The sequence below is a fragment of the Musca domestica genome, unplaced genomic scaffold (genome assembly GCF_030504385.1).
Source record: "Musca domestica strain aabys unplaced genomic scaffold, Musca_domestica.polishedcontigs.V.1.1 66, whole genome shotgun sequence".
Classification (NCBI taxonomy): domain Eukaryota; kingdom Metazoa; phylum Arthropoda; class Insecta; order Diptera; family Muscidae; genus Musca; species Musca domestica.
Window position 1 is genome coordinate 991,210 of NW_026712376.1, and position 60,948 is coordinate 1,052,157.

At 37.1% G+C, this 60,948-nt stretch overlaps 7 protein-coding genes and 2 long non-coding RNA genes across 11 annotated transcripts; 4 read left to right on the forward strand and 5 right to left on the reverse strand.

The window, feature by feature from the left end:
• Positions 1-2,459: 2,459 nt before the first annotated feature.
• LOC101888398 (ubiquitin carboxyl-terminal hydrolase isozyme L5) lies at positions 2,460-3,871 on the reverse strand. The gene is made up of 2 exons (XM_005175363.4): positions 3,666-3,871; positions 2,460-3,598 (listed from the first exon to the last, which is right to left on the reverse strand). The coding sequence occupies exons 1-2, from the start codon at positions 3,736-3,738 to the stop codon at positions 2,697-2,699; spliced, it is 975 nt and encodes a 324-aa protein (XP_005175420.1). The 5' UTR covers positions 3,739-3,871; the 3' UTR covers positions 2,460-2,696.
• A 3,643-nt stretch (positions 3,872-7,514) lies between these two features.
• On the forward strand, positions 7,515-20,134 carry LOC101888230 (mucin-5AC). The gene is made up of 4 exons (XM_005175362.4): positions 7,515-8,165; positions 9,336-16,344; positions 16,424-16,582; positions 18,175-20,134. Exons 1-4 carry the CDS (start codon positions 8,047-8,049, stop codon positions 18,490-18,492), a joined length of 7,605 nt encoding a protein of 2,534 aa, XP_005175419.1. The 5' UTR covers positions 7,515-8,046; the 3' UTR covers positions 18,493-20,134.
• Positions 20,135-22,758: 2,624 nt separating this feature from the next.
• Positions 22,759-36,016, reverse strand: LOC101887828 (F-box only protein 28). Of its 3 annotated transcripts, none has more exons than XM_005175360.4 (5): positions 35,819-36,016; positions 35,584-35,711; positions 35,145-35,512; positions 34,858-35,057; positions 22,759-23,563 (listed from the first exon to the last, which is right to left on the reverse strand). In XM_005175360.4, exons 1-5 carry the CDS (start codon positions 35,918-35,920, stop codon positions 23,072-23,074), a joined length of 1,290 nt encoding a protein of 429 aa, XP_005175417.1. In that variant the 5' UTR covers positions 35,921-36,016; the 3' UTR covers positions 22,759-23,071. The 3 variants fall into 3 exon arrangements, with proteins under 3 accessions (XP_005175417.1, XP_005175418.1, XP_005175416.1); XM_005175361.4 differs by having other exon boundaries at positions 35,163-35,512; positions 35,819-36,014; XM_005175359.4 differs by having other exon boundaries at positions 34,858-35,512; positions 35,819-36,015.
• LOC131805930 (uncharacterized) lies at positions 30,846-33,226 on the forward strand. The gene is made up of 2 exons (XM_059129718.1): positions 30,846-33,025; positions 33,089-33,226. Exon 1 carries the CDS (start codon positions 30,930-30,932, stop codon positions 32,733-32,735), a length of 1,806 nt encoding a protein of 601 aa, XP_058985701.1. The 5' UTR covers positions 30,846-30,929; the 3' UTR covers positions 32,736-33,025; positions 33,089-33,226.
• A 744-nt stretch (positions 36,017-36,760) lies between the features above and the next one.
• On the reverse strand, positions 36,761-39,299 carry LOC101887657 (lipoma-preferred partner). Its single transcript, XM_005175358.4, has one exon. The coding sequence runs from the start codon at positions 39,190-39,192 to the stop codon at positions 37,129-37,131; it is 2,064 nt and encodes a 687-aa protein (XP_005175415.1). The 5' UTR covers positions 39,193-39,299; the 3' UTR covers positions 36,761-37,128.
• Positions 39,300-40,677: 1,378 nt separating this feature from the next.
• Positions 40,678-43,460, forward strand: LOC101888565 (mini-chromosome maintenance complex-binding protein). The gene is made up of 3 exons (XM_005175364.4): positions 40,678-42,012; positions 42,074-42,317; positions 42,385-43,460. The coding sequence occupies exons 1-3, from the start codon at positions 40,772-40,774 to the stop codon at positions 42,772-42,774; spliced, it is 1,875 nt and encodes a 624-aa protein (XP_005175421.1). The 5' UTR covers positions 40,678-40,771; the 3' UTR covers positions 42,775-43,460.
• Positions 43,461-43,476: 16 nt separating this feature from the next.
• LOC131805921 (uncharacterized) lies at positions 43,477-44,370 on the reverse strand. Its single transcript, XR_009343891.1, has 2 exons — positions 44,078-44,370; positions 43,477-44,015 (listed from the first exon to the last, which is right to left on the reverse strand). It is a non-coding gene; the product is annotated as an uncharacterized LOC131805921 (long non-coding RNA).
• A 117-nt stretch (positions 44,371-44,487) lies between these two features.
• Positions 44,488-46,180, forward strand: LOC131805919 (mini-chromosome maintenance complex-binding protein-like). The gene is made up of 3 exons (XM_059129705.1): positions 44,488-45,369; positions 45,431-45,674; positions 45,742-46,180. Exons 1-3 carry the CDS (start codon positions 44,639-44,641, stop codon positions 46,129-46,131), a joined length of 1,365 nt encoding a protein of 454 aa, XP_058985688.1. The 5' UTR covers positions 44,488-44,638; the 3' UTR covers positions 46,132-46,180.
• Positions 46,181-46,828: 648 nt separating this feature from the next.
• Positions 46,829-47,953, reverse strand: LOC131805920 (uncharacterized). The gene is made up of 2 exons (XR_009343890.1): positions 47,439-47,953; positions 46,829-47,376 (listed from the first exon to the last, which is right to left on the reverse strand). It is a non-coding gene; the product is annotated as an uncharacterized LOC131805920 (long non-coding RNA).
• Between the last annotated feature and the right edge of the window lie 12,995 nt (positions 47,954-60,948).

Sequence of the window (60,948 nt, forward strand, 5' to 3'; positions counted from 1 at the left end):
GGCTTGCATAAGTTTACATTTTTTCAAAATTATTCATTTGACAACATCGCATTGTCAAAATGTATATTTATGAATGCATAGTACATACTCAAATCAGAGATGAGAACCTATTTCCTATGAAGTAAAATTTTAAATCATCAAAATACCTAATATCGGGAGGTACTATTATATGGGTGCTATACCAAAACGTGGACCTGCACGGACAATTTTCTGTCACAGGTTGTATTATCCAATACGAACTTCAAATACCAGAATTGAAACACATTCGGTAAATAATGTCGCTAAAATCATCAAAATATCGAATATCTGGGGGTACCGTTACGGAGGCTATGCGAAGACGTGGACCTACATGGCCCATTCTATTACGAACTTTAAATATTAATTTTGAAACAATTCCGGTAAAAAATGTCGCTAGAATCATAAAAATACCGCATATCGGGAGGTACCGTTATATGGGGGCTATACGAAGACGTGGACCTACATGGCCCATTTTCAATACCAAAAGTCCTGCAGACATAGTACTAGATTTAATTTTTTTTTTAAATCTCGATTTTTTTTCAAAAAAAAAAAAATTTAAAAATTATAAATATTTTTTACATGGTTGCCCATATTCGACGGACCCATGGGCCCATTCCAATCGATGAGGCTTGTCCGCAGGCAACATTCTTTGCGTTAATTGTGCAAATCATAGCGAATAATCCGTTGTAAAGTGGACCGAGCCATGCCCAACTGCTGAGAACGGCGTTTTTGGGATGTTCTTGGGGACCTCTCAACACTGGCTCGTACGGCAGCGATATTCTCGGCCGATCGCCTTGGTCGACTTCGGATTAGAAAGAGGCTTACCAGTCGAACATTTTTCGTATAAACGCTAAATAGTGTTCTTAGAAGGCGCACTTCTCACATTTTTTAATGTATTAAAAGCACGTTGAGTTTTCACAATTGACTTCTTCTGTTGAATGTAAATTTCAACTATTTCAGAGCGCTCGCGTGTCGGTATTTTGATGATTTTTGCCACATTTTTTCATGGATTTGTCTAAAAATTAGTATTTGTAGTTCATAATGGGTTCTAGCTCCGGTGGCGATTTGCATGTATAGGTCCACGTTTTGGTATAGTCCCCATATAACGGTACCTCCCGATATTCGATATTTTGATGATTTGTACCATATTTTCATTTCATTATGGTATTCGTAGGTCATAATGGGTCCTGGTTCGTGCGCCGAAACATCCATGCTTTGGTATAGCCTCCATATAACGGTATCTTCCAATTTTCGGTATTTTGATGGTTTATGTCACATTTTATTGCGGATTTGTCTAAAAATTAAAATTTGTTAGTCATAATGAGTTCTAGCTCCGTTGGCGAAATATTGTATGTATGGGTCCACGCTTTTGTATAGCCCTATATAACGGTACCTCCCGATATTCGGTATTTTGATGATTCTTGCCACATTTTGCATGGCAAACATTTTTGTATGCAGTTTCAGATCTTCGTATAGCCCCCATGTAACGTTACCTCCCGATATTCGGTATTTTCATGATTTTAGCGACATTATTTACCGGAATTATTTCGAATTTCGTATTTGAAGTTCGTAAAGGGTACTACAGCCTATGACAATTTTGTTGTGTGTTAAATTTTATTTTTTGTGTGTTAGAAACAAAATAATGTGAATGTCCGCAATTGGACTTTTTTTCAATTTTGTGAATTTAAAAAAAGTTTCAATTTTTGCCACGTTATTATTTGAATGGTATAAAGAATAGTGGGGAAATTTAGTATTTGTTTATACTACGACGAATTTTAGGTAACGCTGTAATATGTAGATGGTAGAAAACCATGGTATAATAAGGAGGTAAAACAGCTTTGTAAAACTACTGAAACACAGTACCAAGGTTAAGCCCGAGATTCAGATTTATTCAAAATTACATGCAAAAAGTTCTTATCATTTATTCGATATTTTTCCTAATTTTTTTATATGATTTAATAAGGAGAAATATGTGCGGGCTTTTTAACATAATCCGAACTGCTCAATTTTCAAATCCGTTACAAAACTGGCTAATATTCTAAATGCGTGCAACTCAGTGTATGTTTCTCTCTTCATTGATCTTGAACATATTTTTATTTTATTTTTAAAACAATTAATATATAGACACAATCGGCAGCAGTCGGGCGCACTCGGAAAAAAAAGTAATCAGCTGGTAGCTTTACTGTTGCTTCTTATTATACCATGTAAGGATCTACTTTTATATTTTGCTTGTATATTATTTATTGAATTTTGGCATAGTATTAAAAATGGATTTTTTTTTTTTTTTTTTTTTTTTTTTTTTTGAAAAAAAAAACATATGTTCTGTTCCAGAACTGCAAGAATGTACAAGTGTTCACTACGATAACCATTTTTCCCTTTATGATATTGAAGAAATTTGCAAAACTAGTACTTTCTTGTAAGAACTGGAACAGAGCAATAGATTGTTTATGGAGGCAGTATGTATTTAACGCATATCCATGTGTGTAAATTTCTTTTCCTTACAAATGTGGATTTTTGGCTTCTAATAAATGCAAATTTTCGTATCTCAAGCCAAATTAAAAAGAAATGCATCAAGAAACAACAGAATAAGAATATGCGATCCCTATTAAACAAGGACAGCACTATATAATGCAAAACAAACGCAATGAATTGAACTTAAATATTAGACGTTTTGAGATTTAGGATTTTGTTTTGGCTGCCGCAGCTTCGCGTTCCATTGCTCTTTGTTTTGCCTTCTCATAAATAGGCATCAATTGACCGCGCTCTCCCAGCATTTTTAACAGCTCCACTATAAAGGGTAGATAATTGTGTTTACGTCTAATATTCTCTATGCGATAACGTTTACGTTTCTCCACTTCATTATCAATCAAAGAGCGTAGTTTAGCAACTTCAGTCTCACGGTCGTCGGTCTCCATGGCTTCGTCACTGCCACCACTCAAAAGTTTATCAATTTGCTGTTGGTAGATTTTTTGACGATCCGAAACTATAGCCATCAGATTGAAGTGAATTTCACCTTCACTATATTTATTCATTCTCTTTTCTATGATTGGTCGAACGACATCAATCCAGTTTTGTCCCGCAGCTATGGCACCCAGATCAATGGGTCCCTCCTTTAATCCATCCAATTCATATAAACGTCCATCTATTGGTACGTAGCCAATAAAATGATAAACATCCTCGTCTTTGTTCTGATTCTTCGAGTCCAACTCGAAAAGGGTCTGTCGTGCAAAACTATTGTGGACCGTTCTTATTTGTGATGCATTGCTCAGTGTCAAACCTTTGTTGTATGGATCGAAAAATTGACAAAATTCTTTGAAGTTGGACAAAGTGTCCCCAAGCTTGATATCATCATGTTTGCAGTTAAGTAAGACGCTTAGAATGGCTTGTGTAGCACAAGCATTATTGATAACCTGTTTGGCGAAGAAAATGTTCTGCAGACGATCGTCTTTAACAACACTACCTGCCGGTTCATCATCTTGCACCCATTTGAAGAGGAATATAAGTCCATGTATAGGTTCCAAACTCTTAAATGACTCAGCATCTAAAGACCAAATTTCTTCTACTTGAGCGCCTTCAACACCTATGAAAAGCAAATGTAAACTACGAATGAAAGGACAGTAAAACCGGCAAATTTCCTTATTGAGTACCAAATTCCTTAATGAGCTCAGTAAATACACCAGGGTCACTCTCTATTAAACACCAATTGCCAGCGCCTTCCATTGCTGTTGATATATGTACAGTTGTAAGTTATAAGCGGATATTAGCTGCAATTAGAATTTGCAATACGAATTCTTTAAATTTGCAAAATCACAATTGCTCGAAAACATTGACTTTTCGGAGATGCCTACAAACGCAATTTGATACAATAATTGCAACCCTGAAAGTATTGCCAAACAACAATTTAGACACAAGATTGGCACGGTAAAATAAAACGCATTCACATTTGACTTTATATATCGGCAATCATGGTACAATAAAAAGGTAAGGTAGACCTACCAGCTGATTACAATTTTTTTCTAAGTGTGCCCGGCTTCTGCCGATTTTGAGTATGTATTTATTGTTTTGAAAAACAAAAACGGAATATTTTCAAAATGTATTTACAGCTTTGCGAGCATGGCACAAAAATACAGGTAGATGCATCAACGCTTGGGAGCATTGATATGTCAAAATAATTTAAATGTTTTTTCAAATATAAGTAAAATTTTAACTTTTTTTCTTAAACGACATCATTCGGAGGTTATTATAATTCGCGTTTTTCAACAATTTTTATAAATTTAAATAATTTTTCATTCAACATTTTCAATTCCAAAATTGAGTTGACAGTTCATAGTCCCAGCAGCTGTGTCGATACGTCTACCTATATTCTTCTACCATGTTTGCGAGCATATCATACATTAGAAATTACCGTCTTTCTCACCGTGGTGATGGCAGATGGCCAAAGAAGAAAACAGTATTGAAACAGTATTATATTGGTAAACGCTTTGTACTATAAGGAAGTAGAACCGTTATGTAAAACAACTGAGTGCAGTCCTGAGGCCGTGTTCACAATCTGTCGGAAATATTCAAAATTACATGCAACAAGTTTAATTTTTATTCCCTCCACCTTGAAAAGAAGGGTATTTTAACTTTGTCATTCTGTTTGTATCACCCCCAAAAATATTCGTCGTGAATCCCATAAAGTATATATATTCATGATCAGCCGTCATATAACGGTACCCCTCGATATTCGGCTATTTGATGACTTTTGCCACATTTTCAACGAATTTGTCTAAAAATTGGTATTTGTAGTGCTTAATGGGTTCTAGCTCTTGCGGCCGAACATAGTATGTATAGGTCCACGTTTTCGTATAGCCGCCATATAACGGTACCTCCCGATATTCGCTGTTTTGATTATTTTTTCCACGGATTTGTCTATAAATTGGTATTTTAGTTTTTAATGGGTTTTTGCTTCAGTGGCAGAACATTGAATAACTAGGTCCATGTTTTCCTATAGCATATAATGGTACCCACTGATATTCGGTATTGTGATAATCCTAGTCACATTTATCCACGGAATTTTTTCAAATTAGGCATTTAAGACTTGCTATAATCCTAGTCACATTTATCCACGAAATTTTTTCAAATTAGTCATTTAAGACTTGATATAAATAACAATCCTTGTGGTATAAAGTTTTCGGACTCACTTATTCACTTTTTTTTAAAAAGGTCTAACTGCATTATCCAAATGGTCTTACTTATGGTACAATAAAAAGGTAAGGTAGAGCTAACAGCTGATTACAATTTTTTTCTAAGTGTGCCCGGCTTCTGCTAATTTTATGTATGTATTTGTGGTTTTGAAATATGAAAACAAAATATAATATATAAAACCAATGATTGGAAGACACGTACCAGTTTGGGCATGAAATCGAAAGATTAAACAGTTTAGATCATATTTTTGAGTGAAAATCTAGGCATTTAATTAATTTTTCGCGCTATTAACTCATTTTAAAAATGAGGGAAAATATGAAAAAAACTTGTTGTATATAATTTTGAATGAATCTGACAGGAAGCGGGCATAAACTCAGGGCTGCATTTCTGTAGTTTTACAAAGTTGTTCTACCTCCTTATTGTACCATGGCCTTACTGGCATTTGAGATTAAAGTGGAACAGAGTTGAATTAAGATACTTCTATACATGGTACAATGAAAATAAGGTAGGTCAACTTTGAAAAAATTGAAAGTATAGAGGTCTACCTGTTTGGCTTGTAATGTCAGAATTAGTATCGAAACAATAAAAAATCAAACAACTTGTTGCATTTACTTTGAATAAATAATTGAAAACCGCGAAAACTGAATGAAAGGTCAACACTTCTTTTCAAAATCATGTACTATATATCTCTAAAGGATTACTTCGCTACAAAAACTCTAGATTTTGTCGATGCATGCGTTGAAATAAACATTTTGAAAATACCCGAATTTGAATATTTTCTAAACAATTTTTTTTGTTATTGAAAAGAAAACACATACATAAACAAATAAAGATGACATATCAAGCCAAGAAAATAAAAAAAAATTAAATCATATGGTATCATAGCCCTACCTTGATATCATTGTACCATGGTTAACCCTACAAAAAGTTCTAACGTAAACATGGCATAAGATCCTGCCTTCGTTTTCCATTATAATTTGAAATTAATATGACTAGCCATGACTTTAAGATTTGTATGTACTTGCAATAATTTCAATAATAAAAAATAGTTTGGAAAATATTCAAATTCGGGTGTTTTCAAAATGCTTATTGCAACATATGGACCTATAAAATCTACAGTTTTTGTAGCGAAATAAACCTTTAGACATATATAGAGCATGATTTTGAAAAGAAATGTTGACCTTTCATTCAGTTTTCGCGGTTTCCAATAATTTATTCAAAATCAATGCAACAAGTTACTTGGTTTTTTTGATTGTTTTGATATTAATTCTGACAAGCCAAACAGGTAGACCTCTATACTTGCATTTTTTCAAAGTTAACCTACCTTCTCTTCATTGTACCATGCTTGCACCTTAAATGTTTTTTATTGGTTTTTATTCTTATTTGATATTTTTCTCATTTTTAAAATAAGGTAATATGGGAAATTTGAACAATATTCCTGAATTTGCTTTCATAAACATGATCCAATCTATTCAACTTAATTTTTTGTGTGTTGAAAATAAGAACAAATAATACAAAAATGATAAATGTTTGTTATTGGAAAATTTAACAACTGAGAGAATTTTGAAAATTATTAATTTTTACAACGTTATTAGTAGAAAGATTTAAAAATTTGAACCTGGTGCAAGGTGCAAGCATATGGTTAATACGTACGTATAGAACATTTTACCCTAGTAAAGAAGTTGAATATTTTTTACGCTAATAATTATATTTATAATAAAATACGTAATAACCATCTGATTTATTCTAAACTTCACACATTCCAATATTTCTACTAATACAATATCTAAAGTCGGTAGGTTTCGGCCTACTCGTTCTGGTATCTCCACCACAAAGGTCACGTTTTTCTATTCTTATATCTCGCATAACTTGCTGTAATAATCAACGATACTTTTCAAAATTTGTGTTTTAATATAAATTGTTTTCAACCTGAATTCTGATGTGAATGAGGAATTTATCGGCCAGCTCCTTTTGGTACGTTCCACACAAAAGTTCAACATTCTGATACTTTTAACTTGTATTTCTTTGTTGACAATTTTGACAATAAACAAATTTAGATGTCAAGGCGAAACAAGTTTTTTCGCCTAGAAAATCAAGAAAAAAATTACGATAAACTTAATAGACAGAGCTGTATTTTTACCAATTCGATTCCTGGCAGACCTTATATAGGCCGTGCGAAACACATTTACAAAGTCACACTTTGGGAAAAACCAACAACACATGTTGTTGTTGTTAGTATGCTTTGGTTTTTAAATTAAAGCTTTGTGAACTGAAGAATTAAAATTCAAAGCTGCTGTACAATATTACCGTTTTCACGACAAGCCGCTGACGCCATTGTATTTTATTCAGCGTTGCCGCCGTTAAGAACGTCATTGCAGCTCAGTTCTCTGATCGTGTTGAGAAAAATTTCTCAAATCCGAAAATTGCATACATTTTCAATTGAAATACACAATAAAATTTCTGTGAAAATGCCTAATGGGGCGAAATAAACAGTGCATAATCGGGGTGCAATAAATATTTACATTAAAATAAACGTGAAACTTGTGAAATATGAGGAAGAAAAATTACGTTTGCTTCGGAAACAATTTTTTTTTGCGAATGAAGAAAAATTTCATTGGGAAGTGGTGGTTTTGTGTGTAATTGTTTTTTCATCTCGCTTCTCGATTTCTTTTGACGTGTTCTAAGAGCCAACGGCACAAACAGAAAGCAAATTGATTTTGCTGTTGTTTTCTTATGGGAAAACAAAAACTGTTGGTTAATAAACATTACATTTGTATATTGATTTGTATCTAGCAAACATTTCAATAGTAATAGTAAAGTTTTAACACATTTGCCATCAAGATGGTGGTCTCAAAAGACTCCAAGCGTAAGCGTAAGGAGTCATCACCGCCGCCGCCACCAACACCACAACAACAACAACCGTCTACTGCTGTAGAGTCATCGCCAGAAATGCCCAAAAGGTATGAATATTTGTCTATATATTCTTATGAATAAGTATGTATGTGTGTTCGCGCTTTATTTTATCTTTTTTTGTTGTTTTTCTTTTTTTTAATTTATTCTATTTATTTTCCTCGATATTTTTGCTCTTTTTCTCATTAAATGTTGTGTGTATATTTTAATTGTTTGAGAAGAGGTGATTGTGCCATGCACTAAAGCAAAAAATTAACGAGGGTGGCGTGCTAAACCACTCATATATGTCTTGTGAATCCTAATAGGATCATGTAAAATGTGTTTACAAAATGAGCAAAAAGTGATTACAAGCAAATTTTAAACTGTACATCGTACAAAGAAATCTTTAAAAAAATAATATTATTTAAAGGACTTGGGAGCTTGATTCGCCATAAAATATAAACGTATCTTTAATACGGAAACATCAATATTTTATTGCAAAATTGATTTTGTTGTGTTTCAAATTGGACTTAACAAATAACAAGAAGCCCCTAAGACCTTAATACATAAGGGAATTATTTTCGACATTTCGTCGGATGGCTCATAGTTCATAGTATTGGACCGAATCGGGACTAGATATCAATGAATTATAAACAAATTAAAATATTTCCTTAAAATAGATCTATCACATTTTGAAATTTTTTGAAAGCCTATAGACTTTATATCAGAGGGAAGGTATACTGCATTTTGGCAATCTGCAGATATCTCGAATTCGATATCGAAGAAATTTGGATCGAAAGTAATGTTATTGTGAGAATTTCAGCTTGAATATATATCAATTTTGAGAGATAGTTCACAGTTCTTCCTATAAAAATATCCGTCGGTATAAATTTATAATGCGAATACAAAAATACATTTCGATCGAAACATATTTGGATACTTTGCGCCTAAAAATTTGAAGTTGAATAATAAATGCAATACCGGTAAAAGTGTTATTCTTTGCACATTGTAGACCAAAGTTAACGTAATTTAGTTTATGTTTTTTTCCCACTGGCTATACATTTTTAAAATTTGACCCTTCTCATAGGTTTCTCATTAAAAATTATTTTACAAAGAGTTAAAAAGAGCAATAGTTTTGAATCAGATGAAATTCATGCGTTATAATAACTTATAGAATTTAATCCCGCTAATTTCGCAGTATTAATAATCCATTTTTGTGTTTCTTATTTTTACTTAAACAGGACAAAAGTTCAAGCACAGCGAAAATTTGCCCAAGGTCAGAGTGCTCCACAGTCATCGTACAGTGCGATTAATGCTGCATCCTCATCCTCAAATACTGGACCAAGTACATCGTCAGAGAGTCGTGAACCGCCAACAGAGATATTGCCAAATAAGCGACCAAAGACTGAAGATTTCCTAACATTTCTTTGTTTTCGAGGATCATCAGCATTGCCGCCACATTTGGATTTTTTAAACCAAGGAAAGTCAAAGGAACCAGAACGACCTGTCAAAAAACCGATAAAAACTATCACGAAAAAGAAAGGTAAAAAGGGCAGACCCTCAAAAAATACCAAACCAAAGGACGAAATAAACGATAAGAAGGAATGTGAAGAAGGCCCTTCTGCAAGTCCAAATAAACCGAATAGTAACAATGATTCTACTACGATAGTAGAAAATGTTGAAAATTCCAAATTACACGATAAAAGTAAAACAGAGTTGGCCCAAGGAGATGAGGAGGAAGACGAAGAGCTTCCCTCATTTCCAGTTCGAAAGCGAGCCGAAGTTATAGCAGATGGAAATCGCCGTAGCAATCGTAACATTGACGACAAGTCCAGTAATATCGCGGAAACGGGCAAACGTAGATCAAATAGGACAACAAAAGGTTCCAAATTAATGATCGATCATCTGTCGGAAGATGAGGATGAAGAATACATGTCGAATATGGACGATAATAGCAAAACCTTACATTCGGATGCTGATGGGAAGGACAGAAAGAGTCTTAAAACTCCTTCACAAATGGAGAGAAAGTCAGAGTCTCCTTCAAAAGAAAGTGAAACAACTTCTAAATCACGCAAGGGTCGTTCTTCGGCATCCCTAAAGAAAAAGGACAACGATGACAAAGAAGCGGTAAAACCCGAAACCAAAGAAAAAGTTCCAGTTAAACGACCTAGACAAAAGGAATCGCCAATCTTTATACCATCACCCGAACCTTCTGGCCGCATGACTAGACAAAGAGCCTTCTTTGAACCTGTTAAAGTACCACAGCGAGATGAAGACAATGCAGTTGATGAAAGTAATGATCAGGAAACAAAGGACTCAGTGACATGCAAAGAACCTTTAAAACCCACGAAAGCCATTGCAAACACATCCACCGAGGAAACCCCCAGTAGTGCTGATCCATCACAATCAACAGAACTGGAAAAGAATAAACCTCAACTTAATGTATTTGACTTCTCATCCGATGATGAACAACCCTTAGCTAAAACAATTAAGCTTAAAAAAGCAGCGACGTCAAAGGCTAGTCCGAAGAAAACAAACCAACGTACAGGAAAAAATACTTCCCTCAAAAATCAAACATCAGAAGCTGTCGACAATACTAGCATGGAAGAAGCTGCGAACGTGTCCGTAGAGGCGAAAAAAGACAGTGACACTACGAAAGAAACCACTGCAAGCGACAAAACAACAGCGGAGAAGCAAACTGGAAAAATTAAAGGAAAACGTTCGAATTCGAACCACGCCTCGATCTCCAACAATAAACCAGCAAAGGATGTCGAGGTTAAAGACGACGAAAAAGTAGAAAAAACGGCAAATCGCACGGACTTAGCACCACCTTCCCCAAAGAAAGCACCAAATACTCGTGTTGGTCGAAAGAAGACAAAAGTCGATAACTCAGACAAAAATACAGTGTCGGAAGCTGTTTCAACGGAAGACAACTCTGCGAACGAAAGCCCAACTCGAAATCAAAGACCATCGCGTAAGACAAAAGAAGCAGCTACTATTTATATGGGTATAATAGGACATCGTTTGCAACTGGCTGAAGATGAGGAGGACGATGTTTCGTTAAGTAGCTTTGATCGCCCAAATGTACGTGAAATGGAAAAAATAGAAAATGAATTGAAGCGCAGCACTATGGATAAAGCGCACACATCACCCACACCTAAAGAAGTGAAAAATTCAGAGGGATCGCCCCCTCAAATTCCCGCCTCGGTAGGATCGACAGAAAAGCCTTTAGCAACAGGACGTAGAGGTCGGCCCCCGAAAAATTCGAAAGCATCGACCCAACCTACAGCCAAGCGGGAAATTGAAGGCATGCTAGTAAAGAAAGGCGTTATTGCCAAAATGACTCAGTCAACGGAAAATCTGAGCGATCTTGTCAAGGACAATAAAACCGAGCAGAACTCAAAGGAAGGCACCGAAGACGACGAAGACTTTCTGTTAAATGAAGAGCTTAATGAAACCAAGCGGAAATTGGAAAAAAGTTTCAGTGACTCTGACGACGAACCTTTAGCGATTAAAGCTCATGTAAAGCCGAATGAAAAAGATGTGGATAATTCTCACAAATCTGCTAGCCATACTATGGAATCATTGGCGATGCCGTCTAATATCGTAGCATCAACATTACCAAATGTTATTCCCGTGTGCAGCGCTAATACTGCACTTACCACTCTGACAGTTCTGTCGTTGACTACTACAAAACCGATTACAACAACATCCAGCAACATTGTTATGTCTTCAACGTCACCACCAGACAGCAATGTGGTGGGAACCGTGCCGATTGTTTCAAGCACATCAAATATACCGGTGTCATTTGGTGCAACAACAACAACAATAAGCGCAGGTACGATACCATCATCACCCCCACCTGGACCAAATTCCAGCACTACATTTGCCATTCAGGCAGCAGCCCCGATTACTCCTACCAGTACATCACAGTCACCTTTTAAAGCCGTTGAAAAGAAATCCCCAGTACCCACATCAAAAATTTTAAATGTGCCGGCAACCTACGGTGTCCCCTCGGCCACCCCTTCTACAAATAGTGGTATTAATTGTGGTTTAAATTCAAACTTCGGAAAATCTCCAATGTATGTACCACAATCGCCCGCTCATTATCATTCCACGGCCCATGCATCACAACAACAGGCACAGCAACAACAACAGCCTCCACCACCGCAACAACATGTTCGGCCACAATTTCCCATACAGTCTCCAGTGAAAACATCACCCTTAATGGGACCTAGCATTAATAGCTCAACTTCGGTGGGACCCCACATGAACACATCTTCGATGCAAATGCCTCCACAATCACCCATGAAATATCAGACCCCACCAACAACATATCCACCTCCAATAGAGGCATACCCTTCACCAAAAATCAATCCTAATTTTTTAACGCCGAAATTTGACCGCAATACCCTTTCAAGGCCTGGCAATCATCCACCAACAGGAAATAACAGTTTTCCTTCGCCTTCTCCAGTGAAATACGATATATCAGCATCAAGTAGTGGTCTGCTTAAGAATTCCTCATTTTCAGCTCCAAACATGTCAATGAGTCCTAAAACCTTGCTCTCAGGCAATTCAAACTATTTAAGTAATAATATTGGTGCAACTACTTCATCGGCGGTGTTAGCAGCACCCGGTGGGACGAGCAATGATCCGATGAAAGATGAAATCAGCAGTATACTAGCAGCTAATTTAATGCCTAGCAAAGAAGAATCAGGTAAAATTTTTGGTATTGCCAGTGTGAGTTTGGCTCAAAGTTCTGGTCCCGACAATACAAAATGTACACTGGGAAAATGTGGCTCCATTCATAAGCCAGTATTGGGACCAGTCGTACCTACTGAAAGCTATATCGGAGATCAACTCTCAGGCAAAGAAAGAAGGAAGGCTAAAGTGAATATGACCCATGAACAGATACACAAATGGCTTATCGAATGTTCTTCCAATCCCGATGAAATTCAAGACGATCTTGATGACGACTTCGATTCTGATTTAAGACCAAATAATTTCAATACTACACCACCCCCAACCCGCGATGATAAAGAAAGCACGTCATTTAGCTCTTCATCGAAAGCCACAAGGGATTTGGGTAAAAGCGAAAGCGCCTGGTCAGCTAAAGGCCCATCACTGAAAGCTACGCCTGTTGTTGCTTCAGCCGCCAATGCTGCCAATAACCGTAAAGAAGATCTTAAACTTACAGAGCCAACCAGTCCTCTTCAAGAAGATGAATTTGACAAAAACTCGCTGCCACTTAACCAGCAATGTGATAAAAATCCTCTAAATAAATCATCACCTGCGCCGGGTAGTATCGATGAAAAAAATACACAATCCGATAAGTCGGATAAAAAGATCGAAAACAAAAAATCTACAAATAAAGAAGAAAAGCAAACAGCAGCAGTAAAGTCCTTGGCGAATGAAGCTAAACAAAATAAATCGAACGAAAAGGAAGCCGCGCCCACAACCTGGGAGAATGACGACGTTGCAAAAGGAACGTCACCCACCCAAAAACACCAGAACAATCAAAAAGCAGCTAACCAAAAGAGAGTAACTTCACCATCCATACAGGCTGCATCGACATCCACAAAGCCGGGTCGTCGAAAACACGTATCGGAGGACTCGGACGATAAACCACTGTGCCCTAAGCCTAAAGATAGTATTGTCAACACAAACGATGATGTTGGGTGTACACAGGATGCGACGAAAACACCATCGGCCAATGCTTCCGCTAGCCGCACTCCAAAGCGGACTCCAGTATATCAGCAAAAACTGACTCCAAAACAACTCAACTCCAACAGTAAAGATCCAAAAACACCTACGACATCCAGTCATAAACGTTTTGGAACCCTTAATGAAGCATTCTCTGCGGAGAATGAAAAGTCCATATACTCCTTTGACAAGGATGACGATGAAGCAACAGCTCCAGTGCCTGTGAAAACCGAAAAAGCCTCATCATATAGGCGTCAGAACCGCCGTGACTCAAATATTGACAACACATCCGCAATAGCCCAGCGCAGTCTTTCCACAAAACCGAAACGAAATGCAGCAGCTGTTGCGGAGATTGCAAATAAAGAATTAGCGGGTGGAAATTCTCAGACCAGTTCAGTCTCATTAACATTAAGTCCATCGGAGAAAAACAAGCTTGTTAAAGTCAGTCTGGATGCGGATAGCAAGACTGGAAAATCAGCCGGCAACAAAGCAGGCAAAGGTGGCAAAAAGGCGGTAGGTGAAGCTGCGAAAAAAAATTTGAATGACAACGACTCTGAATCTGGTGACGGACATACCTTCTATATTCCTTTACAAGGTTTAGCAAGTGGGGGTGATGGTGAGGGTGGTATTCAGGGTGTGGCTGTTAAACTGGGCCGCGAAGGGCCAGACGGTCCCAATCAGAAGGTAATAATGCACGCTACCTTAGTCACCAAAGCCCAAATGAGATCGAATACAAAACCAATACCTGAAACAATGAATGTATCGGATATAGTTAAAAATTTAATGTCGGGCGATAAAAAGGTCACTTCAACTAGTGGTGCGTCGACGTCGGCAGCAGCTGCAGCGACAGCGACCACTTCCGCCCCAAACAGCATGAAAAGTGTACCTATTGGAACTGTACAGCCCCGCTTCAAAGGAGATTCGCTCGCATCGACTGTACAAGCAGGACCATCAACTTCTACCGCAGGCGGTGTCACAGGTGGTAGCTTGCAACGTGTCAATTCAAATTCCTCATTATTTTCTGGATCCGTTAAATCCCGAAATGCCGCGGCCTCCAATGCAGCTGTTGGGACGGGTGCAGGCCACACAACAAGTAAAAAGTTCAAGGACGATGCTCCCATTAAAATGTCCAACAATACAGCATTCCCACGTCACGATGACCCCACACAAATGGTAGAAGCTCCTATCTTCCGGCCAACGGAAAAAGAATTTGCCGACCCCATCGAATTCATTGAACGCATCACACCTATAGCGGCCCGATTTGGCATTTGTAAAATCATACCTCCGCCATCATTTAAGCCCGAGTGTCGTATCGCCGATGAAATGCGCTTCACCGCCTACAATCAATATGTACACAAGTTGTTGCATCGTTGGGGTCCAAGTGCCAAGGAATTAAGTGCCATCAAAAAGTACTTGGCAACCCAGAGCATTGTCATGAATCACCCACCATGGATAGGTGGAATGGAAGTGGATTTGCCGCGCCTTTATCACACCGTACAAGAATTGGGTGGTCTGAAAGAAGTCATCGAAAAGAAAAAATGGGCTCGTGTTGCTGAAGAAATGTGTATACCGAAACTAGCTCAAGATCGGGTAACCAAATTGGATGATATATATTGTAAATATTTATTGCCCTATGACACTCTGTCGCCGGCCGAACGTCAGAAACTCTTCGATGAAGTGGAAGCTGATTGGGCAAAACGGGAAGCTCGCGCCCGTCGAAACGCAGATCGTTTTGTCAACACAGAAAGCGTTTCTAATGAAGACGATGATGTATCCTCGGAGAACGACGAAGAAGAATCCGAAGAGGAAGTAGATGGTGTGTCGATGGAGTGTATAGTGAAAGGACGAAGTATGCCTTTGAGTCAATTCTACCGTATCGCCCGCAATACAATGGCTTTGTGGTTTAAGAACACCGAACCCACTGTGAACGAGGTAGAGGCAGAGTTTTGGCGACACGTAGCCGTCAGGGACAGTCATGTGTGTGTACATTCCGGCTCAATTGATTCCTCCGGCTGGGGCTTTGGTTTCCCCAGTCCTGGGCCCAAGGGTAAGGGTTCCAATTATGCGCGCCATCCATGGAATCTTAAAGTACTGACCAATAATCCTGGTTCTGTGTTACGATCATTGGGCCCTGTTATGGGTGTAACTGTGCCCACATTGCATGTTGGTATGCTGTTTTCGGCCTGCTGTTGGTATCGTGACCCACACGGTTTGTCGTGGATCGAATACCTTCATACCGGCGCATCAAAACTGTGGTACGGTATACCGGACGACCAAAGTGCCAATTTTAGAGCAGCTCTTACATCGCTCATACCCACACATTGTCAAAATAAAACAATATGGCTACCCTGTGATACTGTTATGGTACCTCCACATATGCTCACCGACCGCGGAGTATCACTGTGTCGTATCGAACAAAAACCTGGCGAATTTATAGTCGTTTTCCCTCGTGCTTACACCTCAAGTTTAGCTACAGGTTATGTGGTCTCAGAAAGTGTATACTTTGCAACAACATCTTGGTTGGATTTGGCGAAAGATGATTTCAGGGTATGTCAAAAACGAAATGCTGTTGAGAAACTTTTCATAATTATTATTATTTTTTTTTTTTTTTTTTTGTTTCGAACAGGATATTCATGACAGTTGCGAACCCGCAATGTTTTCATTGGAGCAATTACTTTTTGCGTTGGGCTATGATCAGCGTGTCTCATCCGATACGATGCAGCAAATGTTACCTATGTTGCAAGAAGTGTATGAAAAAGAAGCTGCCGCTCGAGAACAACTCAAGGTAGGATACTGACATGAAACTTATAATTCATGAACTTGTTAACGACCATATTGACTGAATAGGTTGTGTGGAGTTGAAGTCTACGACTAGGAAATTTATATTGGAAGCATAAAATAACAGGGTTTTAAATCCGGAACCTATTGAAATTAGCCTTGCAGTGCAACTACTATTAAATATTGGCAGTAAGGGCTAAAGTAGCACATGATCAGGCCATTTTACTTGTTGTTGATATACTAGCTAGTTTGGGCCTAATTGGCAATGAAGCAACAAGTTCAGCTCACAAAAAAGCAGTAGCTCAGATTTAAGCTGCTGCTAATATCGGAGAAACCGAAAAAATATTTTTATGGTTTTAGGTGTTATCAGCGTACAAATTAATAAAACATGTACGTATTTATTCGAGCTCCTTAGTTAATCGAAGATTATCTTTGATTAGCAGTATTGACAGCAATATTTTTATTTTTTATGTGCCTCATCGAACCTTGGGTCTCCTTGGACCAAATCCGTTTCAGGATATTTGGAGTCGATCTAGTCATTTCCGCCCACCTGTCTAACTGGTGCACACGATAACTCTCGAAAGGAGTATCCGATTTGATCCAAACTTGGTGTATCGTAATATTATTGTCAAACTTAAATCGAATTCGAAGATGGGCAATATCGGCACCTCCCCCACAAAATGTCAACATTTTCAAATAAAATAATTTGCTGCACAGAAAGAGAAATGATGATCCGATTTTGCTCCAACTTGCAAATCCTAATATTTATATCAGTGCGAAAAAGGTCAAGTGCGAAAATGGACAATATCACAATATTTTTATTAAACCGAGGTCTTGTGTGAAGATGGAATATATCGGTCTACTTCTTGTGGTACCGCCCCCACAACCCTATGTTAACCCTAGAAACCAACAGTGACATCAGTATCAGCTTTATCCCTTCACCCAATACCAAATTTAGTAAATTTCCAAAACAATCTACATCTATCCATCCTAGACACCAACAGTGATCCAAAATTAGTGCTATTTTGTATTTTTCAAATATTTACAGTATGCATTGCAAACCACAGTGATCTCGGTATCAAATTTAGTTTTTAGCTCTATCCTTTCACATAATACCAAATGGTACCATTTAGGAAGTTTAGGAATTTAGAATTTTTCGTAACCATGAAGGTTGAATCTCCAAAAACCCTTTGGTACATCTATTCTGCACTCCTTCATTGACTTTCATTCCTAATTTCTCGTTTTGTGTATTATTCAATTTTTAGTACATTTTAGTATTTTCCATACCCGTTTAGTACGAATTTCCAAACTCCCATCCTTATCACACTTCTACGCACCAAGACTAACCCTCGTGAAAAATTTCAAGATTGTGGAATAGTGTTTGTCTCTCGTCATAATTTTTGTATTTTGATGAATAATGCATAAAAATGACTCAGAAACCGTATTCTGTCCAAATGCAATAAGAAATATGAAAATAAGCTTATGGGATCTAACAACTAGAGACAGTATTGTCACTAGTTTTTGTAAATGATGTCATAACTGGATATGTTTATCAAAAAATTAATATTAATAATATTTATTCTATTCTTTTATTTTAAGGCGACCGGTGTAACTTCAACTGAAAAGGTCACCAACGAAAAAAGTGGCAAAGGTAAAAAACAGCAGCAACCCCCCTTCAAGTCCATTGAAAGTGAATGTGATTTTTGCCGGGCAAATCTCTATATTTCAATGATTCGAACTGATGACGGCAATATTTACTGTCTGCAACATGCACTTAAAAATCTCAATAATGGCAACATACAAGCTAAACAATGCAAACTTATTTACGCCTACAACATTGATGATATTGAGGCTCTTATCAAAAATCTTAAAGAACGAATACAACAGAAGCGTGCAATTGGGAAAAAGCAAAAATAGTCTTGTAACAAGCAGCAATTCTCCAATAAAATGAGAAAATCGTATAAATAGGTTATGTTACAAATTATCAGCATTTATGTCTTTTTAACTTGAAAATTGAAAGTTAATTTGCATAAAAGCCAACCAATTTCCGTATAATATGTACATAAGTACACTAAATACACTCACACAGACACAGACATACTTACTAATCTTGTATATAAATAAAAAAATCTCTATGTATTTCTAAGGACACAATTGAATACATACATATATACAATTCGCATACAAAAAAAAACATCAACAAAGAAATGCATATATTTATACTTAAAAATTCGTAATGTTAAGCGAATAACATTGCGAATGCAATAATTGCATACAAAGTAATATTAATGAAAGTGAGTGTAATAAAAAATTAACGTAGGCATTTTAGTTTCTTACATTTTTTTCTTTTCTTTTTATACCATGATACATAAATTTATTTAAGTTATTCTCGCTAAAAATTAAACATTTATTTTCAGATGAAAGTATAAAAAATGAAATACTATTATAGTAACGTAGTTAAGCTTCTTTTTTAAACATAACAATAATACAGCGTTAAAGAAAAAGTAAATTTCTATATTCAATGTTTAATAAAATTTGCATTGTACTAAGACAAAGAATACAAAACAACAAAACAAAAAAAAAAAAAAAAAAAAAGAAAATAACATTATAATCAACTATATTGATTTGTTAGATGATACAGAAAAAAACTACAGATTTGTATTTACCCCTACAAATATGTAAACATAAACAAGTTTTTTATTTTTCCTGTCGTTCCTCTAAATTCTAAAATTTCATTCCTACCAATCACAACAAAAAAGTATTTATCTGTATTGTGGAAGAATTTTTCTTTTAAACATTATATCGGCCTGAATTTCGTAACTGTTATGCAGTTTACTCCAATTTTGTTGAAATGAATTATTTTATTTTGAATGAAAATCGTTTTGTGTTTTCCAAGCTACTTTATTTCTATACTTAATTATAAATGTGTTAGGTTGTTTATTTTTTTCTTCCATTTATGTTTTCCTTGTGTTTTTATATCTATAAATATTGATGTATTATTATAGATTTGTAGATATTAACAAAAGTGCAACAATAAAAATCAAAAAAGAAAATAAAATAACACGAGTTGTTTATGTGGATGTTTGGGATAAAACATTTCGGATTTGGATATTTTTAAAAATTTTTGACCAGATTTAAAAATTGGGGCATGAATTTACCCTTAACTACCTTCTGTTCTCAATATTAACTGTCGCTATGGCTTGAAAAGAAATGTATTAGAGGAGAAAATTCATTACCATTTCTACATTTACTTAGGATGGTAGTTGTTTTTACTATAGCCTGGTTCTTGCTTGATAATAATTATAGCTTATTCTGGTCTAAAGATCCTCTGACTGACCAAAAGCCCTCAAATCGATGGCCATAGGAATGGCATAAAGTTGTGCTCTAGATCATATAACTACAATGAAGTCAAAGCATCGATTGAACTGAGAAGACACGAAAACCATCCAAATATTATAAATGTCGAATACTCAGTGAATCCACACGTGAACTATTTCAAGACTGCTTGAAGGGTCTCGAAGGCAATATATCTACCCTTCTCTAAAGACGATATATCCCTACATGTAATTTCAAGTCACTGATCATGTTGTGCAAATGTGGATTTGATGATATTGGATAACGGAGGCGATCGCGCAAACTTTGGGTCAAGCGAAAAAAACTCAACGTGAGCATCATTGCAGGTCACTGCAAACTCTACGGAGATAAAGACGACAACAAACAATCGCCCTAGTATTAGGATGAAGAGAATGCTACAAGATTAAGCTCTTGCCTCCTCTGAACATGGGACAACATTTTTGTTCTATTCGAATATGCCTAAATGTAATTAAATCGTGTGTTTCACATCCGGAATGAGTGAGTACAAGAGCCCTCAGTTTTATGTACAGGCTGAGATGAAGAAACTGCAACCAACTTCAGGCTGCTGACATTTCTAAGCCACTCGTCCGACAGCTGTTAAAATTATTACAGTGACAGCTCATATTGTTTACAAGCGTACAAAAGCATTTTGGTGAGAATTTTCCCAGAAAAAAAGTTATTCGTCAAGGAAATCAAGCGTGATAGTGTGATTTCTTTATATTTGGCTGCAAAACCACAAGTGGATATCGTTAGAGCACTCCAGCATTTAAATGTGAATAAATCTTTTGTGTCTCGTACCATCGCTCGTTACCGTGATACTGAAAACAGCAACATCAGCAGAAATGGTTCGAAAAATAAAGAAGCGACTTGATCGAAACCCGCGTCGCAGTGGCCGAAAAATGGCTCGTGAGCTGAACATATCGCAATATCTCATTCGGAAAATATTGAAAAATTAGCTCGGAGTAAAGCCATTGAAATTCCAAAAAGTGCAAGAACTTACACCGCAACGGAAAGAAAATAGACTCAAAAGAGTTGCTTCGCTTGGCCGAAAGTGGTGAACTGCCGCATTTGGTTTTCTCCGATGAATAAACATTCGCTGTCCAGCAGTTTATAAACAAACAAAATAATCGTGTTTACTTGCCAAAGACGTCAGCCGAAAATGTGCACCTTCGGTTGGCAACCAGAACTCAAACGCAGCCGAATAAATGCAGAATATTATCGCGAAAATATTCTGGAGGGTGTACTAAAGAATTGGACACGCAAACATTTTGGCCGCAGACCTTGGACAACAGGACTCAGCACCATCGCACTCAGCACGCGCCACCAAAGAATGGTTACAAAATGAGGTTCCTCGCTTCATTACCAACGCACAATGGCTACCAAAATCTCCGGATACCAATCCGTTGGACCATTGTGTCTGGAGTATTTTGGAAAGCAAGTTGATCACCTCGAGCAAACGCTTCGCCGGGAATGGGCTAAAATACCGCAGGGCAACAGCGTGTGACAGTTTCATTGGTCGTTTGAAGGCCATAATTCGTGCCAAAGGTGACCAATTCGGACAAATCTTAACTTATTCTAAAATTTGTTGCTATTTCCGACATTTTTTGCTTTCATTAAAATTATGGCGTTAGATATTGTTACAGTTTTTTTTATCTCACCCTGTATATAGCGCCTTTTGCATATTTTCAAAACCACCTCCATATCTCAATCTCAGATACCAACAATTATATAAATATCAAATTTCAAAGTTTTATCTCTATTCCTTCAGCCAATAATATAGTACGATTCAGTACTTATCGTGCAATTGTAGCACACATTTCCGAAACCACCACCACATGTCCAAGCTACACATGAACAGCGACCCTTACACCAAATTTCAGATTTCATGCCATATTTGTTCACCCACCACTCAATTGTACAAAATTTAGTACAATTTAGTACTTTTCGTGCACTTGTAGTACTCATTTCCAAAATCATCTCTTTATCACAAACTGTTCCAATTTTAGTACTATTTAGTACAGTCGCGGTATACATTTCCAAAACTAACTTCTTATATCAAATTTGCTTTCCAACCTTGATTATCATAATAAATTTCAGTTTTTAGCTCTTTCCGTTAACATAATACCAAATGGTACCATTTTTGAAGTTTTCGTAACCTCAAACTTTGAATTTCTAAAAACCTTTTGGTACATCTATCCTGAATCAGTGATTCATTCCACATTTCAAAGTTCTACCTTATTCCATTAGTTCAATACGAAATATTCAATTTCGTACGCTTTTAATAGAAATTTCCTAAAAAAAAACGCCTACGCACCAAAACTGCTACTCGTGCAACATTTCAAGATTCTAGCCTCAGCCGTTTCGATTGATCGTTGATTCTCGGTCAGTCAGCTATTTCACTGCTGTTTTATACATATCAGTGCTAAGTTTCTGTGCAAGAACACTAATAGTTTCAAACCTTTTTTTTGTTGATTTACGCCGAACTCCATGATTTCTAGAGTTATCAATATGAAAATAAAAACAGAAACACAAAGAACCCGTCGAAAAATTGAAACTGCTAACTCAAAACCATAATTTTCTGAGATGTGTCACTCCTTGAGTAAATGAGGGTCAATCTGTAAGATTTAGCAATATTTCGCCTGTCTAACTCGATTCGGTTCAATTATACTTTTTTTTTAAATTTTTTAATGCATTTTTCAAACTTTATCTAATCTATCAATTAAATTACATGGAAGTTTTCTCCTAAAATTAAATTTACTTACATCTTGAATGTCCTTTCAACCGCACAAATAATCTTCCTATTCTCCAGCAAATTCGCAATCATTAAGCTTATCTCAAATGTTAAAAAACACATTTTTTATTCGTTTCATAATTTTTTTTGCTATTATTGTTGCTTCTTGAAATGAAGTTCTGAGCATTTCCAATAGATCAAATTTTCCTTGATTTACAAACAAGATCAAAATTAAATTTAGAAAAGGTATTTTAATAAAATATGTACATACCAGTATATATTTAACACCATATATACTGCACATAATACCATTGAAAGATTTAGAAATATGTTTTTGTTTGTTTAATAATAGATCTAGGCTTAATCGTACATGTAAATGTAAATATGTCGGTCTGTACTTTGCAAAAAAAATTATTGCTCCAACTTGACCTTCTTAACGGAAATACATGATACACTGCATTGTCGATCGTCTGCTACATTGTCTTCTGCGAATTCTTCCAGTGATGATGTACCAGTAACCCCAATATCGACACCATCACTATTACATCGCCTTTTCATTGCTTTATTTTCAATTTCTTCGTTAGATTGTGTTTGAGCACTTGTGGCCGAGGGAGTTGCAATTTCCGTTGACAATGGGGGGTTAGAAGCTGTTGCGGTTTCATCTGTAGTAGGACCAATAGTGACGGCAGCATCAGTGCACAATGGCGGTGTGGTTTTGGCAGTTTCTGGCGAGGCACCACCATTGATGTGCCTTATATTTGCTGAAATTTCGCGATTTTTTGCATCTACGTCTTCTAGGCGCTTTTTCAATTCAACAATTTGGACATTAAGTTCTGCAACAGAACTTAGGGCTTGCTGCAGGCGTTTGTATTGCAAATTTTGTATTTGCTGCATGCGATGCATCTGTAATAAAGTTTGCCATATAGCTTGTATTAATTATATGTGTTTAAATTATTATACTTTTGTTAATTATGGAACAGTATATGTTTTATATCTGTTTAAATAATCATGTGTTATAGGCAATTTTCCACACACACGTGGCTTCCCACATAGGAAACAAATCACCAAGGAGCCATTGCATCTATTCCTATGGAATTTTTTCTATTGCGACGATTTTCTGTAAGTAAAATGCTATTCTTCGTTTGCGAAACACTCCTACCTAATACTAGACGTACGCTTTCGACGTTTCTCACCGCAAGAGAACAAATTTTTGAAGCTGAACAATTTTAATTTTTTTTTTTTTGCATATTTACATATATTTTCAATTAATTTAAGCAAATATTTTTATACCCTCAGTCATATGGTTACAGAACGTATATATCATTTGAAACGACCAAAACGTGCCTCATAGAAATAACGGTTTTAGACCCTAGGTCTCTTTGGACCAAATCCTTTTCAGGAGATTTGGAGTCGATCTAGGGGTGTCCGTCCGCCCGTCCGCCCGTCCGCCTGTTTGGCTGGTGCGCACGATAACTCTCGAAGGGAGTATCCGATTTAATCCAAACTCGGTACATCGTAATATTATTGTCAAACTTAGATCGAATTCGGAGAAGGGTAACATCGGTCCACCCCTTCTGGTACCTCCCACACAAAATGTTAAAATTTTCAAAGAAAATAATTTACTGCCCAGAAAGAGAAAGCATAATCCGATTTTGCTCCAACTTTGCATATCCTAATATTTGCATCAGTGCTAGGTCAGGTGTGATAATGGATTATAAATCGGTCCACTCCATCAAGTACCTCCCCCACAAAAGGGTCAACATTTAGAATAATTATAACATTTACAAAATGTCATGTAAGCTTCCGATTGTCTTCAAATTACACAAATCATAATATTTTTTTAATCCGAGATCTTTTGTGAAGATGGAATATATCGATCCACTCCTTCTGGCACCTCCCCCACAGAGGGTCAAACTTTTGAATGTTCATAAAGCTCAATATTTCCATCAACACAAGATCTGTTATAAATACGGTAGAGATCGGGCCATTCCTTCTGGTACCTCCCCCACAAGGGGTTAAAGTTTTGAATAACCAAACGATCATAAACGATCCGATATAAGCATCCAGCTCTCTTCAAGTTAAACACATCACAATATTTTTATTAACCCAAAGTCTGCTGTGAAAATGGGATATATCGGTCCACTCCTTCTGGTACCTCCCCCACAAAGGGGCAATATTTTGATTATCCATGAAACTCATAAAACGCGAAAATAACTTACAATTCCATTCAGACTTAATACATCTCAATATTTCCATCAACACAAGATCTGTTATAAAGATGGTAAAGATCGCACCATTTCTTCTGGTGCCTACCCCACAAAGGGTTCAAGATTTTGAAAAAACAAAACGCTCAAAGAAAGCGAAATAAGCATCCAAATCCATCCATCCATCTCCTCAAATTTCCCACATACAAACATTTTTGCTAACACAAAATCTGATAATATGCATCTGCCAACCTCTTCTGATGCCTCACGTACAAAGGGTCACAATTTCCAGTACTTATTCTTTACAACTTTCTCTTAACCAGAAATCTGATACGAATATGAAATTTATGATTTCCCATAAAATTGGATATAAATGTTCGATTTCCTTCAAATTTTTGTGTGGGAGGTACCAGAAGGACTGAACCGATTTTGCCCATCTCCGAATTCGATCTAAGTTTGACAATATTACGATGTACCGTAGTTTGGATCAATTGGATACTGCCTTCGAAAGTTATCGTGTGCACCAGCCAGCCAGACGGAGGGACATCGCTAGATCGACTCCAAATGTCCAGAAACGGATTTGGTCTAGACTTCGAAATCGTTATTTCGATGAGGCATGTTTGGCGGTATCGGATGATATATACACTCTCTAGCTGAGAGTATAAAATTCGACAAAAATCTATGCGGGGAATATATTTGAATTTGCTAATGAACTACTAGATGTCATGTGGTTGCACAAATTAAGGTTAAGTTTGTCTAAAAATATATATATATTTTGTTGATATAGAATTGTTTAAAATATTAAATGTTGTCTAGTGTAAACCAATTTATAAAATTTCCATTGCTTTGACGCCAGGTTTTTCATTTTAACAAAAATGTACAAAAAACCCAGATAGTTTTTTCAGTTATAACGCAGTTGTAGCACTGAAAACATGATATCATACCGCTGTTAGCTAAACTACCAGTTTCTATAAAATGTTTTCACAAATTGTCAAAACCACACAAACCTACAAAAATCATGCATATTTAATATAGGACGACGGCACTGTCATTTAATGTGAAGTTATGTTTAACATACATTTAGAAACGAGTGGCATTTCAGTTTGCTTCTTCTTATTAGTCGGACTCTTTCAATATGACAGAATTATGCCAATTTATTAAAAAAATGTTTTACTTGTTTTCACTTTAATGTGACACTCACCAATTTCGAAACTGTATGCCTGTGTTGTTAATGACATTTACATAAGCATTGATAGGGATATCAATACAAAAAGTTATTGGAACATTTATAATCGTGGTTTATTCCAATTTTATTTCTCTAGCAAATTGATTATTTATAATGCATTTTTAGAATTTATAGCGATTTTCACCTATAAATGTAAAACAGAATCTTTATACATTTCCTTGCTGATAAATCAACAAAAAATGTATGATTTTTTCACTCTTATTGTGGGGGCATTACACTATCTGGAATTTCCAAACTTATGTGTAGTTAATGGTTGGCATTATGAAGACAACATTATGCACTTCACTCGGTTAAGGACTGTACCTGCGAACATTTTCTTCTTACATTCAAAAAGTTGAAACAATTTGTGTGGTCGCACACAAACGAAAAAAAAACGAATCTTTATTTAAAAAATTTAAATGCATAAAATGGCTACATGGCGGGAGCTCCATTGAAACTAATTATATATGTTATAGTACAGCTCTGTTTTTTTTGCCCCAGTTGATAAATTTGTAAAATTAATGCTTGAGGCAATTAAAGATTCGCCCCATCACAAAAATGTATACTCGTCGCCATATAACAGGAGCTCCATTCAGTATATAACAGCATTCAGTAAAAATTTAATATTCGCTTAAGTTTATCCGGGTATGCATCGATCAAGAGTCCGTTTTTTCTCCGACCTAAGTGCTATCCATTGTTGGGAGTTTTTGAAGAAGAAGTTTTAAACTGTTCGAAAAGAAGTTTTAAACTATTCGAAGACACTAAATGAGCGTTTATATTACACATGATTTGATCCACATTAACGGACATACGTGGCTAATATATTTACTTCAAAGGTCCGGCCGATCATCGGAAGCCGATCATCGGAAGCATAGCTGGATGCTACCGGACGCGTCCACAGGTTGCGGATAGTGGGACGCCCAATAGATATATTGGGCAGCTGCGAATAAATAAGCAGTCGCGGACAACTCAGCGGTCTCCGGGGGGAGAGTCTCGGAACAAATATCCGAGTGCCCATGATCCCTGGTTACGACGAGGCGAACAACTGGCGCCTCAAAATACCCAGTGATCGGTGTTGGTCTACCGATAAATAAGACCCCCTAACGCTGGGGTGTTATGTAAACCGTGCCCATCAGTGTTCCTAGGTTTGCAGTCAGGGTTCCGACTGTATTCGTACGGTTGCCTCACTGATACCTGGGCGCCTCAGTGAGTAACAGGCTTAGTTGCCAAGTCCTTGCCATGGTAGGGAGGCTATGCCATGGTGGACCTCGTTTCCTCCAAGTCCGACTTTTCATATGGAGAAAGATAAAAAAACAATAAACAAACAAAACAAACCCCCAACAACCACCAACGACACCATTGCTTCCAAGGAAGCAACGACCAAGGACCGGCCACAGGACATGAATACCAAATCGGGAGGGGACGACTCAATACTGAATTACAGTGACGTAATCCACGACAGTATTCAGCAACAAAATGAACAGTTGTCTGCCCTCCTGGAAAAGACGAAAACGTTAAGACTCAGCCAGGAAAGTGTTCCTTCGGGCTTTAGTAACGACTCACCACTCTCTGATGAGGAACTTGACATAACGGTCATTTCCTCGTCTCAAAGTGGTGAGTCATCACAAAAGACCGCTAAGAACACTCCTAACGAGACTTGCGTGGAGTCCCAAATCCAGGAGGGTTCATCGTCGGTAACCTCCGATGCTAAAAGCCTCGATCGGCAAGATACCATCCTTGTAGGTACTGGCAGGAAATCTACCAGTAACCCTACCTCTCACGATGGTGTCGAACCGAAGGAGGCGAAAGCAAGGCGGGGTTATAAAAGGTCAATAAATTATTGCAAAAAATTTATTGGCCGAGACCCCGCGCACATAACGGAGAGAGAGAGGATTCTGATCAAGATGAACCTCAAGGTAATTGCTAAGTTTGAGAAGAACCACCCGCACTTACCAAGTTGTTCTCTTAATCAGATACTCCTAACTCTCCCACCACCTAACATCAACAGTAGGGCAAACTCTTCCATAGTTCAACCCACTGTTGAGAACCCTGCAGAGGTCAGCAAGTCCACCACCGACAGCAAGGCCACTCCGGCTGTTGTCCACGCGGTGACACCTAATGCTGGACCTGCTGGGTCATCTACCCCAAAATGCAGGGACAGGAAGGTCAAGAAGCCGGAACCTGTGATAGCTGCAGCCTCGACAGTTCCAACGGAGGCCGACACCCCTTCGCGCTCGGCGTTGAAGAGGGGCCGGTCTACGGAGGAACCACACCCTGAGGCCAAGAAGGTATCTAAGGCCCCGGCTTCTCGGCCTTTACCTACAACTTCCACTTCGTCTGTCAGCAAGTCGCTTGTGACCAAACCACCCCCAACAGGCCCTTCAAGCTCCAAGCCTGATAAGGCCCACAAAGGAGAGGTCAAGTCACAAACGGCAGGCCAAGCAGGACGAAAGAGGAAGTACTCCCAGACGATCTACCCGGACAATCTACGAGTAGCAATCATTGACAGGGCTGAACCGGAAGGTAAAATCAGCGATAGTCGATGGCTGCTATTCGAAGATCGACTGAGGGAGCTTGTCTTTACGGGAGAGGGTGACCCACGAAGGATGCAGTTTGGCAGCGCCACCCTTTACAGAGGCGCGAAAGTCATGTGCTGCGAAAACCAGGAATCTAAGGATTACCTAGTCACCGCAGTATCTGGCTTCCGTGACCTATGGCAAGGATGCGATCTGGCGGCTGTATCCTTAAAGGACATCCCCTGCCGTAGAGTATTGACAGCATGGGTGCCACCACCATCTGTGGATCCGGCACGCATCCTGACAATACTAGGCAAGCAAAACCCCAACCTCAAAACAGACAGCTGGCGTCTTGTCAGTTCTACCACTGAGGGAGGGGGCCTGGTCATCAAAGTATCCATGGATAAGGATGGCCAGGAGTATCTTCAAGCTCGTGGGGGAAAATTGCACTTCGGCGCCGGGTGGATCCGCTTCCGGCTAACGCATTAGGAGGAAGGAAGCAGCAGCTACTCAATATCATGCAGATTAATCTGCATCACTGCAAAGCAGCTGCTGCTGAACTCCTCCTATCCCTCACGAGATCTGAAGTTGACATAGCCCTAATCCAGGAACCCTATACATACAATAATAGGGTAACTGGGTTAGGGAGTGGGCAGTATGTCACTTACGCGGTCTCCAATGGTGATAAGGTAAGGACGTGTATTGTTGCCAAAAAGAATTTAAATCTTATCTTCCTTAGCAACTACAGTGGAGGAGACGTCACGGTAGCGAGAATGGAATGCAAATCCGGGAGGGTTCTCTTTTTCATTTCTCTCTACCTACCGTATGAGCGACCTGACCCACCCGGCCACGAGGTAGAGGAGCTGCTCGACGATCTGGTCAACAACGGGCACATAATTATAGGTTGTGATGCCAACGCACACCACTTCCAATGGGGCAGTACGAATACTAACGTCAGAGGTGAGTCGATTTTTGATTTTATTTTGAAATATAACCTTAAAATATGTAATAGGGGCAACGATGCAACATTTCTAGTCAAAGACAGGGCTGAGGTCATTGATCTCACCCTTACTAACATGGATGAATCTCTCATACTAGATTGGAAAGTTTCTCTCGAATGTTCATTCTCAGACCATCGAAAGATAAATTTCAAAATACTGGTGGAGGGTATTCATCAAAAACCTCATAGAAACCCAAGAAAGGCAAATTGGGACAAATTTACGGAGCTGGCTATACCCTGGCTTCACCGTTTCGACAACATGGTCTTAACCTCAACCCTCGATATAGACAACTCCGTAAATGCGATAACTAGTGCCTTAATTGGGTGTTATGAAAAAGTCTGTCCACTAACCCACCCGGGAAAGAAATGTCAACCTGTTTGGTGGTCAAAACATTTAGCCAATTTAAGGAGGGATAGTAGACGACTGTACAATAGGGCCAACAAGACCAAACATAGTACGGACTGGGATGCCTACAAAGCATCCTTCAACAAGTACAACAGTGAGATCAAGAAGGCCAAGCGCTCATCTTGGGTATGCTTTACTGAGTCGATTGAAAGTGTCAACGAAGCCTCCAGATTTCGTAAAGTCCTTTCGAAGGACCCTAAATCCATCGGAAGTATAAAACGGACTGACGGCACATGGACTGACTCTGGACTAGAGACTCTTAACCTGCTAGCCAACACGCATTTCCCCGGCTGTATTGACGCGACAAGCAATCGGCAAACCGATCAAGTACATCATGATCATACAACTAGGGACCAAGACTTGGCTGACAGAATAGTAAGTTTACCCAAAATCAAGTGGGCCATAGATACATTCAAACCTTTCAAATCTCCAGGACCAGATGGTGTTATTCCTGCTATGCTCCAAAGTGTCTCAGCGGTAATATCACCAGTACTGAGTGAGATTTTCAAAGCTTGTCTGCGTCTATCCTACATCCCAGAATCATGGAGGGAAGTCACAGTCACTTACATCCCCAAAGCGGGGAAACCGAGTCACTCACTTCCCAAGGACTATAGACCGATAAGTCTCTCATCCTTCCTATTGAAAACCTTGGAAAGGCTGATAGACACAGAGATCAGATCTCTAATACCCCAAACCGCCATCAGCACTGCTCAACATGCCTATATGAAAGGCAAATCTGTTGAGACAGCGCAACATGATGTCGTAGGGTATATAGAGAAGAACATGAATGGCTCCTTATTCACATTGGCTGCCTTCCTCGACATTGAGGGAGCTTTCAACAACGTCACGTTGGAATCCATTCATGAGTCACTATCAAAACTTAATTTGCCACAACTCCTCATAGACTGGGTTGATAACATGCTTAGCAGCAGAATCATCAACTCGAGCATTGGGGAAACATCTGTCAGGAAATCGGTCACTAGGGGCACGCCACAAGGGGGCGTCCTATCACCGTTACTCTGGCTTTTGGTTATTAACAACATACTTATAGATCTAGAGGTAACAGGGACGAAAGTAGTCGCATACGCTGATGATGTCGTCCTACTAATTGCCGGGAAATTCCCGCAAACAATCTCGGACCTAATGCAAGGAGCTCTAGTCACTCTATCACGGTGGGCACGTCAAAACGGGCTAGGCGTGAACCCAGCAAAGACAGAGCTCGTACTTTTCACTAAGAAGCGTAAATATCCGTTATTTACACTACCAAGACTAGATGGAGTCACTCTAAACCTCTCACCAGAGGCCAAATACCTTGGTACAATCCTTGACCGACAATTAAGTTGGAAGAGGAATATTGAGGAACGAGCCAAAAGAGGTTTTATCGCACTCTATTCTTGCAAGAACTCCATAGGTAAAAGCTGGGGCCTCAAACCATACATCATTAAATGGTTGTATGAGTCAATCGTTCGCCCCATTCTAACCTATGGATCTCTAGTATGGTGGCATTCTCTAAAGAAGCCAACTTACTCACGCAACATTAACAAAGTCCAAAGAGCCGCATCCTTACTAATAACGGGTGCCTTTAGGAGCACGCCTCAAGCTGCGCTAGATACTCTACTGGGTTTAAGCCCGCTGGCCATACATGTAGAGGAACTGGCATTCAGGTGTGCTCTTCGGCTCAGGGAACTAGGTGAATGGCGTAGTCAACCATTTGGTCACTCTACGATTCTAAGGCGTGTAAGGACTGTGGGAGAGATAGCCTATGCAAGTGATTATATTTCACCACGATTAAGCTTCTGCCCACCTGAAATACACATACCTGAAAGAGAAGCCTGGTCCCAAAACAGCCCACCTTTCCGCGGCATATCTGTATATACCGACGGCTCAAAGATGGAATGCGGTACGGGAGCAGGTGTCTTCTGTGACACCCTTAATATCCGTGAATCCTACAAGCTCAGAAACAATTGTAGCGTTTTTCAGGCAGAAATCCTGGCGGTCAAAAAGGCCATAGACCTGCTAGTCACGAGGAACATAGAGGTCGGAAGTCCGGTGACTATATATGTCGATAGTCAGGCGGCACTGAAAGCACTAAATTCCTTTACTATCAAGTCTAGGGCTGTTTTAAGCTGCAGGGAAGCCTTGGAACACTCTAGGTTGTCAATCAAGCTTTGTTGGGTTCCCGGCCATTACAATATCACAGGTAACGAAACTGCAGATGAATTGGCCAGGCTAGGATCCGAATCAACTACAATAGAAATAGATAATTCGGTCAAACCACCACTGTGCCACTTCCTACAGATCGTTCGCAAACACTACCAGGAAAAGACACAACAAAAATGGCTGGATGAAACGGGATGTACCATCTCCAAAAGAATCTGGCCTGTGCTCTCAGAGAAGAGAACAAGATCGCTGATGTCATTGTCTAAACCAGATTTAAAACTTGTGGTGGGCATCATCACAGGTCACTGTAAGGTGAGGGCTATGACCTCAAAATGGGACAGCGATGATATTGATTACTGCAGGATCTGTCAAGATGAAGAAGAAATTGAGACAATCGAACACTTGCTCTGCCACTGCCCAGCGCTCATTAACGTGAGACATAAACTAGTGGGAGAACTAGTGTCACGTGATTTGTCCTCTTTTTCTACCACGGACCCTGCAGTGATCCTTCAATTAGCCAGAAGGTTCAAGTGGCTAAAGACGACACGGCAAACTCAGCCGTAGACTACGTACTATCTATTTCCTACTGTCAATTCTTATACTTTCTCTATCTTTCGCTCTAACTCTTTCCTAGGATGAACACAATGGACCTATAGGTCTCCGAGTGGAGCAGTTGCTAAATGCAGCTGTGCGTCCTTTAACCTAACCTAACCTACTTCAAAGAGGGATCTTAAAAAACTTGTTCATCTCTTTAAATATGAACTTATGCTGGCGTATTTTCCATTCTATATTAAATCTAATTTACTCCCTCACTTGCTTCTATTTTCTGAACATTAAGTAAATATATATACAGGGTAAGTTGAAAAAACTGCAACCAACTTGAGACTGCTGTAATTTTTAATCCACTCGTTCAACAGCTTTCTAAATTATTCCAGTGATAGTTCATTGCCTTATTTACAAGCGTACAAAAGCATTTTTGGTGATAATTTTCTAGCATTTAAATGTGAATAAATCTTTTGTGTCTTGTACCATCGCCCGTTACCGTGATACTGGTAGCGTAGCCCGACGTGAAGAAAGTGGACGGAAAAAAACAGCAACATCAGCAGAAATGGTTCGAATAGTAAAGGAGCGACTTGATCGAAACCTGCGTCGCGGTGGCCGAAAAATGGGTCGTGAACTGAACATATCGCAATATTCCAGCAAGAACTTACACCGCAACAGAACGAAAATAGACTCTAAAGAGTTGCTTCGCTTGGCTGAAAGTGTTGAACTGCCGAATATGGATTTCTCCGATGAGAAAACATTCGTTGTCCAGCAGTTTGTAAACAAACAAAATGATCGTGTTTACTTGCCAAAGAGGTCAGCTGAAAATGTGCACCTTCGGTTGGCCACCTGAACTCAAGCGCTGGTCATGGTGATGGTGTGGGCCGCCATAACAGCCGTTGGTCGCTCTCCGCTCATATTAATCGACCGTGGCATCAGAATAAATGCCGAATATTATCGCGAAAATATTCTGGAGGGTGTATTGAAGCCTTAGGCACGCAAACAATTTGACCGCAGACCTTGGACATGCCAACAGGACTCAGCACGCGCCATCCAAAAATGATTACAAATGAGATTCCTCGCTTCATTTCCAGCGCACAATAGCCAACAAAATATCCGGATACCAATACGTTGGCCATGGTGATGGTATGGACCGCCATAACAGCCGTTGGTCGCTCTCCGCTCGTATTTGGCATCAGAATAAATGCCGAATATTATCGCGAAAATATTCTGGAGGGTGTATCGAAGCCTTGCGCACGCAAACAATTTGGCCGCAGACCTTAGACATTAAAACAAGACTCAGCACGGGCAACACAAAAATGGTTACAAATGAGGTTCCTCGCTCCATTTCCAGCGCACAATAGCCACCAAAATCTCCGGATACCAATCCGTTGGACTATTGTGTCTGTAGTATTTTGGAAAGCAAGGTTGGCACTAAAAAAATTACAAAGTGTCGATCACCTCAAGTAAGCGCTTCGCCGGGAATGACCCAAATTACTGCAGAACATCATTCGGGACGCGTGTGACGGTTTCATTGGCCGCATGAAGGCCGTAATTCGTGCCAAAGGTGAGCAATTCGAACAAATTTAAACTTATTGTAAAATTTGATGTTATTTCCGACCTTTTTTGCTTTCATTCAATAAAATTTTTAAAAAATATATATATAAAAAATGGCGTTGGACTTTATTGCAGTTTTTTATCTCACCCTGTATATCTTTAAAAAAACGCCTATTATGAAAGCGTGCTTTTATACAAATTCAAGAAAACCAGCTATTGCTATGAAACCATGTTAGTTTGACAATCAGCAGAACGTAAGTTTGACAAAAAAAAAACTATTTACAGCTGATAGCAGCTAAAGGTGCACGTAATTCTTTTCAAAATGTCTTTATACAGTATCAAACTGATCTGAATTACACTAAAATGAACTAAATCTCGAAGTTCTAAATATTTGAAAATTTCTTTAACCTTTTTTACTAATATTCTCAATTATCCAAACTATATGTTTCATTTGGGATTTAAGTGAAATTTAAATAATTGCTAAAGCATAAAATACCTCAAATGATAGCTGTACTTTCCTACGATATTTGAATTTTTGACAATTACTACTTCGATTTCGATATATATTAAACAAAGGCAATATTACCTTGACCACACCCTTCTTATAATCGCCTTCAAGTTTCTTGCAATACATCAGTGCTGAACGAGCCTCTGGACAATCGCCTGGAGGATGTGCAACTATATGTTGGTGTTCACCACCACCAAAATATGCTGAAGATGTTGATGGTGACTGTTGGTCGGCGTGATTGCCACCACTGTTACCGGCTGCTGTCTTTAATGTACTTCCTAAACGATGAGTGAGAGGTTCCAAAACATATTCATTACTACCATAGATGTAAGGTGTTACAAACGGCGGGGATGAAGCTCCCATACCACTGAACGAAATATTACCCAGACCAGTATTGCTGGGAGTCGAACGTCTGATTTCTGGACAGCACATTTTACTTCCGCCTCCGCTGTTGTCTGCGAATGTTTTCTTCAATTGATGCACAATTTTTTCATCGAAATGTTCTATGGCCATTGATGAAATATCTCGTAGTTCTTGTAGCACCTCATGGGGCCTCAGTGGTTTATTGCTTTTGCCTATCAGACGCAATATACGAAATATTTCATCCAGAACCTTTCCAGGAATAAAGCAGCACAAATTCAAGTCCATATATTTAGAATAGGTCATGGATAACATCGAAATGCGCGTCTCTATGGAAGTAAGAATATCTGCATGTCGAGCCAGGCAGTGATTTCTAAACGCAGCAACAATAACGTATATACATAGAAATGACCTTGTCAAAAATGTTTACGGGAATCTTCTTACCGTCGCTCCGATTCTCTGCGGGGCAGAAGCGCTTTTATTCGTTTAAAATTAATCGAATGCTGCTTTATGACTTTATTAAACCCTCCGTTTAATACTTGCTGGCAAATGTGATCAAATCGTCGGCAAACCTAGAGAATAAATAAAATAGCGTAGCGGTGCAGATGCATTTTAATTACGCACGCCACAATATTATGTGTTTGTTTACATCGAAAACAATAGCAAATACCATACATACCAGTCTTTTCTTTGAAACTTCATCGTAACTTAGATATTCAAATATCTCCATTAAGACCACACTGGGTAAGTCTAATATATTGAGTGGACTCCTTCCACACATTGTTTCTTGCGAAAAATTTACTTTTATTCGCCGTTTTGACAAAAACAATACCCCGATTCTCTATTTAGTCTAGAATGTTTTTAAACGATATATTTTTAACGAAAACAAAGAAGCTGCAATTTGCAAACTGAACGAAGCAGTGCCATTTAGTGGCGGTATTAACGTAACGTAACGACAAATACACAGCTGATGAGTAATCTAATTATTCGCCAACGTAATGTGGAATTCTTCATGTTATACCTTCATTGCTACGTTTCATGTTCCAAGCGATATTTACATTAAAACCTCGACATCTTATATTGTCAAATCTTTTGATTATAGTTAAATTTACGAGTATAGTAATCGGGCACACTCAGCCCGATTTCTGCCAATTTGGATTTTGTATTTATTTATTATATTAAAAAAAAATAAAAACCAAAAAATTCTCAAAATTAACGATTGAAAGATATAAATATTTATGGAAAATTCATAATTTCACATAAAATTGGATATAAATGTTCGATTTCTTTCAAATTTTGCTCATACCAATATTTTTACTGTATTAGATGAAACATGATAATGGTCCGCTTTATCTGTTACCTCACACATATTTTCAGATTTTCCAAAAATTTGCACATATATCTGAAATCAGTCTTAGGTCAGATACGAATTGGTCAATATTGGCCAACTGCTTCGGAACCTCCCCCATAAAGGGTTAACAGTTTGAATAATCATAACTCTGACTGACCGACTGATACTGTTTTACTTGTTTTAACTTTCAATGGATATGTCCCATAAAAAAATGTATGATTAGAAACATTTGCAAATCAATTGAAATAGTGGCTATATTTCCTCAAATTAAAAACATTTTAATTGTTTTGAACTTTTTAAGTTTTACACACATATATTTGGTATCAAATCGAAACATTAGAGTTATAAAAGTACAAATGTTTTGATAATTACTAGTACAATGACACATTCATTTAAATATTAGGGTATTAAATATGGTAGCTATACCATTAGTTCAAAAGTACACAAAACGCCACATATACTAGTAGAAGCATATTGTTGGAATGTATTTCCATTTACTTATATATTTGTATAAATGCGAAAGAATTTCTCCCAGCCCTACATTAAGCTACTATTGTATTTAAGGATTATTTCTTTATACGTAACATGGAATGTAACTTTGATTGAATTAAATGTAATTTTGATTGAATTGATTTCGTTTAAAGTTCTGTGGTATTCCCAAGCATTTGATTAGTGAGTATTTGCACACGCTTGGCGTTACAACTCTTGCATAAAACATGGTCATCAAGAGGATAACAACCACGTCCTTCTGCCTCGGACGAAAGCAACAAACCACAATCCTCACATTTATAGCATTCAAAATGGAAGCTCCGATCGAGCGCCACAACACGAACAGTTTCCGTTTCGCCTGGTTCCGGCATTATTGGTTCCTTACATACACAGCAACAAGGTGCAAACTTCCTATGAAAGTCTTCAATGCAATAGTTTTGATTGGTAGCATCCACTGTAAATGGTACACCGTCCAGACTTTTCTTACACACGACACAAGTAAAGCACTGTGGATGATAGGGTTTGCCAGTGGCTCGCAATATACGCTCCAAGATAGGATTCATGCATACCGAACATTTTTCCAATGTTTGCAAATAATCATACTCACAGTATGGCTTACCATCCAATGTATAGAAGGGTTTGCCTTGTAAATTAAGAGCACATTGAGAGCACGTGAAGCATGCAATGTGATATATTTGATCCATGGCAGTGCAACCGGAATTCTCACCCACAACTCGTTCTTTGCATTTGTAGCATATTCCGTAGCTTTCCAAATCCTGTGGTGATCCCATGGACTGTACCAAATAATCCGTGAGAGCTTCAACTTCGTCCTCTTTGTGTCTGGACGAGCTAGGACCCAAAATACCGCTAGCACTGTCCCGAGTTGGTTTTGGATAAATTTGCATATTAGGATCAATAGCGCTCTCAAGGCTTAAATTGCTGCTGTTACTTTTGCTAAGTATGCCAGCACAGGGTGGCATTGATCCAATACTCCCCACTCCCTTCAAGCAGGAAGGATACATAGCGTTATTTGAATTATTGGACATCTGACTTGGTGGTCTAGGATTTATTGGTTCATATATTGATTCGTAAGTCGATGATGTTTGAGAAAATCCTCCATATCCGTAAAAATCAGAATTGGCAGCGGAGTTTACTTGTTGCATGTTATTGTAATTGTTATATCCCATATTAGATATATATTGCTTATTAATGTAACGAGACTCGTTTCCTGCAACATGTGCCTTGTGATCTAGCGGTAAACCGTAACCACTCACTGGCTTGGCTATACACATCTGATCATTTGAAGCAGCGATTGGCTTATGCGCAGCATTGTTGGTTTTGAATACTTCAGTGGCACGTCGCAGTTCACTATAGGATGAACTAACTGGACTGGGAGGTGGTGGGATTTCATCCTCTGGCAGCATGGATAAGTTTTGGGCATAGTAAATGCCACCGTCGCCTGGGTCAGTAAGCGATTGTGATGTAGAGGATGGCTGTAGATTGGAATAAATATTACCTACATTACTATATAGGTTGTTCTTAATGCTATTCGAACCACCACCACCACCAGGAGATAAGAGCGATGGGGAGTTAGTCCGCCTCATGTTGGCGTATGTAGCACTAGAGCCGTCCAATGATAATTGCGGTTTGATAGTCACATCGGACAATAGTGATGTGGATGACAGTTTTGGAATTGTTGATAATTTTGATTTCGAAACCGTAGCAGAATCATTGCGATTGGTAATTTTACCCATTTTCTCCAATTGCTTCTTATGATGTTCTAGAGCTTCCAGTTGCTGTTCCAATATAGCTGGATTGTCTAAGGTAACCTTAGGCGACGAAAGTAGCGGAGGAACACCTGGTGGCGAAATGATGGAGGAAGTAGAGGATTGCTTGCGCAATAATAAAGGCTGCTTTGCAAATCCTGCACCAACTGTTGTGGTTTCATAATGGTTTTCATCTTGATTCTCCAAAAAAGTGGTTGGTTTCTTGTGCGGCTTCGGAGGAACTAGCGGAGGGCCCACCTTTTTATTTGTAGTGTTATAAATTTGTGTGGAAGACAAATTATTTCTCTCTTCAATATTGCTGACCAGCTTCGCGACACCGATATGACGATTCTCGGGAGTGGCTTCATTATTCGCTACGGCAACCGATAGGCGACCATTTATTAAACTCAATTGTTTCAGCTGTTCGTCCAGATCATCCATATTCATCCGGATTTCATGGAATTTTGTTTGTATCACAGGAATTAGTCAGAGTTCGAAGCCGGAATATTACAAATATTACAACTGCGACTGGTTCTTACACTGCCGTTTTTGTGGTAAAGAAAACTAGGTCTCTCCAGATCGAAAATTGGTGGGATTAACGAAAGGAATTGGAAGAATTGGCAATAAAAGAGTGAAGGATGTATTTTATGGCCTATATGACAACTAATGCTCTGTTCCAGTACCTAAAAGAATCTACTAGTTTTGCAATTTTTATCATAGATAGAGAGAGAGAGAGAGAGGAATAAACCCAAAATTCAATTCTTGCTTAGCGGTTTTTCAGCAACATAACAATTTTGTTAAAATTGAAAAATAGACAAAACCAACTGTTGCATATTTAAAAGTCTATAAGATTCCACTATAAGTCTATAAGACACTATAAGATTCCAGCACAGAGTTGCACTTTTCAAGTTTCTTTGAAGTTGAGCAACCTTCCTTATTGAGGCATGGGTGGGAGTACATAAGCAGCTGGCATCATGGCTAGGCATATTAATGTCAAATTATAAGGAAAAATGACGGCAGGATTCGAGTGCGGCTCTGGTATTCCTTTATGATATGTCATAAAATATGCCATCCGAAGACTTCTAGCTGCTTATGCACTCTCATCTTAAAAATGTGCCCAACTTCTGTCAATTTTCTGTATGTATTTATTGTTTTAGAAAATAAAAACAAAATATTTTCAAAATCAATGATTGGAAGAAAGGTACATTGCGGGATGAGTAATATATATATTAACCAGCGTTGCTATGGAACTGAAAGATTGAACAGTTTGAATTATATTTATGACGCTATTTAACACATTTTAAAAATATGAAATAAGTGAAAAATCTTGTAGCATATAACTGTGAAAGGAATCCTGTTTTACCTCCTTATTGTACCATGGGTAAAACATTATTGTTCTCATGGTACTATAAAAAGGTAAGGTAGAGCTGATTACAATTTTCTTTCTAAGCGTACATGACTTATGCCAATTTTGTGTAAGTATTCGTTGTTTTGAAAAATAAAAACAACATATTTTGAAAATCAGTGATTGGAAGAAACTTAAATTGCGGGGCGCGTATCAAAACTAGTAACCACATTACCCATGGAATTGAAAGATTGAACAAAAGATTGAACAAATTGTTTTCATTTATTAGACATTTTTTGTTCATTATCAAAATCAGTAAAATAGCGCGAAATATGAATGATTCTATATTTCGCGCTATTTGACTCATTTTGAACATGAACAAAAAATATCAAATAAATGAAAACATCCAATTTTGCATGGTACCATGTAATTTTGTAGATTTTGTGTAATACCTTATTATTGCTCTATATTCGAAATATACTGACTGATTTTTAATCAATTACAACACTGGCTGTTATATAGGCAAAAGCGCCACCTGTTGACATATGCTTAAAAATTTGACAAATGTAAAATTGCGCGCAAAATTATTGCAAACAAACAGTATCAACAACTCGAACTAGACCGTCCGCGAGCCGTGGTATTCATATAATTTCTTTAATAAAAGCAAATACACAAAGAGAAATGTTTGTTAAAACTGAAGTTTCAGCTCTAAAATTACCCCAATCACCAGAAGAATTTGTTGGTTCAGACAATGCTGCGTTTTGCAAGGCTTTTGAAGACCCGCAGCTATGGGCAACCATTCCATTGCTCAATTATACGCCACTCCATAAACTTAAAGATTATTCTGTTGTTCGATTTCGTGGTATGATACAAGATATGCTTGATCCGGAAATCTATTTGGAAAGCTATGAAGTTAAGAAGAAGGAGCACTCCAGTGGATCTGGAGAAATTCGCATGCAACCGGGGAAATATCGGGATTGTTTGCTTCTTGGAAAAGACGAGGAAGTCAATTATCATTCTGAAACAAATGTGCAGGGTGAACGCAGAGTTCTCTTCGTGGTATCAATTCCAGGCATAAACGATTGGGCTAAAACATATGAAGAAAACTGTAATAAGCGAAATGTGCCTGAAATTATCACTAATGGGGAGTCTTCGAATCGATCTATTAAAAGACCGGTCGCTGAAGAGGAAATGGATACAGAATGCATGGATACCGAAGAATTAACGCAGTGCTCAAGTAAGGGACAAACAGATACAAACAAGCGACAAAAAGTAGACCAAATTGCAAGCGACGGAAAAACAACGCCGGGTTCCGCTTCTTCCGCGTGCCTTGGTGCGGATTACCTACTTAATTCTCCAATACCAGACAGGCCAAGTAAAGCGTGTATGGTCAAGGTGTATAGCGATTTTGACTCGTATATCATAAATACCATTGTCGATGTTGTTGGGTTTTTGTCAGTAGATCCATGTTTGGATGGGACAAATATGGACGTCGACTATGACAATGTTGGTGAATTACAAGCTCAAAATCCACCCCCTTCTCTAATACCTCGTTTGCATGCCATAGCTGTGCACGTATTACCACATGCCAATCCTCTACTGGATCAACGTTTAGGAAAGTGGGAGGCAGACAGTGCCAGTGTGATATCTATTCAAAAGGATTTACGCATGTTGTTGACATTGTGTCTTTTTAATGATGACTTGGCTGCTGACTATTTGCTATCACATCTTATATCTACTGTTTATAGTCGTTGCGAATTGCAAAGTATTGGAAAGTTTTCTCTAAACATTTGCAATTTACCAAAGGAATCTGTGGCAGAATATACCAAGCAACTGTATGGAATATTAGAACAGATATTACCGGCGAGTCATTATTTGCCTATGACATTGGATACCATGAACACAGCAGCTTTTGTTCCAAAGTGAGTAAATAATAAAAAGGGCATTAAACAATTTGTATAACCACATTTCATCTGATTTTAGAAAAGACTACGAAACAAATAAGCTGGTGTCAGGCTTGTTGCAATTAGCACCGCATACTCACTTGGTGTTAGATGAAACTCGTATGCAACAGGGTAAACTAGAAGCAAATGGTGTTATGGGCATTCAGAGCATAGCCAATCTAATAAATAATCAACAAATTAAATGTAATTTCCAATATTACGAAATAGACTACAATGTCGATATACCAGTATTAATATTGAGTGAAGGTAGAAGTATGCTGCCGGTAAGTAGTCATTGTAATTCGGCAGTAGATAAAACAATGTTATTAAGCCCGTTTTCTTTAAATCTAGAGTGACATTTCATTGCCCTTGAAAACAGACACTGAATCCGTTCAGTTAATGACAGAAACATTAAAAGCCGCCAATCATTATCTGAGTCAAAATTCTCGCCTGGAACAATTTAGACGTTATCTCACTAATGCGAAAACTTCCGATTTTACTATGAATCCTGGTGATACCGAGATGATACAAAATGACTTTGTGGAAATGCGAAAGACGAATTCAGTAACAAGTGCTGACGACTTGCATTCACTTCTTGTCCTGTCACGACTATTGGCTATTGCACGTGGCAAAAATGTTCTCGATAAAGAATCTTGGGAATTGGCAAAAGAAATGGAGTCCAAGCGTCGCCAACGTCTTTCCGAATTGCCGAAGTCGAAATTGAAAACACGGCAACAATAATTATTGTTATTGCATTTTATTTTTTTATAATAAATCGAATGTATTTTTATTTTACAAGAATTGTATTTATTGAGGCAATGTCGTATTATATTTAATTAAACCTAGCTCGCGGATAGGTCTGAAATTTATACCATTGATCTTGGACTCTTGATTACAAATATGTAAATTTTACCCGTTGGTCGTAACCGGTTATCCGGTTTTTTGAACCGAAAGTTCGAGTAAAAGCCGAAATGTAACCATTTTTTTAGAACTGATATGAGTATCAATTGAAAGCTTAAGAAATTGCCTTTCGAATGTGTGGAGTTAGGAGCAGAAAACAGTTTGTTTTTTATATACATATTTGCCATACATATTCCGGTTAACATAAAATAAAAATTAAAAAAAAAAAACTGTCGATGTTCCTGTCGGATTTCTTTTAAATTTGATGTCCCCACTAATCCACAAACAAAAAATTTAATTTAAGTAGAAATAAATCATATTTTCATAGCGAAATTTTACACAAAGATGTCTGACATTATATTCGAAGATAATCGGCCCAATTACGGTTGTCGTTACTATAGTCGTCGTCGACTTTATGTCGAGTCGCCCTCGCCGTCGCTTCGATTCAAAAATGGTATTATGGTAAGGCATAGAAGCGACATCGACAGTTTAAAATAAAAGTTGGCAACAATTAAAAAAAAAAAAAACGTTGGAAGCACTTCCTTGTTATTGACAAAAAAAATATATTTTTTTTTGGTATTTTGAATTCTAATTTGGACTCTTTCGGAAAAATAAAAAATATAGTGAAAAAATGAAGATTATAAATGCGTTACATATCTTAAGTTCAAGGGAGGATGAAGAGAAGAATGTATTTGTAGTGCAGCGGCGAGTGTTAAGGCTGCCAACAAACATATTTGCATTGCCTGGCTCTTGATTGTGTTGTTCCAAAAGTTTACGCCGCTCTTTCAAGAGTTCAATAGTTTCTGCTTTCCTTGGTGACTTTTTAACATTGTTTTTTTAGCATTGTCCACATGCTCATTTTCATGAACTATAACGTCTATTACACTTATGTTTTCCTTATCTTCTATTCCAAGTGCACGACCTGGTGGATTACATAACTTTTAAAACTGCATTATATTCGCGACAGACTCCTCCAAAGGCGACAAACTCATTTGCTTAAAAATGCCACCTCCATTGCTGCTGGTTTCACCCTTGTTGTGCACAAGTTTCTTTTTAGTTTTAAATTTTTAATCTTTCCAAACCTAGAAGAATTTTAGAAAACCAACTAATAAAACATACAAAAATAATTTTAATTTTTACATACTTTTTGCCAGCCATCGGAGTCTCTAATCGGAGGCCCGTTTACATTTAATTTTGTAGTAATGGATTCCCAATGTGAATTAAAATTTGCTGGAACATGACCTTTGGTAAGTCCTCAATCAATTCGGAAACCAAAAGTTCAAATTGTTTTGCTGTTGTTATTTTCATGGTCAAATATAAAATACAAAATGCTTACAATATCAACGTCGACTAAAAAGTACTATGTCGTCACAATTTTTTACGGCGACAGATATTCTCAAAAATCGACTTCACGTCGACTGTTGTATCGACAATGATAATGGCAACCATTTGTCGCTATCGACAAAAAACGACAACCCTAATATCACATATATTGTCGCCTCGACTTCATTTTGCGACGCCGACGATAACCGTAATAGGGCCGAATATATTTTTTTATAGCCTCCACCATAGTATTGAGGGTATATTAAGTTTGTCATTCCGTTTGTAACACCTCGAAATATACATTTTAGACCCCACAAAGTATATATATATTCTTGATCTGCATTAAATTCTATGTCGATTTAGCGATGTCGCTGAAGAGGAAATGGATACAGAATGCATGGATACCGAAGAATTAACGCAGTGCTCAAGTAAGGGACAAACAGATACAAACAAGCGACAAAAAGTAGACCAAATTGCAAGCGACGGAAAAACAACGCCGGGTTCCGCTTCTTCCGCGTGCCTTGGTGCGGATTACCTACTTAATTCTCCAATACCAGACAGGCCAAGTAAAGCGTGTATGGTCAAGGTGTATAGCGATTTTGACTCGTATATCATAAATACCATTGTCGATGTTGTTGGGTTTTTGTCAGTAGATCCATGTTTGGATGGGACAAATATGGACGTCGACTATGACAATGTTGGTGAATTACAAGCTCAAAATCCACCCCCTTCTCTAATACCTCGTTTGCATGCCATAGCTGTGCACGTATTACCACATGCCAATCCTCTACTGGATCAACGTTTAGGAAAGTGGGAGGCAGACAGTGCCAGTGTGATATCTATTCAAAAGGATTTACGCATGTTGTTGACATTGTGTCTTTTTAATGATGACTTGGCTGCTGACTATTTGCTATCACATCTTATATCTACTGTTTATAGTCGTTGCGAATTGCAAAGTATTGGAAAGTTTTCTCTAAACATTTGCAATTTACCAAAGGAATCTGTGGCAGAATATACCAAGCAACTGTATGGAATATTAGAACAGATATTACCGGCGAGTCATTATTTGCCTATGACATTGGATACCATGAACACAGCAGCTTTTGTTCCAAAGTGAGTAAATAATAAAAAGGGCATTAAACAATTTGTATAACCACATTTCATCTGATTTTAGAAAAGACTACGAAACAAATAAGCTGGTGTCAGGCTTGTTGCAATTAGCACCGCATACTCACTTGGTGCTAGATGAAACTCGTATGCAACAGGGTAAACTAGAAGCAAATGGTGTTATGGGCATTCAGAGCATAGCCAATCTAATAAATAATCAACAAATTAAATGTAATTTCCAATATTACGAAATAGACTACAATGTCGATATACCAGTATTAATATTGAGTGAAGGTAGAAGTATGCTGCCGGTAAGTAGTCATTGTAATTCGGCAGTAGATAAAACAATGTTATTAAGCCCGTTTTCTTTAATTCTAGAGTGACATTTCATTGCCCTTGAAAACAGACACTGAATCCGTTCAGTTAATGACAGAAACATTAAAAGCCGCCAATCATTATCTGAGTCAAAATTCTCGCCTGGAACAATTTAGACGTTATCTCACTAATGCGAAAACTTCCGATTTTACTATGAATCCTGGTGATACCGAGATGATACAAAATGACTTTGTGGAAATGCGAAAGACGAATTCAGTAACAAGTGCTGACGACTTGCATTCACTTCTTGTCCTGTCACGACTATTGGCTATTGCACGTGGCAAAAATGTTCTCGATAAAGAATCTTGGGAATTGGCAAAAGAAATGGAGTCCAAGCGTCGCCAACGTCTTTCCGAATTGCCGAAGTCTAAATTGAAAACACGGCAACAATAATTATTGTTATTGCATTTTATTTTTTTATAATAAATCGAATGTATTTTTATTTTACAAGAATTGTATTTATTGAGGCAATGTCGTATTATATTTAATTAAACCTAGCTCGCGGATAGGTCTGAAATTTATACCATAGATCTTGGACTCTTGATTACAAATATGTAAATTTTACCCGTTGGTCGTAACCGGTTATCCGGTTTTTTGAACCGAAAGTTCGAGTAAAAGCCGAAATGTAACCATTTTTTTAGAACTGATATGAGTATCAATTGAAAGCTTAAGAAATTGCCTTTCGAATGTGTGGAGTTAGGAGCAGAAAACAGTTTGTTTTTTATATACATATTTGCCATACATATTCCGGTTAACATAAAATAAAAATTAAAAAAAAAAACTGTCGATGTTCCTGTCGGATTTCTTTTAAATTTGATGTCCCCACTAATCCACAAACAAAAAATTTAATTTAAGTAGAAATAAATCATATTTTCTTAGCGAAATTTTACACAAAGATGTCTGACATTATATTCGAAGATAATCGGCCCAATTACGGTTGTCGTTACTATAGTCGTCGTCGACTTTATGTCGAGTCGCCCTCGCCGTCGCTTCGATTCAAAAATGGTATTATGGTAAGGCATAGAAGCGACATCGACAGTTTAAAATAAAAGTTGGCAACAATTAAAAAAAAAAAAAACGTTGGAAGCACTTCCTTGTTATTGACAAAAAAAAAATATATATTTTTTTTTTGGTATTTTGAATTCTAATTTGGACTCTTTCGGAAAAATAAAAAATATAGTGAAAAAATGAAGATTATAAATGCGTTACATATCTTAAGTTCAAGGGAGGATGAAGAGAAGAATGTATTTGTAGTGCAGCGGCGAGTGTTAAGGCTGCCAACAAACATATTTGCATTGCCTGGCTCTTGATTGTGTTGTTCCAAAAGTTTACGCCGCTCTTTCAAGAGTTCAATAGTTTCTGCTTTCCTTGGTGACTTTTTAACATTGTTTTTTTAGCATTGTCCACATGCTCATTTTCATGAACTATAACGTCTATTACACTTATGTTTTCCTTATCTTCTATTCCAAGTGCACGACCTGGTGGATTACATAACTTTTAAAACTGCATTATATTCGCGACAGACTCCTCCAAAGGCGACAAACTCATTTGCTTAAAAATGCCACCTCCATTGCTGCTGGTTTCACCCTTGTTGTGCACAAGTTTCTTTTTAGTTTTAAATTTTTAATCTTTCCAAACCTAGAAGAATTTTAGAAAACCAACTAATAAAACATACAAAAATAATTTTAATTTTTACATACTTTTTGCCAGCCATCGGAGTCTCTAATCGGAGGCCCGTTTACATTTAATTTTGTAGTAATGGATTCCCAATGTGAATTAAAATTTGCTGGAACATGACCTTTGGTAAGTCCTCAATCAATTCGGAAACCAAAAGTTCAAATTGTTTTGCTGTTGTTATTTTCATGGTCAAATATAAAATACAAAATGCTTACAATATCAACGTCGACTAAAAAGTACTATGTCGTCACAATTTTTTACGGCGACAGATATTCTCAAAAATCGACTTCACGTCGACTGTTGTATCGACAATGATAATGGCAACCATTTGTCGCTATCGACAAAAAACGACAACCCTAATATCACATATATTGTCGCCTCGACTTCATTTTGCGACGCCGACGATAACCGTAATAGGGCCGAATATATTTTTTTATAGCCTCCACCATAGTATTGAGGGTATATTAAGTTTGTCATTCCGTTTGTAACACCTCGAAATATACATTTTAGACCCCACAAAGTATATATATATTCTTGATCTGCATTAAATTCTATGTCGATTTAGCGATGTCCGTCCGTCTACCTGTCTGTGGAAATCACTCTAGCTTCCGAACGAATTGAAGTAGATTGATAAAATTTTACTCAAATGTATATTATGTCTGCAGGACTTTTGGCATTGAAAATGGGCCATGTAGGCCCACGCTTTGGTATAGCCCCATATAACGGAACCTCCCGATATTAGGTATTTTGATAATTTTAGCGGCAATACTCATCGTCTGTACAGGTCCACGACTTCGTATAGCCCCCATATAACGGTACCTCCCGATATTCGGCACTTTGTTGATTTTAGCGACATTATTCACCGGAATTGTTTCAAATTTGGTATTTGAAGTTCAAAATGGATACTACAGCCTATGACAGAAAATTATCTGTGCAGGTCCATTTTGAGCAAATGGTTTGTGTCCATACTATCTAGATAACAGCTCATGACTATATATATAAAAAACACATTTATAGAAAAAAATGACAAACAAATGTTTGAAAAATCCAAAAATTGGGTTTCAAAATTATATTCCATAGACTTTCACAATTAATTGCATATTGCCTAAGTGGTTTAAATCGCATAACATTGCTAATTATGGTGTCACTGTATCATAACAACGGAGGTATTTTCAAAGGGTTGCCATATATTGACTCTTCTATGTGTTTGTCCATGGACCCTAATATAAAAGCTACATTCGGTATTTTTAAGATTTTAATAGAATTTTAACGGATTTTAATTTTTTTGAGAATTGCCAAATTCGTTCCAAATGGTGGAGGGTGTTCAAATATCTATAGCTACGAATGTTAAACCACTAATGAAATAAGCACACTTTTTGGAAAGGTATATGGAATAAAAGCTTGAAACCACATTTTTGGATTTTTCAAACTTTTATTTGTCATTCGTTTCTGTAATTGTGGTATTTATATTAACATGCCTCTGCCATGAGCAGTTACTCCATGTATTGTAGACACAAACCATTTGCTTAAAACGCATTTTGTCTAGTCTTTACCATTTTAGGTCTTTGGTATTGCTTCCTAGTAATTATTTATTTATGTGTTTATGTACTTACCAACCATTTCTTGGAAAAATTAAAACAACATTGTTTGCAGGGTTCTACATTTAAATTTTATTAAATATAACACCATTAAATATTATAACAATAATTATATTTAGTAAAATTTACGGTTTACTTTCAATGAAGCATACTACGATAATACATATAATAGAATTGATAATTTATATTGACTACTTTGACATATATATGTATGTATGATTTAAATATTATTGATTAATATTATAATTGATATTCTATTGACACATTTTATATGCTGTTGTAGACGATTAATATATTTTTATGAGTATATATTTTTAATGAAGCTGACTAATATTTATTCTTAATATTATTTATTAAATATGTATGTTAAGCTAAGTATTCTTATGTGTTTCCAAGTCTAATAATGTATGTAGTAGCTTATTAGGATTATTTAATTGTCATTTTTTATTCGGCTGGTGTGGTAAGCCAGTCATAAACGAATGTATTGTTCTAATGTTGAGTGAAAGCATGTTCACGTACAATGAATTCATTAGATTTCGACTATCAATTGCCTTGATGTAGGCTTATGATAATATCCAATAAAATGTTATCTAAAAGAAAGTTTACATACAAAATCTCCACCTTGATAATTGACCAATCACAATAAATCTGACTAAAAACTGATTAAAGACACTTTGCTGTTTTAACTATGTAGCAGATAAAACAATAGAAAATATCTTGTTTGTCTAGTTATCAGAATGTTTAGAAGGAAATGGTTTATTTTATATATCTGGTGATTGATGTTGAATAGTGTGAATTAGGACTGCTAAGGCAACAGCAATTGTCTCGATTTATTTAGGAAAATTAGTAAAAAGTTCCAAATACACACGTTCCATGTTCAATAGCATTCCATGTTCAATAGCAGACATCGAAACTACATCCAAGGAATAAAGTTGTTTTTTCTATTCGAACATTATATTTAATCCCTCGAGCCGGATAGAGAATCGAAGCATAAGGTTGCCCTTTCCTTTTTCGCCTTTGAACAGTTGAGGTTCCAAGTTTCTAACGACTATCCTCATTTCGATGATTGAAATGAAGACTTCCAGATCCATAGTGGGATTTTGTCCAGATTTATACAACGCATTAAAAATCTTCCCGGAAGCAGAAGACTTATTGATTCTTAGACACCAACATGATTGGTGCAACGATGTTACTAACTGTTTATAATATCTTCATCCATTAAAATCCTCGTGACTAAAATGAGATTTTCAGTTCGATAGAGGGATTCCTTTCAGATTGACACAACCTTAGAAAATCTGTACACTTACAATTATATTTTTTGTTCCATACAGAGATTCAGAAAGGATTTAGATATTAAGCTGGCTATTAAAAATCTTCCCAGAGGCAATGAAAGTCTATAAGCCTTAAACTCCAACCCAATTGCTGCAACGATTGTACCACGTAAGAGTCGACGACCCCGTTGAGAATTGTTTTAGTGGCCCGATCAACCATTTAAAATCTTCCCGATTGAAATCAGATTTCCAGTTCCATAGATGGATTTCTTCCAGATTGACACGACGAAAATATATATCATAGAACGATTTTAACCATAGAAAACTTAGAAGGACCTTTAGTGATACTCCAAATGTTTATATTTTGATCCACCATTAAAATCTTCCAGGTTGCAATGAGATTCTATTTTCCAAAGAGAGATTGCAACCCTATTGAGGCAATGGCGGGTGAGAAAAGCAAAGACAAACCAGTAAAGAAAGTCTTAAAGTCGGGCGGGGCCGACTTTATGATACCCTACACAACTTTGCTAATTTAGTAGAGCTCCACATAACAATTAAAAGTTTTTATGGGAGAATTCAGTCATACAAGCTAAGATTATAATTATAATTTAAAGTTCAAAGGACTAAATATGCCGAAGCATTTGTATATTTTAAATTCGGAATTGTATTGCCCATTTGGTGCACAATAAATTTGAAATCGGACGAAGTTATATATGGGAGCTATATCCAAATCTGAACCGATCTCGATAAAATTTAGCAAGGGTATTTCTGAGCTGTATTTGATACATTTCCCCAAATATTGTTGTTGCAGAGTGCATATTACGGCGGCGGTGGACAAAAATAACAAATCGGATGAACAATATATATGAGAGCTATAGCTATATCTGAACCGATTTCGATCGAATTTGTCACACATATTTTCAGGCCTAATATGGGTGTATATGCAAAATTCCATACAATTCGGGCTGATATTACACGTTTGGTGCACAATAAAAGGCAAATCGGACGAAAATATATATGGGAGCTATATCTAAATTTTGACCGATTATCTCCAATTTCAATAGGGTTCGTCCTTGGGCCAAACAAATGATCTGTGCAAAATTTCCTCTGGATCGGGCAATAAATGCGACCTGTACTTTGTTTACAAAAATACATGGACAGACGGACGGACGGACGGACAGACGGACGGACGGACATGCATAAATCGACTCAGAATGTGATTCTATGCAGATTATCAAAAGGAACTATGGGTCTATCTCGTTTCCTTCTGCCTGTTACAAACAAATGCACAAAGACATAATACCCTGACCACCTTGTGGTGTAGGGTATAAAAAGATAAAGACAGTGAGTACTTTTTTGGGACTTTCAAAATATTCCTGGAAGCAATGGAACTCCTTGATCCCTAGACTCAAATTGATTGACGCAACGATGGTACTATTCGACTATTAAAAATCTTCCCGGAAGCAATCTTCCTGGTGCAACGATGGTACCGACCCCGCTGAGAAAGATTTTAGTGGCCCTCCAACAATTTATAATATCATGATCCACAATTAAAAATCTTTCCGCTTAAAATTAGATTTTCAGTTCCATAGAGGGATTTCGTCCAGATTGACACAACGAAACTAGATTCCATAGAACGATTTTAACCATAGAAAAAAACTTTGAAAAACTTTTAGTGATACTCCAACTGCTTATATTTTGATTCGCCATAAAAATCTTCCCGTTCGTAATGAGATTCTATGTTCCAAAGAGAGATTCCAACCCTAATGAGGCACCAACTACTCCGCTGAAAAAGATAAAGACATTGAGTACTTTTTTGTGACGTTCCAAATGTTCCTGGAAGCAATGGAACTCCTTGATCCTTAGGCTCCACACAGATTACTGCAACATGATGCCACATAAGAGCTGACTTTGATAGAGGTTATTATATCTTGATCCACTATTAAAATCGCGATTTTCTCGATTAGAATGAGATTTACTGTTCCGTCTAGGTTGACACAACGATGATACAAAATACGCGCCACCAACGCCGCTGAGAAAGGATTTAACAATTGAATGCACAAGATTTTAGCAACACTTCAACTGGTCCAGCATTAAAGGTCTTCCTGATAACAATGACATACCTTGTTTCATAGGGACATTCCAAGCTGATTGTCGCCTCGATGATACCAAATACATGACAACGACCCCGCTGGGAAAGGACGACAATTGAGTACTCTAGTGTTATGTGGCGGTCCAACTGGTTCTCTTTCGCGTTTGTATTTATATTCTTTGTTCCATATCGCTAGATCGACTCCAAATGTCCTGAAACGGATTTGGTCCAAAGAGACCTAGGGTCTAAAACTGAGGCACGTTTTGGCCGTATCATATGATATATACCCCTTCTAGTCTATAGGTATAACTAGCCATATGGCTGAGGGTATAAAAAGTCAAATAAAACTGCCGTTTCTTTTACACATGGGGTTTTTTAGGCTTATAGAGCGTTTCAACGCAAATTGTTTGAAGCAATGAACCGTGACAATTGTCCAATAACAATAAGTTTAATTTATGATTGCCGAATTAGAATTTATTGTTATTGGTCAATTATCTGGGTTACCCGAATAATGTTTTGTATGTAAACGTACTATTAGTTTGTGATAAAAACTAATCTTCATATATTTAGGTTTCTATTAAAGTTTCATAATTATTAAAGTTGGGGTTAGGCAATAAGTTAATGTCATTTTTATTGGAACTCTCGTAAGTTTTTACTTGATCTATATTTAAATATGTATTACTGATATTAATACTTTAATATATAAATTTACCATTTAGTAATAATGTTAATATGTTACTATTTTTAAACGTTACAAGCAAATCCTATTTTTTTTTTCGATTTTATTAGATGTTAGTAGCGTGTTCATATCCAAAATCTTTACCACGGTTAACCGATATAATCGTCCAATAGCCAAAATTATTACGATTGGCCAATTAAGAGTGTTAAATCGGATAAAGTTTTTGTATGTAAACGTACTCTAATATTCTTATGGGATGTTTAATGTTTATCTTCAATCTGCATTTAATGTATTAAATTAATTGCTGTTTTATAGTTTTCAATATTTTTAATTCGTCATTGCTGCAGTATAAGCTAAATATGTGGATAATTGTAAGCAACTTTAGCAATATTATTATTTTTAGGGATACTAAATTTTAAAAGTTCAATGAATTTATTTTCTTTTTATGTTATTAGATTTAATAACTACAATAATTTTTGTGTGGTTTAACATATTTTTTGGTAAATTTTTTCTCAATGTCATCGAATTCTAATAGTGTATTGGAAATTCTGCCTTGATCAATTTAAGCGTTTTCATTGCTTTTGTCTGCACACATTGGCTTTTTGACATCAATAGAAGAATTGTCTCGCCCAGCCTTACGTTTTCGAGTCGGTTGTGGCTGCTCATTTCTATATTAAAGAAAAAATAAAAGAAATTCGATTAGTTCAATCAAATTGTTTTCACAACAATTCCCATCATATTCGTATGCATGTATCCATTAGGGGATATAACCGAATATAATGGGAATAATGCCTAAATGGTGTTTAAACTACATTTTCCTAAGATGGACATTATTAAATAAATTAGTGGATTTTATCAATTCAGATTCTGGGAAATTAGTCATCATGGGTTCACATATGCAACTTTCCCAAAAGTCATCATTATCGATCAAAAGGAACAGTACAGTTATCATAAGGACATTTATAAATCATGTAAATATATAAATAATATACTTATCTCTTCTTTAGCAAGTGTAAAATCCAATTTTAAAGTTCAGCTTAGTTGATGGTTCTGAAAAGAAATATAATATAAATAAGATGTTTTTTTTTTGTATATTGGATATAAATATAAACTTTACACCCCTCAGAGTACATATATTCTTGATCAGTATAAAATTCTATGTAGATTTAGCGATGTCCGTCCGTCTGTGGCATGTGTTCCTATTATGTAAGAAACATTAGGTGTGTCTGGTTACTTTTCCTGTAGGAATTGTCCAGCAACATCTTTCTGAGAGAGTAAGGTAGTTTTATTCTCTTCTGCAAGGAAAATGCGAAAAGTAAACAGACGGCATTCCTGAAGAAGCTTGCAGGTAATCAGCTGATTTGTCAAAACAAACCAATTTGTCCCCCATAAAAGAATTAAAAGAAAGGGAGCACTACCAATCCTACAAGTTTTATAAATAAAAAGGAAATTGCCAATAAAATAAAAATATGAGCAATAAAAGGAAGATAGATTTGATGTGTTCCGCGGAATCCTTAAAACCTGTTGCTAATGCCGTTTGTCTAAAAATATTGGAAATAGTCTTTTATTTTCTAATTACATATTAATATTTGTGTTTTTCACATTTTGTAAAGTTGTTCTCCAAAAACAATTAAGGGCTAAGTACATAAGAAGCTTGAAGTCATGGCTGGGCATATTTTGTGACATTTCACAAAGGGATTACAGAGCCGCACTAAAATCCAGCCGTCGTTTTCCATTATAATTTGACATTAATATGCATAGCCATGACTTCAAGCTTCTTATGTACTTAGCCCTTTAGTCTTACTAATTCCAAAACAATATTTTCAAATTAAAATCACAAAAAAATTAATTAAAAAAAACCAGACACACCTATCCTTGCATAGAACTTTCAATATACAGGGTAATATGAAAAAACTGCAACCAATCTCAGAATGCTGTTGTCCGACAGCTGTTAAAATTATTCCAGTGACAGCTCATTATATTGTATATAAGCGTACAAAAGCATTTTGGTGAGAATTTTTCACAAAAAAAATTATTCGTTATGGAATTCAAGCGCGATAATCTGATTTCTTTATATTTGGCTGGAAAACCACAAGTGACTATCGTTAGAGCACTCCAGCATTTAAATGTAAACAAATCTTTTGTGTCGCGTACCATCGCTCGTTACCGTGAAACTGGTAGCGTAGCCCGACGTCAAGGAAGTGGACGGATGGAAACAGCAACATCAGCAGAAATGGTTCGAAAAGTAAAAGTAAACTGATCGAAACCCGTGTCACAGTGGCCGAAAAATGACTCGTGAGCTGAACATATCGCAATATTCCATTCGGCAAATATTGAAAAATGAGCTCGGGGTAAAGCCATTTAAATTCCAAAAAGTGCAAGAACTTACACCGCAACAGAAAGGAAATAGACTCAAAAGAGCTAAAGAGTTGCTTCGCTTGGCCGAAAGTGGTGAACTGCCGAATTTGGCTTTCTTCGATGAGAAAACATTCGTTGTCCAGCAGTTTGTAATGAAACAAAATGATCGTGTTTACTTGCCAAAGAGGTCATCTGAAAATGTGCATCTTCGGTTGGCCACCAGAACTCAAGCGCCGGCCATGGTGATGATGTTGGACGCCATAACAGCCGATGGTCGCTCTTCGCTCGTATTAATTGACCGAATATAAATGCCGAATATTATCGGAGGGTGCATTAAAGCCTTGACCATGCAAACATTTTGGCCGCAGACCTTGGACATTCCAACAGGACTCAGAACCATCGCACTCAGCACGCGCCACCCAAGAATGGTTACAAAATGAGGTTGCTCGCTTCATTTCCAGCGCATAATGGCACCCAAAATCTCCGGATAACAATCGATTGGACTGTTGTGTCAGGAGTATTTTGGAAAGCAAGGTTGGCACTAAATAATACCAAAGTGTCGATCACCTCAAGCAAGTGCTTCGCCGGAATGGACCAAACTACCGCAGAGTAACATTCGGGCAGCGTGTGACGGTTTCATTGGCCGTTTGAAGGCCAATTTGTGCCAAAGGTAACCAATTCGAACAAATCTAAACTTATTCTAAAATTTGATGCTATATCCGACATTTTTTGCTTCATTAAATAAAATTTAAAAAAATGTAAAAATTATGGCGTTTGACTTTGTTGCAGTTTTTTTATCTCACACTGTATGTCTAAGTTTTGGTATAGTCTCCATATAACTATAATCTCCAGATATTCGGAATTTTGATGATTTGTGTCAACTTTTCACCGGAAATGTTTCAAATTTGTTATTTGGATTTCGTAATGGGTACTACATCCTACGACAGAAAATAGCTCATACAGGTCCACGTCTTCGTATAGCTTGCATATCGAAATTAACCACCGGAATTTATTTCAAATTTCGTATTGTAAGTGCGAAATAGGTGCTACACATTTGATATAAAACTGCCTATGCAGGTCCACGTCCTTATATAGGTTCCATATAATTGTACTTTCCATTACTAGGTATTTTGATGAGTTTAGCGACATAATTCACGGGAATTGTATAAAATTTGGTATTTGAAGTTCCTAATGGTTACTACATTCTATGACCGAAAATTGCATGTGCAGGTCCACGTCTTCGTATAACCACATATAACGGTAACTTTTTATATTCGGTATTTTTAGCAGTATTTTTCAACGAAATTTTGTTGAAAATTTGCAAATTCCTTCCAAATGGTGGAAGATATTTAATGTTAAGTCCCGCCGAATTTAATTTTTCAGAAAAGGTGAGAATGTTCAGTTAAGGTGATAATACATAAAACTCTTTTTTGACTGGCCAAAAAAAGTACATCAAAAAGTTTGAGTGTGTTTAACAAAACTCTTCTTAACGGTAATTTTTGTGTGTGCGTATGTAAGTGTTGACAGTAACTAATCAACACTGATGACGGCATTCTACGCAACCATGAAACAGCTGACGCAGTTCGAAGGACAACGTTTTGCATGAATCCTGATATGCCGCATTGTTATACACATCACTTAGCGTCATACATATTTTCTGTATCGTGTTTTATTGTCTAGACGGAAGATATTTCAACTAAATTTTTGTTCAAATATGGAATTACTATACAGTCCACAAATCGGAAGCGGTTTATTCTATTCGAGGTAAAACATATTAAAAATAGTTAAATAATATTTTAGTTGAAATGTTTAGCGTAAATTGTGATAACTAAGATGTGAGTTATGCAGTTGATGGAGGCATTAAGAAATTTTTATGTATTTCTCTACATCGCGTTTTATTTAATGCAAAATGCATATGTACATAAGTATCTTAAAATACTTATAGAAGTGGGGAAACACAATCATACATATAAGCAGTATTTATATATTTTCTTATAAATATATTTCAATTTTGTAGTTATTGTGAAAAACAAGATTAATAAATTTTCAATTTCAACCAGTAGCGAAAGGACGAACGGGCAGACTGTATGATATCCTATATCACATACGTTGCCAGAAATGTTTTTCGAAACAATTTCGGGGCGACCAGCCGACATAAAGTAAGATCTCTTTAGAAAACGGTTTAGAAAATATCTAACCTTCCGCTACTTGGGGGCAGGGGCTCATCGGTTAAATTTGATATCGTATCTGATATCGTCAGCCGAATTGCATAGTTAGAAAGTGGACACTACGACTTCGAGGGGCTTAATTATCGAATAAAATACAACAACTCCAGGAGAGATTTAGCTATGTATTTCTAAACCGATTTTCACATAACTGCAATTTCGGCGAATAATGTTGCAAAAGTCATCAAAATACCGAATAAAGGGAGGTACCGTTATATGGGGGCTATAAGAAGACGTGGACTTGCATATGAAATGTTTAGGCGTAGGCTGTAGTACCCATTATAAACTTCGAATGCCAAATTTGAAACAATTCGGAGGCACCGTTATATGGGGACATATGAAGACGTGGACTTGCATATGAAATTTTTAGGAATAGGCTGTAGTACACATTATAAAATTCGAATACCAAATTTGAAAAAATTCTAAAATCATCAAAATACCGAATATCGGGAGGTACCGTTATATGGGGGCTATACGAAGACGCGGACCTGCATGTAAAATGTTTGGGCATAGGTTGTAGTACCCATTATAAACTTCGAATGCCAAATTTAAAACAAATCGGATAAATTATGTCGCCAAATACATCAAAATACCGAATATCGGGAGGTACCGTTACATGGGGCTATACGAAGACGTGGACATGCATAGACAATTTTCTGTCATAGACAGAAAAATAGGAAATTAGAAAAAACTACCGTGAAGAATGTCCCTAAAATCGTCAAAATATTGCATATTATTCCCGTTATGTGTGGGCTATACGATATCGTGGACCTATACATAGATATTTCTCTTCCAGGGGGTAAAGTGCTTGGAAAGAACTTCTAGTATGGATTTGTAGACAATTGAAAAATGTAGATAAAATAATCAAAATACCGAATATTGGGAGGTACCGTTATATGGGGAATATACGATATCGTAAACCTATATAGGCAATACTCTTCCAGGGGGTAAAGTACTCAGAAGGAACCCTTTTTGTGATTTTTCAGACAATTTCATTGAAAATTTTGGGGGCGCGAGTTATATGGGGGATACACTATACCGTGGACCGATATAGTCCATCTTCGAACTTGCCCTGCCTGCAGACAAAAAACTTATCTGAACTGAATCTAGCGAGATTACAACAGGCGGAAAGACGGACGGACGGACTTTATGTCTAAAATTATTATATCGATGAGTTACAATCGGAATGACGATCTTATTGTTAATGCCAAAATCGTGGGAGAAAGGAAAACTAGGATATTTTCTTTTCTCCTTCTGGCATCTCAGGTTTTCCTGATTCTTTTTCTTTTATTTTCCTCACATACACTTTGACATTGCCGCTTACTTATTCTTATATGTATGCGTGCTGCTTTCATTTTCGAAACATGTCGTCTGTGCTTTCACGGACTTTTTCCTTTTTTTTCTCTTTTACTTACTTTTCAATTCAACCATTGTTACAAGCGGTAAGAATTCGTTTCAAAAAAAAACTACAAATTTTCTTTCAATAAAGGATATTTCTATATTGTTTAATTCAAAACTCTAATCCTTTTGTGTTTTTATTCCATTCTTTTTTTTCCTATACATCCTGAAATCCATCTGGGAGAAATATTGTGTTTCCACCAATATTTCTTTGGTTCGGTTTCTAAGCGCCTTCATTTTCTACAGGAAAATTACCGACGAATCCCTGGTATTTTCATTTGGTCCTCCACGAACCGGATTTTAGCTTAAACCGAAAGCGTTCTGTTCCAGTTTGGATTAAAAACTTCGTTATTTTTCTTTTTCTTCAACATTAAGGTAAGTTTGTGCCTTCGTTCTTTTACTATAAAAGTGCAAATTTTTCTGAAAATAAAAAGTGCATTTGCCGTCGGCAAAACATCATTTCGTTCAATACGCGTTTTCGGTGGAAGAGTGTAAATCATTTTCGATTTTTAATATCTTAAGAGAACAGTGCAAACTCCGATTGTGCAGTGATTTAACTCAAAGATTAATTTCTCTTAAAATTTCGCAAAAGAGCTTTATTGTTTTCAAGTGTTTTTCCATCCACTTGAATATTCGTTCGATCATAGCTACTCAATCTAAAGTTTGCGCTGTTTTGGTATTTGTGATTTTTTTTTCTCGATCAACAAGTGACAACAACAATTAATTTTTTCTCGCTTTCGTTGTATGTTGTTTGACGATATTGCAGTGTGTGGTTGTTGTTATTGTTTCTCTCGCTTTACTTATCACATCTCATCCATATGCGTATAGGGTTCACCAATTCGAAAATCGACCTTTAGTACATTTTAGTATTTCACTAAACATAGGGGTCGCCAATTCGTTTTTTGGTATCCGTTGAACCGATTATTAACCGGTTACCTTCATTCGAATATTTTTATTTTTTGCTTTCTGCATTGAAAATAAGTTCGTTCTCAATAGTATTTTACGTGAATAATTATATTACATTGATATTGTAATATTTTTTCTTCAAAATAATTATTTATTTTTCTAAACGATTTATTCATTTCGTCCTCTATAAACACTTTTATTGAAAAAAGAAATATCTGTTAAATAATATTATAAAAATTGAATAATAATTTTTTTTAATAATAACGAGGGAAAAAATTGCGTATTTTTCTTGCCACTTTCTATCTTGTTTGAACATTTTTCGAGCTTTTGGTTTGAAATTCAGTTTTTTGTGAAATTTATCACAGTTAATTTTTTTGCCCTAAATTTGATTTCCCAGAAAGCTTTCTGTTCTGTTTTGCGATTTGGATTCTTTTTTTATTCGATTCTTCATTTCAGTTATTCTCCTCATATATCTAATTCGAAGTTACTTATTCCAAAATGTCTCTCGACTCTTTCATTCGTCTTGCCGACACGATTGTGGGATTTGATTCGGATATTAGTGATAATCTCCTTCCAGTCAGCTCCATTCATTCTATCAATGTTCACATTGAAGAAATTAAGTCCATATGGGTAAGAATCAAGTCCGAGTATGATACATACATCCGAGATCGTGAATCCGAGGGCAATGGAGACGAAGAGTCGGGTGATGAAGACACAGCTTCTGAACTAGAGACAATTCGAGCTAAGTACAAGACAACGTACCTTACTTACTGTAAGTGTATATCCCAGCTGTCTCAGTTATCCGAGGAACTACAATCGGCTTCAATTCCAAAAGAGTCTCCCGTGGCTCCCAGCCCAGTTCCTCCATCCAATCCTGAACAGGCGAACTCAGGATATTCTTTCAATTTACCGCCATGTGATACAGAGGTCTTCTCCGGGGATTATATGTCATGGCCCACATTCCGAGACATGTTCACGGCTGTGTACATAAAAAATCCTCGCCTCA

Excerpts from the sequence above, each read along its gene's own strand:
- LOC131805930 (XM_059129718.1), top strand. The coding sequence starts at position 30,930 with ATGCTTAGCAGCAGAATCATCAACTCGAGCATTGGGGAAACATCTGTC.
- LOC101887828 (XM_005175359.4), bottom strand. The coding sequence starts at position 35,920 with ATGTGTGGAAGGAGTCCACTCAATATATTAGACTTACCCAGTGTGGTC. Across the intron at positions 35,712-35,818 it reads AAGTTTCAAAGAAAAGACTG|GTTTGCCGACGATTTGATCA; the intron begins GTATGTATGGTA and ends TTTATTCTCTAG. Across the intron at positions 35,513-35,583 it reads CGCAGAGAATCGGAGCGACG|AAATCACTGCCTGGCTCGAC; the intron begins GTAAGAAGATTC and ends TGCTGCGTTTAG.
- LOC101888230 (XM_005175362.4), top strand. The coding sequence starts at position 8,047 with ATGGTGGTCTCAAAAGACTCCAAGCGTAAGCGTAAGGAGTCATCACCG. Across the intron at positions 8,166-9,335 it reads TCGCCAGAAATGCCCAAAAG|GACAAAAGTTCAAGCACAGC; the intron begins GTATGAATATTT and ends TTACTTAAACAG. Across the intron at positions 16,583-18,174 it reads CCGCTCGAGAACAACTCAAG|GCGACCGGTGTAACTTCAAC; the intron begins GTAGGATACTGA and ends TTTTATTTTAAG.
- LOC101887657 (XM_005175358.4), bottom strand. The coding sequence starts at position 39,192 with ATGAATATGGATGATCTGGACGAACAGCTGAAACAATTGAGTTTAATA.
- LOC101888398 (XM_005175363.4), bottom strand. The coding sequence starts at position 3,738 with ATGGAAGGCGCTGGCAATTGGTGTTTAATAGAGAGTGACCCTGGTGTA. Across the intron at positions 3,599-3,665 it reads TGAGCTCATTAAGGAATTTG|GTGTTGAAGGCGCTCAAGTA; the intron begins GTACTCAATAAG and ends TGCTTTTCATAG.
- LOC101888565 (XM_005175364.4), top strand. The coding sequence starts at position 40,772 with ATGTTTGTTAAAACTGAAGTTTCAGCTCTAAAATTACCCCAATCACCA. Across the intron at positions 42,013-42,073 it reads ACAGCAGCTTTTGTTCCAAA|AAAAGACTACGAAACAAATA; the intron begins GTGAGTAAATAA and ends ATCTGATTTTAG. Across the intron at positions 42,318-42,384 it reads AAGGTAGAAGTATGCTGCCG|AGTGACATTTCATTGCCCTT; the intron begins GTAAGTAGTCAT and ends CTTTAAATCTAG.
- LOC131805919 (XM_059129705.1), top strand. The coding sequence starts at position 44,639 with ATGGATACAGAATGCATGGATACCGAAGAATTAACGCAGTGCTCAAGT. Across the intron at positions 45,370-45,430 it reads ACAGCAGCTTTTGTTCCAAA|AAAAGACTACGAAACAAATA; the intron begins GTGAGTAAATAA and ends ATCTGATTTTAG. Across the intron at positions 45,675-45,741 it reads AAGGTAGAAGTATGCTGCCG|AGTGACATTTCATTGCCCTT; the intron begins GTAAGTAGTCAT and ends CTTTAATTCTAG.